This window comes from Glycine max, chromosome 6 (genome assembly GCF_000004515.6).
Source record: "Glycine max cultivar Williams 82 chromosome 6, Glycine_max_v4.0, whole genome shotgun sequence".
NCBI lineage: Eukaryota > Viridiplantae > Streptophyta > Magnoliopsida > Fabales > Fabaceae > Glycine > Glycine max.
Genome location: NC_038242.2, coordinates 11,766,402 through 11,838,490, shown reverse-complemented (window position 1 = coordinate 11,838,490; position 72,089 = coordinate 11,766,402). Strand labels below are relative to the sequence as shown.

At 31.2% G+C, this 72,089-nt stretch overlaps 6 protein-coding genes and 1 long non-coding RNA gene across 12 annotated transcripts in view; 4 read left to right on the top strand and 3 right to left on the bottom strand.

Annotated features, from left to right (window-relative positions):
• The window catches only part of LOC100791330 (protein ACTIVITY OF BC1 COMPLEX KINASE 8, chloroplastic), a 13,956-nt gene extending 12,658 nt beyond the window's left edge, over nt 1-1,298 (top strand). Inside the window, exon 21 of the mRNA XM_003526775.5 lies at nt 806-1,298. The gene's annotated coding sequence lies outside the window, so the exon portion shown is untranslated. The remainder of the gene's footprint in view (nt 1-805) is intronic.
• Nucleotides 1,299-4,942: 3,644 nt separating this feature from the next.
• Nucleotides 4,943-10,076, top strand: LOC100791498 (probable inactive receptor kinase At5g10020). Its single transcript, XM_003527975.5, has 3 exons — nt 4,943-6,163; nt 7,151-8,755; nt 9,257-10,076. Exons 1-3 carry the CDS (start codon nt 5,227-5,229, stop codon nt 9,832-9,834), a joined length of 3,120 nt encoding a protein of 1,039 aa, XP_003528023.1. The 5' UTR covers nt 4,943-5,226; the 3' UTR covers nt 9,835-10,076.
• A 7,415-nt stretch (nt 10,077-17,491) lies between these two features.
• LBD26 (LBD domain-containing transcription factor) lies at nt 17,492-19,660 on the top strand. The gene is made up of 3 exons (XM_003526774.5): nt 17,492-17,765; nt 18,086-18,335; nt 18,471-19,660. Exons 1-3 carry the CDS (start codon nt 17,752-17,754, stop codon nt 18,873-18,875), a joined length of 669 nt encoding a protein of 222 aa, XP_003526822.1. The 5' UTR covers nt 17,492-17,751; the 3' UTR covers nt 18,876-19,660.
• A 6,715-nt stretch (nt 19,661-26,375) lies between these two features.
• On the bottom strand, nt 26,376-28,489 carry LOC100790968 (uncharacterized). Its single transcript, XR_003267364.2, has 3 exons — nt 28,169-28,489; nt 28,004-28,068; nt 26,376-27,906 (listed from the first exon to the last, which is right to left on the bottom strand). It is a non-coding gene; the product is annotated as an uncharacterized lncRNA (long non-coding RNA).
• Nucleotides 28,490-31,946: 3,457 nt separating this feature from the next.
• LOC100790279 (peroxidase 52-like) lies at nt 31,947-33,988 on the bottom strand. Its single transcript, NM_001254985.2, is given in 4 exon segments — nt 31,947-32,511; nt 32,778-32,943; nt 33,066-33,257; nt 33,717-33,988. Coding segments are annotated over 4 exon segments (963 nt in total). The 5' UTR covers nt 33,930-33,988; the 3' UTR covers nt 31,947-32,119.
• Nucleotides 33,989-46,866: 12,878 nt separating this feature from the next.
• Nucleotides 46,867-56,969, bottom strand: LOC100789214 (protein NRT1/ PTR FAMILY 5.1). 6 transcript variants are annotated; one of them, XM_041016494.1, is made up of 6 exons: nt 56,405-56,541; nt 53,182-53,359; nt 52,683-52,743; nt 51,839-52,220; nt 49,063-49,619; nt 46,867-48,076 (listed from the first exon to the last, which is right to left on the bottom strand). In XM_041016494.1, exons 5-6 carry the CDS (start codon nt 49,614-49,616, stop codon nt 47,203-47,205), a joined length of 1,428 nt encoding a protein of 475 aa, XP_040872428.1. In that variant the 5' UTR covers nt 49,617-49,619; nt 51,839-52,220; nt 52,683-52,743; nt 53,182-53,359; nt 56,405-56,541; the 3' UTR covers nt 46,867-47,202. The 6 variants fall into 6 exon arrangements, with proteins under 6 accessions (XP_040872428.1, XP_014631925.1, XP_003526819.1 ...); XM_014776439.2 differs by lacking the exon at nt 52,683-52,743; XM_003526771.4 differs by lacking the exons at nt 51,839-52,220; nt 52,683-52,743; nt 53,182-53,359 and adding an exon at nt 56,809-56,969 and having other exon boundaries at nt 56,405-56,622.
• A 12,119-nt stretch (nt 56,970-69,088) lies between these two features.
• Nucleotides 69,089-71,584, top strand: LOC100788148 (adenine/guanine permease AZG1). Its single transcript, XM_026128891.2, has 2 exons — nt 69,089-70,661; nt 70,835-71,584. The coding sequence occupies exons 1-2, from the start codon at nt 69,384-69,386 to the stop codon at nt 71,366-71,368; spliced, it is 1,812 nt and encodes a 603-aa protein (XP_025984676.1). The 5' UTR covers nt 69,089-69,383; the 3' UTR covers nt 71,369-71,584.
• Nucleotides 71,585-72,089: the final 505 nt, after the last annotated feature.

Below are 72,089 nucleotides of genomic sequence, written 5' to 3'. Positions count from 1 at the left end.
GGTGAAAAAGATCGTTTAGCAATTTTAATGCATGAAGGTCAATTTTCCCCCATAAATTGTTGTACAGTTTGTGACACTAAGCATGCATGTTGTGAACCTTTTAGAGCTGAGAAAATGTCACATGATGTCATCACCCAAGTACTATTGTATTAAGTCCATCTTCCAACAGGGCCTAGTCTCTTGCTAATGTGATATTTTCTTGTGTGTTGTACTCTTCTGGTATTTTTCAAAATAGAACAAAGAAAGAGAAGTAACTAGTATTAAATAACACTTGTTACCTGTTCCTCTATATTTTTTCTTTTTTGAAAAAAATAGTGCCATGAGAGCCTTTGACATAATTATTATCATGGAATACAGGTTAATGATAATTATTTAAGTGAATGTTGGATATAATTAATGAATCCGACAAATGCAAATTCTAATGTATATCCTTGTAAATTTTTTTGTCAAGGTTTATAAATGGTGTTCCATCCATTCCAGTGTCTATAATCTGTATCATAGTACACTAGGACGCTTTGGTATGTTGGTGTGTTTTTTCCTTGGTACGTAATATACTTTTCATTTCAAACATGGCTAACTTCAGAAACCTTGTGTTCAGTATGATAATTTACTTGGGCACCCAGGTATCATATATTTGGTATGCAAGCATCCTAGCTAGGGGCAAATCTTACTTGCTAGCATGAAAGTACTGATATGTAGAGTTAATTATATATAACAGATGCAAGTATAGGGTGTTAACAATACTTAAGCTGTAGGTTTTTTGACATTTTCTTTATTTATTGCTTTTTGCTTGGGCTTATTGCAGATTTAGGATTAGGACCGAAAAATAGCTCATGTTAAGGTCATGGTTACAAGTCAACCTTCAGAGCATGAAAAGGATTAAATGACCTGGGGAGCTGAAAGAAAGCATTACCCAACATTTCGGAAGACTTCAGCAAGTATAAAAATTTCAATTAGCAAATGATGGGGGCTTTCTCCATTCACCTGTTTCAGTTAATAAAAAAATTGTGCTCTACAATAGCCAATTGGCTTTAGAGCCACATTTTTGTCATTACACCCCACCTCCCTCCCAAAAAAATTATATGTTATTGCCCCATAGTAACATGTATAGGTATGATGTAGAGTTTGGATATATTCACAATTCACTACTACATTCCACGCCCGAACTTAACCGAAATCTGTCAAAATTCAGCTACTATTTTTCTATGTAGCATGACTCTTATTGTAATTACTATTACAGTATTATACAGTATGATGCAGCTTCCAACAAAAAATTGGAGAGGAAGCTTTGCCCGAAATTGACTTCCATAGATTTGTTCAATGAAAAAAAAATGGTTGTATGTGTCATCGATGTGCGTGTTGGATTTACATTGCAGAAGTTTTTCTAGATGGAATTGCAAATAATTTACGAGTTTCATATCCTGAACACCTTACTGCATTGTCATCATTGTGCGCAGGGTCTATTGAATTCACGTTGTCTGTTTCACCGCCTCTATTGTCTTTTATTTTGTGCTGTTTCCTATTTTGGCACTCTGGTTCTGGTCCTTGGGAAGAAATTAATTATTTTCTTTTGTCTAGACTCGTGCTTTTCATCTACGCGTTTCTCCAAAATATCAATTATCTTAATGTGTACATTAACGTTGCATAAATGTGAGCTCCTAATACGCCAAGAAAATATAGCAATAAAAGTGACAAGGATGGAGCAGAATATGTAGAGGGAATCCCATATGCTAGATGGCTTGCAATCTTCAATTTATTATTATGGCATCCCACATGGGCATGTTCTGTTATCTCCATGTGTCTCTCTAAACGAGGGTTTTCGATGTCTTAATAAACTCATTTGGCTCTGGTCTGTGGAACTTGGGTAATTGGGTTGTACTAAGGTTGGTCTATTCTTCTCCTTAAATACCAATTTTCAAATTAAGAATCTCAAATGACAGTGGTTTCTTAGCTTCTTTAAACAGAACCCAAGTGAGAAGGCGCATGTCGCATTAATAAAATAAATCTCGACTTCAACGAGTATGTCGGTAACTGATTAAGATAAATTCTTTTTCCTGTCCCATTTCTCTGAAAATGTGAAGTACCTAGCTTCTATGGATCTAGAAGACAAGCAATAAGCTGTCAAAGGAACAAATTCATTCCTTTCAAGATTATCAAAACGCATGTATGAAGAAGAGGGGGAGAAATGGAAACAACCGGGAAGATACGAGATTCCAATCTTCTTAGATGTTTTTATAATAATATTTTAAAAGATATTAAAATGATTTTTGTAAAAAAAAAGTTAAGAAAAAAAAAAGGACAATTATAATAATTATTTTGCTTGAGATGACATGGTTTTGACCTAGGATAAATGATGGTGGAGGGATGATCGTTGTGACTTTATCCAGTCGGTGTGTGGAGGAGGTGATCAGGAGTAGAGGGAAGGGTGATTAATATAATGTATGATTTATTTTATTTTATTTTTATGTATTATCAATGTAAGAATTATTTGTAAATTGATTAGAAATTATCAAAAATATAATTTTTAAAGTAATTAATATAAAATTCAACAATTTTATTATACATGACAATCTATCTCTTAATAATAATAGTGTAAAATTTATTTACATTATTAATGTTTTTTCCACTTTGGTTATGTAACTTAATATAGAAATTAGATGTTTTAGTCTCTAGATGTGCACTTTAAATTCCATTTTGTTCTCTACTATCAAGTGTGTCATACCACGTTAAGAAAAACTTACACAATTTTTTTGGTGGTTGTTAAACCGCAACAAATTGTAACTTTAAAAATTGCTTGAAAATTAACAGAATTAAGAAACACTTAATGACAGAAACTAAAACCATCTAGTTTTAAGCTATAGAGAGTAAATGCGTAACTCAAGCTAAAACTAAAAGAAATATTCATATGGAGTGAAAAATAGTGCATGTGAGAAGGAGCAGCTCAGCATTTATCTGCTAATGCCATTACATTGCTTTTGCAAGCTTCATGATCATAGATGTCTTTTTAGCGAAACTTAAATCATGAGGTGAAATCAGAAACGCATAAATATCTTTTACAGTCTCACACTCCCGTGAGTGACAACTGATTGCCCAATAAAAAAACCAAAATATAGATTAATTTCAGTTTTTTCCACTGGCGACAATTTACATGTTACATAAAAAAACAGAACGTTGAGTATCGGTTACTCAAAATTGTCCTTTGCCATTCTTGATCGCATGTTTTTGCATAGAGTCAACGAGGTACCATAATTTTGAGGAAGTTTTGGACAAACAAAAACGTTCGTACGCTGCACTGTGCACAAACTTTATATAGAAATTATGATAAGTAAGTAATCTGAAAATGACATTTTTTTTCTTTGCTTAGTTTTTGCAATTGATGGATACTGGATAACATAATTTAACCGAACATTTTGCAATAAACAGTAGTGAACTAAGCTAATAGATTTATCCATTGTGATTACGAACATTGCTAGTTTAGACAAAGCATGAATGATTACTAGTTACAACTACTATACACTATCCTGGAAAGAAATTAATGAGGAATGAGTTCATATATAATACAAACAATATATGAAGCAAAGTGTATGATATCTAAGGCAAGAAGTTGGTGTAGATGTAGTCTTCATTCTCCAAAACTGTGTCTTCCAACCCACCATTTCCTTCCTTGTATTCAAAGCCTTGTTTTTCACAGCCACCTGATCTTCTCTGCATAACACAATAACCCCAGTTATTAATTAAGCCATAAACGTACCATTGAAATATATATATTCCAACTCGCTTCTTTTGTTTTTTTTAATCTGTAGGAGTTCAACACGATATTAGTGAGTTATAATGCTCACAAACCATATTCAACCAACCCTTTAGTGTTTGATTTCTTATTTTGAGAACGAATGCACAAGCTTAAACACATTCATAAATTAAAAACACCCGAATAGAAATATCAATTCAAAACACTCACGACAGTGGTAGAACTCTTAGAACACACAACTCGTTCGTTGGTAACTGCTTGCCCTTGAACAACAGTGAAGATGAAAACCAGGAAGAGAAGCAATGCTGGCTTGGAGAGTCTCATTTTATTGTACCTGGCCTGCCTGGAAACTTTGGAACCTTTGGGGTTATTAAAAGTAATAGTATGATTATGAATGTGAATGAACGATGTTCAATTCATCTAACAAACTAAAAAATATTAGCTAGCTCTTATAACAATGCACATTGAGTAGAACTAATTTTGTTATAAGAAATGGGAACTACAATTATAATATTAAATCATGTTTCAACGGTGATAATTAAATGATAAATCTCTTAAAAATTAAATGATAAATCATGATTTTTTAAGTAGTCACATATACAAACCTTTTTAAACCTATTTTTTTCTTATTAATAAAAATTCAATAGTGATTTATAAATATTCTATTGTATTTAATATTCATTGTTTAAATTTAAATACTAATTAATCTAATTATGGAATGTATTTTTTCTTTCTAAATAACAAATTAAGAAATGAAATAATTAATTTTGATTTGATATAATATGGATGTTTATTACTCATGAATGCATGATATAAAAAGTCAAACGATTAGTAAAGAAAAAAGTCAAACGATTTTATTAGGAAATAAAATATGATTTAGTTTCATTAAAAAAAATGTAATTATGGAGGAAAAATTCTTTTATTCATAAAACTTGAATAAATAATGGACCTAAAATTATCTCAATATTTGTGTTATTTATCTTGAATTTAAACCTGTTTAATTCCTTATTATTTAGAACCACAAATGTTGATAGCTAATTATTGTTTAATAAACGATTGTAGCCAAAGATATATCAGTGTCATTTTGTTTATTAAGTAAGTGGTAGCAATGCCGTTGAGGGAGAATGAGATGATTGATGATTGAAATCAATGGTAGAAGATAGAAACCCCATCCCATGTGGGTGCATCATTCTATTTGCACCCTCCCACTCCTTTCCCTCTTATTTTCTTACTCCTTGTCATACCCAAACGGAGAGGACGAAGGGCTTGTCCTTTACAGACTGTACTTACTCCCTCGCCCCCACCAACCAACACTCTCCATTCTCATTTCTCTATATAAATAACCAAACCCTACTATACTATACTCTCCATTCTCTATACCTCTTCCTCCCTCCAATGCTAGGTTTCCTCTTTTCTCTCTCTCTAGATGATTAATAATTAAGGTGTCTCTGTCTCTGTTTCCGACCACATTGACTCCGATGAATTCCCCACCCAACTTCTTGTCCCTGTTGCTGTCTCTTCTCTTGCTCACTATCTCTACTCCTTCCTCCTCCCTCCCGGAGCTCAGATCTCTCCTCGAATTCAAGAAAGGCATAACCCGAGATCCGGAGAAGCTTCTAGACTCATGGGCCCCCACCACCGTCGCCGACTCCACCTCCACGTGTCCTTCCTCCTGGCAGGGCGTCTTCTGCGACGAGGAGTCCGGCAACGTCACCGGAATCGTCCTCGATCGCCTCAACCTCGGCGGCGAGCTCAAGTTCCACACTCTTCTCGACCTCAAGATGCTCAAGAACCTCTCGCTCTCCGGCAACGCCTTCAGCGGCCGCCTACCCCCCTCGCTAGGGTCACTTTCGTCACTCCAGCATTTGGATCTTTCTCAGAACAAGTTCTACGGCCCCATCCCGGCTCGGATCAACGACCTGTGGGGCCTCAATTACCTCAATTTGTCCAACAACAACTTCAAGGGCGGTTTCCCAAGCGGCCTCAACAACCTTCAGCAGCTTCGCGTTCTCGATTTGCATGCAAACCAACTCTGGGCCGAAATTGGGGACGTGCTCTCCACGCTCCGGAATGTGGAGCGCGTGGATTTGAGCCTCAACCAGTTCTTCGGTGGACTCTCCCTAACGGTTGAGAATGTTTCCGGCTTGGCCAACACCGTGCATTTTCTTAACCTGAGTCACAACAACTTGAACGGTCGTTTCTTTACAAACTCCACCATTACCCTGTTTCGTAATTTGCAGGTTTTGGACTTGAGTGGTAACTCCATCACTGGGGAGCTTCCTTCTTTTGGTTCCTTGCTGGCGCTTCGCGTTCTCAGGCTTCCTCGGAATCAGTTGTTTGGTTCTTTGCCGGAGGAGCTCTTGCAGACTTCAATGCCGTTGGAAGAATTGGATCTTAGCTTCAATGGGTTTACTGGTAATTATTGCAGAATTGATCCCTATTTATGTCTTTTAAGTTTTCTTGGGAATGAGATTGTTGAAATTTTATTGATTTGATATTAAATTTAGTTGCATTGTGTTCTGTTACTGCCTGAACCTAAATGGAAAGCAGGGAAGGTAAAAATTGCGTGCGTGCGTGTGTGCGCATTTGGTTGTGTATTTTGTGCATGCACATGCAGTTTTGTAATGTTAGATATAGGGAAAGGCACAAATGTGTGTGTGTGTGTGTGCATTTGATTGTGTTTCTGTGCATGCACATGCAGTGTTGTATTGTTAGAGATGGGAAAAGTTCATGCCAGAAAACCCGGGACTGCTTTGATCTTAGAATAGTGTTCTACTGCCGAAAAGGTCTTGGCTGTGAGTCGAGGGGGGAAGTTCTTTTAATGAAAGTTCATGAATTCGGTTTTGCGTGTGCTCGAATGGAAACCATGATGTATGCAAAAACTAAAATCAACACGTGTTTGTGAATAGGGAGAGAAAAGAATAAGAGGGGGAATGAATGATGTTTAACTCTGTAATGCATTTCTTCTTATGAAACGTTCTTTATGGATGATCTTCCTTACCTCCCAGTCAGGCAGTATTAGTTTGGCTTTTCTCTGCATCTTATGATGCCTGGTATTTGACTCATTTGTTTATCATATCTTCTAATGCAGTGATGACCTATGGCTGTAGAATTGTCGTGTTATAACTTTACCAATTTATAATGTTTACTCTTGGCTTTTAGTGGCTGTATTCTAAGCACATTATATCATTTAAAGCTTTTGTTTTGCATTTTACAATTGAATTTACTTGTTTCAAGTGAATATACCAATTTGGTTTCACAGTTGTCATGCAATTTTTCTTGAGTCTCTTTTAATTAAGTTAATAAACGATCTTTCATCATGGTTTATGAAGAATTTGAGAAAAATTAGACAGTAAACTCAGTACTTTGTTAATTAATTTACATTTCTTTGCTTATGTACAGGCTCAATCGGTGTAATCAACTCTACAACTTTAAATATTTTGAATCTTTCATCCAATAGTTTATCAGGCTCCTTGCCAACTTCTTTGAGAAGATGTACAGTCATTGACTTGAGCAGGAATATGTTATCTGGTGACATTTCTGTTATACAGAACTGGGAAGCCCCATTGGAGGTCATTGTTCTGAGTTCAAACAAGCTGTCAGGATCCTTGCCTTCTATTTTAGAAACCTATTCAAAATTGTCTACTGTTGACTTAAGTTTGAATGAACTTAAGGGATCCATTCCACGAGGTTTAGTTGCTTCATCGTCAGTGACAAGACTAAATCTTTCTGGAAATCAATTTACAGGACCACTTCTGCTTCAAAGTTCAGGAGCAAGTGAATTACTACTTATGCCTCCTTATCAACCAATGGAATATCTTGATGCATCTAATAACTCCTTAGAAGGTGTCTTACCTTCTGAAATAGGTAGGATGGGTGCGCTTAGACTGCTGAATCTGGCAAGGAATGGGTTTTCTGGACAGCTGCCAAATGAATTGAATAAACTTTTTTATTTGGAGTACCTCGATTTGTCTAACAACAATTTTACTGGGAATATTCCTGATAAGCTTTCATCCAGCTTAACTGCATTTAACATGTCCAATAACGATCTATCTGGTCATGTTCCTGAAAATTTGCGGCATTTCTCTCCTTCATCCTTTCGCCCTGGAAATGGAAAGCTAATGTTACCAAATGATTCTCCCGAGACTTCTTTGGTGCCTGATAACATTCCAGATAAGGGTAGACATCATAGTTCAAAGGGTAATATAAGGATAGCTATTATTCTTGCCTCTGTGGGTGCTGCTATTATGATTGCTTTTGTTTTATTGGCTTATCATCGAACACAATTAAAAGAATTTCATGGAAGAAGTGAGTTCACTGGTCAAAATACTAGAAGAGATGTTAAGTTAGGAGGACTTTCGAGGTCTTCCCTCTTCAAGTTCAATACAAACGTTCAACCCCCAACATCTTCATTGAGCTTTTCAAATGACCACCTGTTGACTTCCAATTCAAGGTCACTCTCTGCTGGACAGTCAGAGTTTATAACTGAAATTTCTGAGCATGGCTTAACTCAGGGAATGGTGGCTACTAGTTCAGCATCTTTAAATCCTAATTTGATGGATAACCCTCCCACTTCATCTGGAAGGAAGTCTTCTCCCGGTTCTCCATTGTCATCTTCACCCCGTTTTATAGAGGCTTGTGAAAAGCCAGTAATGTTGGATGTTTACTCACCAGATCGGTTGGCTGGGGAACTGTTTTTCCTGGATTCTTCCCTAGCATTCACTGCAGAGGAATTATCTCGAGCTCCAGCTGAAGTTCTTGGCAGAAGTAGCCATGGCACTTTATACAAAGCAACTCTGGACAGTGGTCATATGTTGACTGTAAAATGGTTACGGGTGGGATTGGTCAAACATAAAAAGGAATTTGCTAGAGAAGTTAAAAGGATCGGTTCTATGAGGCATCCAAACATTGTCCCATTACTAGCATACTATTGGGGGCCTAGGGAACAAGAGAGGCTTCTTTTAGCTGACCATATACATGGGGACAACTTGGCTCTTCATCTCTATGGTAATATAGTTTAACATATCTGTCAACATATCTCACTTCCATCCCCTACATTTTCAACAATGTGCCTTTATATATATATATATTCATTTCCTGCATTTATTTTGTCCTATGGTCAGAATTTTGTATACAAACCATTGCATGGATTTTGGGTTTTTTTGTTTGAGATAAAAGTTAAATAGCTGGATGATGTCATCTATCCCATCTGCCACTCAATTTTTATTGGCTGGCAGACAATGGCTCATCTTGGATAGTGTGTTTGAAACTTTCTCTGTTGTATAAGTTGCATGCCTATTTTGAGGTGTATTGCCTTCAGGGGCTGTGTCTGTCTAAATGTTGGGGGTACTTTTTTTTTTTCTGCCACAGTATCCTCAAGGTACACCTTGTCAACAGTTCACATAAAACATGTTTAAAGCTCTTGATTTCTCTAGGCAAGAGTGTTTTGATATGATAATATGAGCTTTTTGTTAGTTTTGTGTAATATCAATGTATCTGTTTGCACAGAGAGCACACCCCGGAGGTACTCCCCATTATCATTCAGCCAGAGAATAAGAGTTGCTGATGATGTTGCTCGATGTCTTCTATACCTTCATGATCGAGGACTTCCCCATGGAAATCTAAAGCCAACAAATATAGTGTTAGCAGGCCCTGATTTCAATGCTCGTCTTACTGACTATGGTCTGCACCGGCTGATGACGCCAGCTGGAATTGCAGAGCAGATACTAAATCTCGGGGCACTTGGATACCGTGCTCCAGAACTCGCTACTGCATCCAAACCAGTTCCATCCTTTAAGGCTGATGTGTATGCACTTGGTGTGGTCCTAATGGAATTGTTAACAAGAAAAAGTGCAGGTGACATAATATCGGGGCAATCGGGTGCTGTTGATCTTACAGATTGGGTTAGGCTGTGCGAGCGAGAAGGAAGGGTAAGGGACTGTATTGACAGAGACATTGCAGGTGGGGAAGAATCCAACAAAGAGATGGATGAACTGCTTGCAATATCTCTCAGGTGTATTCTCCCTGTAAATGAGAGGCCTAACATCAGACAAGTTTTTGACGATCTGTGTTCAATATCGGTTTGAAATTTTTGTACATGCGTCTGGGAATTAGTTTTTTTATTTTTGGTTCCTCGACCCATTGTTATTTTCTCATTCTTTGTACCCCTCTTGTCTCTCCTCCTTAATTGTTTTCTGGCCTTATTTTGGGCTAATCATCCTATTCTTTTCTTCTATTTTTCTCTTTTATTAGAAAAAGAAAAACAGTATTTCTTGTAAAGTGACCATCATTGATTAATCGACGGCAGTGTTTGTGTTTTGATTTGAAACGGAGATGTCTCAGTTCTTTTCTCTTAAACTCCAGTGAACTGTACTTTTTTTTTTTTTTGTCTCTTTTATGTTTTCTCGTTGAAGTCTTCGAAAAGTAAATAGTCGTTATTAAATTAAGATTCCCTTAGTCGGATTGGATGATAGGTGAATCAGCCATTTCTTGACCAATCCGGTTTAAGAACAAGTTATTTGGTTTTGCCAGAAAATTGTCTTATTTATTTAATCAGGAATCATCACATGTGGAGTTATGGATTTAACCCTTAAGTTGGAGTTAGGTAAAGTCTTAGGTGACATTTCAGGTATTGAAAATTTAACATTCCGTAAAAGTTTTCTTAGGATCGTAATTTACTTTTACTGTAATTAACCCGCGTAATTCAGGGGCGGATGAGTAAATATATATTCAATTTTCTTACAATCATTGATTAAAACTGGTAGTCGAATTCAGATATTTTAATTGACTATATATTTTATATATTGTATTGTGTACAAAATATATAGTTGGGTTAAATCGTAAGAGTCTAGAAACTAAATTTATATCTAGAAATGAACTTTATGATATTTTGAATAAAATTCAAATTCAGAGTAGAATTTCTCCATCTAATGGCTTGATAATGCTGGGCTCAAGTTTGGCTCCACCAAGAATAATCACATCCCTAGAATTGGGCTTCAACCTCAACTGATTAGTTTTAGGAGACAAATCTGCAAGTCCTTGGCATCATTGTCGAGTCCCTTCAGATTTCCCTCGCTACCTTGCTGGATCAATGATGCCTAGTACACTGCTGGTGCGACTCACATGTGGTGAAACGATCACACTCTGATGCAATTTCTAATAAAGAAAGTGGTCCAAATAGTCAAAGACAATTCACAGAATAAGTCCAATAGCTTTAGCTAAACTAGCCATCAAAAATTGTCTTGTAGTAAGCTATTTGGTCCATGTATACTGTATTATTCTAGTATTCTGTCTATTTCGGGGACTTACATTCAGGTCAGGGAGAGAGGCATAAGAGCATAAGTCCGTTTTTTGGGGGGACTTTAATAAAGCATAGGTCATGAAGAGGGTAAATTATACAAGAGGAGCCGTGTTTATTCTATCTTCTATGTTGTATACTTCTAATTCAAGAAATCAGGCTCCTAAACTTACAAACTATGCAAGTCACACATGAGTGATAATATATATTTTTTTTTATATATTTCATCTACATATATATATATATATATATATATATATATATATATATATATATATATATATATATATATATATATATATATATATATATATATATATATTAAAATTTAAGTTTCTCTCTTTACATTATTGACCACAAATGATTAAAAGACAATGAAATAAAAAAAAATATGGAATCAAATAATATTATATTGGCTATCTTCATTTCCATTTCATCGAAGACGTTTTGTTTGGACCAAAAGTGGTAAGGTCCTTTCGTTTGGGCCAAAAAATAGAACAGCCCATTTGTTGTATGGTATATTTTTTTTTCTTTACTGGGGACCAAAAGGCCAGTCGTGAGGTATAGTAGGCATTTGTTTCCTGCTTCCCATTATTGAATCTTGCATATTTCAGAAAGTTTATTCTAGAATGCAAATTTATGTTTTGGAATGAATATTCCGGAAACGGGAGATGCAAGATTCAAATAAGGAAGTGCATTATTCAAATGTTTGTATAATATTATAGTCTTACCAAAATTAAACATGCTTTAAGTAACCAATCCGCTATTCATCTAGCTTGATTCAAGTTGTACAATAGTAACTAATATGAAACTCACGTGATGCATGGCACACATTCCACTGGATGAGATATGTTTTTGGTCTCCCATAATTTTTTTTTAACCCTGATAATTTTTAAATTTTTTTACTTCCCCCCCCCCCCCCCCCTAAATTTGTATAAATAATATTTTAAAAGTAAAATAAAGTGATTTTGATATGGCTTTAGGGACAAACAAAACCTCTTTAGGCTTACAAACATGTATCCTTTGGTCATGTGATATAATGTTGGTTGAGTGGTTAAGAAAAAAAGGAAAAAAAGATCGCGGGTTCAAATCACTAATAAATATTTATAAGAAAAATCACAAGACTATTATCCTAGGTATTAAAAATCATATAGAGGAGCACACTTAAAAATCCACAAGGAAACGTATTTTAATAAAAAAAAAAATCTCTTTTTACTTCCTTAACCAATGCATTTAGAGTTAGTATTTGGCTATTTTAAATACCCATATTACTGACTCACTACAAGGGAAAACAGGAATTAGCGACCAAACAATATTGGTCATAATTGGCGACCGATTTCACGACTGATAACATCATGTGTGATGATCACATATCAACGACCAATTACGAGACTGAATTGTTCGGATGCAAACGTTTTGGTCGCTAATTCGGTGGCAATATGGCTTAAAATTTTAGAAGTTATTAAAAAATAATAGCGACTGATACCTCAGCAACTGAATAAATTTTGGTCGCTAAAAAATAATTGACTGATTTTATTCACTCAACCACCAATTATGTTTAGTCGCTAAATCTTAGGAATGCCTAGTGAATTTATTTTGGTAACCTGGGAAGAAAACATTTTTGTGTCTTAATAATTGGTGATTGACCAAGTTTAATTAGAGTCTAAGAGTAGTATTGATCAAGACCCAAGTTTAACACTGATAATTGATCATGACTCATTAAAGCCTTAGTGTATCACTAATGATTGATCAATATCCAATAAAGTTCAAGAGTAGTATTGACCAAGATCCAATAAGTTCCAAGTTTGACATTGATAATTAATTATGACTCTAATGTAGTACTAATGATTGACCAAGGTCGATCATTCGATCATTTTTTTCTTCTACAACTTTCAAGTTGATGATAGAAATTTAAATTTAACTTATGGCATTTTTAATAGCTATGAAAAAGAGAAATTAATCCTAAAAGTTCATATTCACATTAAAATAAGAATTATGATAATGGTACACCCCAAAATGGGGTGGGTTGAATTGAAGATAAGAGAGATAAGAAGAAAGAAGAAAATAGAGATAGACAATAATAGATATACAAATAATGTGATTAAAAAGGTCGAAAGAGATAGAAAAAATGCAATGTGGTTGAAAATGAGATTTAAAAGATAAAAAATGATGATTATAACTTGAGAAATGCTAGCAACATACTTTCTAACTTATTCTTTTGAGTACACTCTATATATTATAGGTTGAAATTATTGAAAATTACAAATTTTGGTATATCTTACCTTTGATATGACGGATTTCTCATAATTTTATAATTTTCAATGAATTTTAATTAATAATAAAATGTATTTAATAGGAGTGGCCAAAGATCTAGATCAATCCCACAACCCAAAGAATTCAAACTAGAATTAGTTAGGATTAGATTTAAAATTTGCAAATATGATGAGATCTGATTGAATCTCAAATTTTTCTTTTAAAAATCCGATTTGATCTATCTGGTTACCTTGTATGTTATATATATATATATATATATATATATATATATATATATATATATATATATATATATATATATATATATATATATATATATTACTTGTAGAGTTTGGAATTTTTGGCCCAAAACAATATTATAGTATTTTTTCTTTATTTTAAGGCTACTAATTAATTATTAATATAATTATAATATATAAGATATACTTTAATTTTTAACTTGAGACATGTTTCATATTAGACTAGTAGTTAAAAATAATTTTTTAGTTAAATGTATTACATTGTATACTATTAGAACCATTTTTCTATTTTTTTAAAATAATATTTTTCATTATTATCTAAATAATAAATCCGATGATCTGATCTGATCCATAATCGGATTGTTTACTTGAATTAGGCAAAATCCAATCTAAATTGAATTGATTGAAATTGATCGGAGCAGATAAAAAAATATTACGAATTTGATCCAATCTGAAAAGTGCCGATCCAATTTAATTATAATTGATTGGTTCATATTGGATTGTTGATTTAAATTAGACAAAATTTGACCCGAAAGCATTTCAAATTGATTGGATCGAATAAAAAATGACACAAATCCAATTAAATCTGACTCATGTTCACTCCTAGTATTTTAAAAAGAATGTGATAAAAAAATATATTATTAATACTTCTCTTGTAACTTTTATTAAAACAAACTAATTATATTATACCTTTATCTTTCAAATTATAAGAAAAATATAATTTTAAAATATGAGCAAATAATAATATAATTGAAGTATTTTTTTGAAGAAAGGAGAATATAATTTACTCGATATTGTATTGTGTTCTAAGTCATTACATCCTTTAGATGTGAAATCAATTTCTAAGTGTTGGTTTTACTTTGACGAAAAAAAATTCTTAGGGAGTCTCATATTCATGCGACAGAACGCGTAATTTTTATATTTCTCTTAAAATTCATGACTCAAGGAAAATTCTGCTCATTATGAAATATGATTCAAGCTTTAAGCATTTGGTAATTGTGATGACATACATTATACATAGATATTCTATCCTTAACTGCATGTATTCAAGTTACACGTGATTTTCTTCAAACATAGGGTACGTAAAAAAAACCCAAGAAATATATATAAAAAAACCAAGAAACATAGTTTGTGGTCCTTGGTGCAGTCGGATGCAGGTAGCTGATGGTGTGAATTTGTGATGGTTTGCGGATGAATGAATTCAAATGCGGAAGGTCATTTTATGAGTGGAGGAGATATATAAATTAAGCAGGTTATTTAATATTTGCAAGCCTTTGTTCAAATATGGTGTAACCGTTGTTTATCTCTTTAAACTCTGTGTTTTATTCTTTTAGTAGGTATTTCTTGTACCCACCGTGATATATATTAATCCTTTGTTTGCCGATAAAAAAAAATAGGAAAAAAAACCCCAAGAAAACTTGAGGCATGCAGAAATTCACATACCAACCCTGAACTCAGGCAAATAGAGAGAGGGAGAGAAAGAAGGCAATATTATAATGTCCTCAGACTCAAGGTCTTGATAGTGACACTAGAAATAACATGTTCAGGGTCATGGCCAGTATTCCTTTGACAAGACTTTCATATATGTACTACTATTTTTGACCCCTTTTAAGTTTTGAATTTTAAAACGAATGTTCTATGTTGGATAGATTGGTGCTTATTAAAATATTAGAGAAAGAAAGTGATCCATTTTTTAATTTTAAGTAGCATTAAGTGTAGAGAATCTGTGTGAGTACCCGAACCAATGCACGAGTTGGCCAACCTGAATGGTGTATAGAAATAGTGGGTTCTGGGTTTTGGTGCAGTCATATATACAGAATGAGGATTGAGTTGTTTAGTATTGTGAAGTTAGGTTGACGGTGAGAGAAGACAGACAAGGGGGCGAATTGTAAGCCTCAAAATACGGGTCAAACAAGAATGGATGGTGCCACTCCCTTAGACTCTAAGCATTCCCTTTAATTTACGTAATTTAATATATACCACCCCCCCCCCCCCCCTTCCAAATACACTCCTCTATATTTTCTCTCCTTCCCCCTCTCTTTCACCACCCACTTTGATAGAACACTTCTCAAAATCCTAGCTAGCGCCCCCTAAAAAAAGAAGAAGAAAAAAAGAATAGTAGTCTCATTTGCCTTATTGGTAATCCTAATAATATGGTCTCATTCAAAACAAAGGAATATATATATATATATATATATATATATATATATATATGACAGTCATTGATCAGTGCCAACTTGATTTGTACTAATTCATCTCTGCGTAATCTAACTTAGGCTCCTTTCTATCATAAAGTACAATATTAATTAATTACAGCTAGGTGGACTAAGTTGCTCTTCTATCTCACATGATTATCTCAAGTTAAGTGATTCTAGACTTTACATCATATGTATGTTATTGAAAGGTGAGTTTTTGGTTTCTTTGTATTAAGTTAAGGTGTGGTTCACGGGAAAATGCATATATGTCATCTGGGTGAAGGACAAATATAGTTAAGCAGTTAACTGTCTTAGTCATCCACAAGCAATTAATAAAATGCGAAAATGATTTTCCCCATATGAAAGCTTGGGTGAAATGTCCCATATCATCATAACCTCTATCCATCAAATTATCCATCACACAATTGACAAAAGTCATTTTCTTCTGAAGATTATCAACTTATCTTGAAAGGTGTCCAATCTTTTTCCTTATTTCAGTGACATTGTATTAATTAAGGAGGAATCATTTTCAGCTGGCTTAAAAGTTTGGAAGCAATTTCATGATCATGAAATTAAAGAATGAATAAGTGTGTGTATATAATGAATCTGATGACGGTTACTCTATATATGTTTCCTTCAAAGTTTGCCCTTAATTTCTTCATGCTGAATTAATGTGGTGTGAGTGAGGGTTATATTAATCAAAGAAGGAATTTTTTGTCAAACATTTTCCCAACTAAATAAACACACGTACAGCAAATTAAAGAATGAACTTTAAAAATTTTCGACTTACAAATAACTTAAAAAATAAACAAAAGATCACTTGAAAATTATAGGAGTAATAATATTTTAAACATCTTATCAATAAATCTTATTTTTTTCTTTTTTTTATCACATCATACATCTTATTAAATTAATATATATTTCTCTCTCTTTAGATATTCAATGGGTGTTAGGAGTGTTCATGTAATATTTTTAAAATTATATATGTTTATATAGTTTAAATCCGCATTAACAAGATATATATCAAGAGGTGTAGTTGTTGAGGACTACTATAATGGGGTGAGTGATAGAGTCTGCACTGTCATGTTTAAGGGTCAGCTTGCGGTTTCCACACGGTGATTGGATGTACTGTATAATAATAATACAGATTTTTCTTCAAAAGAAGACCAACTATATAGCATATTCCGATCTGAATATGACCTATTTTAAATTTGACAAAAGATACGAACATTTTAAATTGTGGTAACTGCAACTGGTTTAATGTTTGTTTAATGGCTAATCACTTGAATAAACAATCTACGAATGAAGTTATTTATGCCCCAGTCAATAAGATGATATTAACACAAACATACTCAAATTATTGATAATATTATATATATGTGAGCATAAAAAGACTGCCACTTCGATAGACCTGCCCTCAATAAGAAGCAAGAACCACATGCATGGCGGCAATTGAATCAGAAAGTTGATTAAGAAAGTCAAACACATTTAAGAACTCACACGTGAGTAAGCAGTCATTGAGCTGGCATTTGTAAAACATAAACGATATATTCTTCTAAAAAAAAATATTTTTCTCAATCTTTTCCTCTCCATGAACTATTCTTGATTTTTTTTTCCTGAGAAGAATTAATAACCTATTCAGCTTAATTTCATAATAATAGTATTCCATAATTCCTGAAATCCTCGTACATAAATCAGAGAGGTTTAAAGTTTAAACATTAGCAACAAACCAAAACAACAAGCTTCTTCTCCCATATATATATCACTCTTTCTCTCGACTTGCTTTCTATTTCTCTCTCCATATAAAATAACCCTTTTTTTTCTTCTAAAAAATTAAATATAGCTGGACTATTTGTCCTTGTGTATACCTTGCCTTTTAAGCACACTCATTTTCTACCCCTATTTTCCTTTCTTCTTCACTTCTGGACTCTCTAGCTAGCACCTCTCTCTATTCTCTCCCAAGGTGACTCCTACTTCATAATCAGAGGGCATGCTTGAATGTCCAGAGAAAGGTAATAGCACACAAAAATCTCTTTTCCATCTCTTAAACTTCTTATACAGTGCTCTATATGTTTTATATATATTCCTTCCCAGCCAGCTAGCTTGAAACTTCTTCAATTATGACAAATATTATTTTTTTCAAACAACATAGAGGATGCCATACGACAATGTTTTGAGTCCTCAATTTTCTAAATTCATATGTTGATAAAAGTACAAATTAAGCGTGTCATATCATATCCCTTGATAGAAAAAAAAAAAAGGATATTTGATAATTAATTTGTTTTTTGTGAATGAGGCCTGCTAAGTTTCTTCATGCTTACTACTACTGTAGGGAGAGATTTGATGAGATAGGGAAGAAGATCAAGAGGGAAAGAGATGTTTCATCTCAAATGGGAAGAAGACACATGTTAGGCCCTCCAGGAACCCTAAATACTATCACCCCTTGTGCAGCATGTAAGTTGTTGAGAAGAAGATGTGCCCAAGAATGTCCCTTTTCTCCATATTTCTCTCCCCATGAGCCTCAAAAGTTTGCTTCTGTCCACAAAGTCTTTGGTGCCAGCAACGTCTCAAAGATGCTCATGGTAAATATACACACACACGGTACACATAAATAACACTAGCTAGCTAGTTATTTAATTAACCATATCATATAACATGTATTCCACTTATTATAGATTTTAATCATATCATATAATTTCTTCGACAATGTGTTGTAGGAAGTACCAGAGTGTCAAAGAGCTGATGCTGCAAATAGTCTAGTTTATGAGGCTAATGTGAGGCTAAGAGATCCTGTGTATGGATGCATGGGTGCAATTTCTGCTTTGCAACAGCAAGTACAATCTTTACAAGCTGAACTTAATGCAGTGAGAGGTGAAATACTTAAATACAAACTCAGGGAAGCTAACATGATACCCTCCTCTCATCATGTTGGAATGCTCCCTTCATCTGGGGCTGTTTCAATTGCTGCTCCACCGCCGCCACCTCCTCCACCACCACCTCCTCCTCCTCCTCCTTCTCTTCCTCTTCCTCTAACTTCCCCCTCCTCTTCCATATACATCCAACATAGGGATCCCACCACTTATACCACAATTTCAAGTGATAATATCTCCTATTTTGGTTGATAAAATTTGCAGCCTAAAAATAATTATTCCATTTATTTCTCTCTTAAGATGCATCAAGGTGGAATAAAGTAAGTAAAGAAAAGGAGAGTATTGATACTGAATGTTGTCATGCCCCGGCTGTATGCTTTTTTTCTTTCTTTTTATTATCTTAATCCATATGATTAATATGCCCAAAACTTCCCCTTGATATATGGTTGGTTAAACTTTTATTTTCTTCCACACCTTTTTTAAGCTAATTAAAGCTACTATCATATTGGAAATTAATTGCTCCTTGATCCTGTAATGATTAACTACTGTATTTCTTCCCCAGCCTCAAGTACAACCGATTTAGACACAATGCCAACTTGATATATACTTATGCCAATTTTCCCTTCATTATTTTAAGAAGCAAAGGACAATAAAGGGGGAAAAGAGAAACTTGGTTTTATATTCCATTGATGATATTTGATCAACTTGGTATGGGAAACATAGCAAATTAAGGGTGGGAGGAGGGAATCACTGGTATTGTTGGTAGAATTAATTTTGCACGTGACGACTGTGGTTCGTGACCATAACATTTCTTAGGCATGTTAATCTGTGCCACTGAAGTATCTGAGTTTGCTGTCTGAAGTTGCGGGAGACAAAAGGTATGCTTGTGTGATCTTCACCATGTTGAGTCAGACTTAACTATTCTGAGAAATTTCGTTTATATATATGGAAATTGGGTAGCATAATTTTACGTCAAGTTGTATCATTTGTATTATACAGTCATAACTATATTATATTAATTACTGTCCTTTGTAGTAGTCGCTGATATATTGCTAACTAGCTTGAGAATTGAGTAATGAGTATTACTGTAGATATTTTTCCCCTTAATTTTCATTTTCGTTTTACCTTGGATATGCATGGTTTGATGGAGAAAATTCTTAAGATTTTAACCTATATCAAAGTAGCACAGAACTCATATCAAGATACACGCATACACCTAAGAGAAGAAAAAAGATGGATGAGGAATTTAATGTTAGATTCTTACATTCACCTCCGCATAAATTTTTTGATTAGCTGAGGGAGCCACCAATGTTAAGACATTCTCATTTTATGTTTTATTGCTTTGGAATATATGATGTGACTCATCATCGATCGGTAATGGATCTCTCATCTTCAGTTTCTTTAAATGTTAGTTGAACTTCATAGTTCAAATTAATAGCTTACATGGTTTACTATCAAAAAATATGTTAATTGAATTGCACACGCCGACGCATTCGTGATTTAATTTCTTTAATTTCCCTCATTATGACGGAATTGATTTATTTTATAATTAGCACTGAAATATAAGGGACCGAATATTGACCCCAAAGAACATAACATATTAAATACTAGTATATCACATTTAGTTTTAGAAAAAATTGTTATTTTTTTATTTCATAGTATTTTGTATTAAAAAATGGTTAAAAAACAAATGTTGTTATATATATATATATATATATATATATATATATATATATATATATATAAAGAGAGAGAGAGAGAGAGAGAGAGAAATAAAATAAAAATAAAATGATAATTTTTTTGTACATAAATGACAGGAAAATACCATATATTTTCGATACATTTTCTTAACTTAAAATCCTTAATTAAAAGACCTTTTCTTTTTCATGCTTTGTAGTGAACGGCATCGTTTGATCGAGAAATAAACGATCGAATATTGACACATCGGTTTATTTTTGTCCTATATATATGCTGCATGTTTCATTAATTCTATAGAAATTGCAGATGGTATCTTTTTGTGCTTATTTTATGAGTGCAATTTGAGAGCATATAAACAAAGGCAGAGAGTATGAAGCAATGCAATTTAAGTTGAAAACATATGTATAAAAATAATAATTAGAAAAAGCAAAAGGGTTTAATAGGTGAAATTAAAGTAGAAATTTGATTACGTATTTGTTGGATGGTCATACTCCATTGCCAGCTATTTAATTTCTAAAGAGTGAGTTTCCTTGGCGTGAGGATTTCAGTTAGTCGAGCGCGAAGAGGAAGTCTTAGTCGTATAAGCAAGAAATATAAAGAAAAAGACTTGCACTTATTTTAGACCTTTCTTTTTCTGCATGATGCGCAAAACCACTCATGTACATATTATTGCTATTGAATCTAATTTAATTTAAAACTTAGAACCCGTATAATATATATAGAGATGTGACATGTATTGGTCCCATGTCATGATTGCTTCAACTCGCGGCATCTTCCTTGTGTTGGCATAGCCCAATCATCACTACTTATATTAATTTGAACAAATTTGTGATCCTTCTTTTTACCATTTCAAAACTTAACTAAGGTATTTTTTGGCCTCATTGAAATTCATGATTGATGTCGTTGAGTATACTATGGTTAATTTAATGAAATGTATTATTAGCTGGGGTTGATCCTGGATTGAGAAAGGTTTCGCTGCATCATTTATTTCTGTGTTCTCGAATTCATAATCGATGCATGTGTGAGAGAGGGGATTCCAAGATTAAGCTATATTCAGTGAGCATGCATACTTGGATCTCACTCAACTCTTGCTATTGCCAACATTATATGTTGACAAACAATATTATTTTTATTTTATCAATGCTGATTGGGCGACCAGATTTTTCAGTCCACTGTATAAAAGCTTGATTTGGATCTTAACTTTTCTTTTTTAAATTAAAGTAACTATAGGGGAAGTAGTACATTGTTTTTTTTTTTAGTTTGATCCATCATATGAGAAATTAGGTAATATCACTAAAAGTAATAAACTTCTCCTTATTAAATTTTAATGCAATTTTTTAATTCGAATTTAAGATTATTAATTAAGACAATCATTATGTTGATTTAAACGTTATAGAATGCATATTATTTTAGTACAATAGTAATAAGTAGTTAGAGCTCTGCTTTACTTGTGTTGCTGGAAAATTATATATGGTCTAGAGATGGATTAGATAATGAGCTTGGATAATCAATTCTAATTTAGTATTGATCGAGTTATCAAATTATGCATACATATATTTATATATTTTTAAAATCATTTATAAAAAAAATAGAAAAGATCGATAAAAGCATTATTAAAAAAAAAGTTATGGTGAGTTTAACTTAAACATGTTTTATATAAGAGTAAATTACACTTGTGTTTCTTGTGTTTTTCTCAAATTACACTCGATACTGTTTCCTTTTTTTTTAAAATTACTTTTCTTTTTCTTCTGTTAACATTGTTAAGTAACGTCAATTGAAATATGTGAACAGACGAAATTGTCTTAACATCTTTGTTATACTTGCATTCCATGTATTGTTCTCAAATTACACTTGATACCCCTCCCTTTTTTTACATTACTTTTACCCCTTCTGTTAACGTTGTTAACTAACGTTAATTGAAATATATGAGCAGACGAAATTGTTCTAACATCTTTGTTAAATACTCAATAATAAATTAACAATTGATCTATGAATGGACCTTTCTTAAGGCAATAACAATTTTTCCTTTAATATTTGACTCTTACTTTATTATTACCAACAGAAGATACAACTCTTGATTAAGACATTATATCAATCACCTAGCCATCGAAAATAAATATTTCAAAGAAATGAATAAAAAAACACAAATGGAATAGCAAAACACTAAAATTTGAAACAAATGATCATATTCAATCAAGACATTGCTGAAAACATGTCCAACAAAAATGCAGCAACCAAACGACCCAACACATACCAAAAAAAATTGAACTAAAAGGAAGAAGAAGAAGGAAGGGTGTTAACACATGTGTACCAACAAGGCGAGTTCACGTCCAACAAAAAGTTAGGTTCACGTCCAATTAGAGAAAAAAGAAAAAGAAGGAAGAGTGTTAAAATATTTTGAGGTTGAAAATGGTGTCAAGTCTTTTATGGAGTTAAGAGGAAGAAGATGAATATATTTTAGACATAAATTTTCATTAAAAGTCATATGACCAGCATTTGCCACTTTCTATTAAATTATTAAACAGTGTTTAAGAGGGAGGGTCTTAGTGTAATGTGAGCTAAACAATTAAGAGACTTTTTGTAGGGTGCAAAAAAGAAGGAGCGTCGGGTGTAATTTGAAAAAAAAAACATAGGAAATACAAGTATAATGTACTGTATTTTTATTATTAAGAAACAATTTCTTACAGAAAATACATATTTTAGTTTTAAAAAACTCTCTTTGCCACATAAATTTACTTCATTGGAAAAGAAATTATATACTTAAGAAACCCTTCAAGAAACTCTCTTAACACATATTCTAACTTGAATATAACTTATGTGTTTATTTGACAAATAAAAACAATGAATGCTATTATAAATCTAATATTAAATGATGAAAAACTACTAATATTTAATGGAAAACTAATAGATAAAGCATTGATTAAAAGCATAAATTTATTGAAACAATAAAACTCAATGTCACGTGCGCTAACTTAATTATAAAATATTATAAAGAATTAATTCATTTAATTAAAAAGTATTCGAGTTTTTTAAATTTTAATTAATTATAAAATGTAATAAGTATATTATGTAGGTATGTTAATCAGTTAATGTCTGAGTATATATTATAATATCTATAGCCACAAAATTTCATGTGGCATGTGGGCAATCACCTAATAGGGAATTGATCAAAATAAATTCTTGTGCAACATAAAGTCAAAGAAAATGATTGTTAATTTGTTTTATATTAGGACGTAAAGGATGCAATATGGTCTGAATCGTGAAAGAGTGATATCCTTTTCCGTATAATATTTGTTTTGGATGAAGATTGAGATGGCTTAGAAGATCAAATGAAGACAGAAAAAAAAAAAAAAGTACATAGGCTTGTGCATGCATATATTTGAAACTAGGTCATATAGTCTATACGCTCTACAGATATATTAAACTTATTCTTAATGTTTAAAGGGTAATTTGTGGAGAGATATGTATATAGGATAAGTACTCAATATAATAAAACATTTCTAATTAACTACGTCGACTTAATTATTAATTAAATTACTAAAGTGAGTTGTGTCCAGTCTATCCTAAATGTGTATTTTTAAATCCGAAGACTTGGTATGTACGGGGATCAGCACCATCCTTTGGATGGTTTTGCAACGCTCCAAAGTCAAAGGAAATCAACAAAATACAGGTACACTTAAAATATAAAATAATTTTAAAAAAATCTTAAGTAGAAAGGCAGGATGCACTAGGAAGCCCGTCCTGGCTCTAGTAAAAAAGAACTGAAGAAATAAGTGAACGCCCTTACTTTGACAACAAATCTTTTGCCATATTTTGTAGGACTTTACCTAGAACGTGCATGCATAGGATAGGAGTATAGACAAGGAATAAGTTGGCTTGGTCCAAGAGTTTTCCAACTTCAGTATCACACTAATTCTTAAAGACATATAAATCAGTGTAAATTAAGGTACAATTTTGTTTTACAAAGTTAAGCTATAAGTTGAATGTTTGTGTAATATAAATTTACAAGTTATTGTTTGACTCAACAAAAAAGTATATATCTTTCTTCACTTCTGTACAAATTATGGTTTGAGACTTAAAGCTATATATGTCTGAACGTAAATTAATTAAAATTTCGTTAAATATATTATTTATGAATAAAACTTAACTTTGCATGCATGTTGTCATTTTTTGGGTGTGAGAGCGGAGGACGTAAAAGAAAGAACTAGGCATCACTAGCCAAGAGTGGTAGGATAGACAAAAAAAAAAGTTTCTAAAAAACAAAAAAAAAGTACAAAGAAATTTTAAGTAAAAAATAAAAATTAATACTATCTTTCTCCTTAAATATAAGATTCTTTTTCTAAAAAAATTTTATAAAATTCTTTTGAAGTTACCTCTTGTATTAATTATTTTATCTAAATATCTTTAATTACTTTATAATAAATGTTATACGTTAAGATAAATTTATTCTCTCTTATGAGAATTTGAGAAGATGACTAACTTTAAAAGATCTATATCTATGATACCATAGTTGAGAATTTGAGGTCCCTCACCCTAGAATCCATCCTAACAACAATGCAAACATACAGAATTTTTTTAGAGAGCATACAGAAAGTAAAGTCTTGTTAATTACACTTTCCTTTCATTTTCTCTTAATTTTTTTCACTTTCTTGTTGCCCGCTTTGTACTAGGCTACAACTACTAGCCTTCTCCTTCTTGTCCAGAAAGTCTACAAGTTAATATCAAAGCCCGAGTTTTTTGGGCTAAAGTGACCCAATTCTAACTATGACTAGTCTTATAGACTATCGAATCCACACAAGCTGACGCAGAATCATTTACTCAGTCAACCACAAGAAAAATTATTATTAATTAACTCAGGATTCCTCTGTTTCAAATTTTAAAACCTGATTATGACCACGTAGCTCAAAAGTAAACAGAATGGAATGGGTTTATTCTATTTCACTAATTTTAATTTTTTATATAATTAAAATGTATTACTGTTTGTATGAGGTGCTTAAGGCTGCCTCTTACCAAGCTTTGATTTGACTTTGACCGAAAGTATGTTTTTAGTAGGGACAATTTTTTTAAGTTTTGGGTCAGAGATTAGAGATCGCTTCTAATTTATTGGATTAGAGACTACTCTAGCTTATCCTTCCCTCCATCCCGAGATACGGTGACATCTTAATTTACTTGACAAAATCGGAAGGATGGATTGTTTGGTAAGAAAATGATATGCAAGGAAACAAAAATCAATTCTTACTTTTTCTCACAAGACATATTATCACTTTTACATAATTACCATTAGTCCAAGGCCATGAGCTTGAATAAAACTTCTTTTGTTATAGTTAGGTACACCTGTGATCGATGGATATCCGAGACATGTTTTTATTTTGTATATTGTATATGCTTTTATAGCTCATATAGTAATATGTAATTATATTGAATTTTCGTCACTATTTTTTTCTTTCTATTATTATGTTTTCATCACTATTTTTAAAGGCTTGATACTTCACCGGCACATGTTGGACATACTGATGAAGTATCATGGATATCAAATACGTATTTGATACATAAAACAAATTTAAGTATCGGTGCTTCAGATGCTACACCTTTCTCTCTGCTTCCGCTGCATGTTCAGACTTCTCTGACAGAAGCGGTTCTTCCAAATCTATTCTACTCCTTGTGTCTTCATCTTGCGAGTTTGATTGCGGTGCCTATTGTTTAATCTCTGCACACTCTTTGGTTTTACCCCAAAGCACAATATATAAACCAACAATAACTCCAACAGCGCCTATCAAACTAAAAATGAGTTGTGCATGTGATTAGGCCAAACATATATATAATATTGTTTGAGTTTATTCATATGAACAAAGTATAATATAAATGGGATAAAAATAATAGTGTATTACCTTATATAATAGGCCGCGAAAATAAATTTTCTAAATTTACAAGAACTTATGAGAAGCACCAATAAAATATAGAGAACAAAATAGAAATCAAAAACACACAAGAGACATAATTTGTTTAACATGCAAAATCTCTCAATGCAAAGGTAAAAATCACGGGTCGTCTAGATCAAAGAAATAACTTCACTATAATCAATAAAGATACAAGAAATTCTCCAACAAGTGTACTCAAATGGACTACAAACAGCCAAATCAAAACATACCCACAATTGGTTCAATAAATACAAGAAGATAAAACCCTAAAATATATAGCAGAAAATGTGAAATACTTATATCTCTCCAGATATTTTTTTGACTATCTAACCGAACAATTTAAAACATCATGTATGTAGAACCTGCTGTCCAAAAATGAGCTCAATCCAATGGTGAACAAATCCATAATTGAAATCTTAAAAACACTCTTCGGTGGGTGTGCGAAGATCACAATGATTTTTTCTCTCATTTCTCTCTCAATGTTTTGTAACTATTTTTTGCTGTCAAATGAGTCTCTCTCTCCTTAATATGACCCTTCTCTGGTGTATAGGAAACCTCTTTTTGAGATGCACCATGATTGAGCAAAGAAGCTAACCGCTGTTCGAGTTCCTTATTTCATAAAATAATAAAGATTAATTAAACTTAAATTCTTTATCTCTCTAAATTAACTCATTAACACATTATTTTTCTATATATCTTTATCCTATTACATTTTCACGTGATATTATCCATCACATCTATAATATTAACACTTATTATTTCTCTCTCTTTTAATCTTTTTGGATGTCAACTAGAATAGAGATGATCACCCATCTTTATTCAAATAATTATTTTGAGAAAAAAACTAAAGATTTTGAAACATTTATTTTTTAAATCAATAGTTAAAGTTTAGAAACACACAAAGAAAGATGAAGAAAGAAGAGACACATCCCGAAGGTTGATAATAAATGGTCTGGACAGCATGAAGCAATTGGTACCTGTTCAGTTGAAGTTTAGTCAGATCCCCACTGATGGAGAAAAGAATCATCCAAAATTATTCTGGTTTTTATGAAAAATGGTACGTAAATGATGTGATGAAAAATAAAGATAGAAATAACAATAATGGGATGGAAATGTAATAAAAGAGAAAGTAGATATATGGTAATTTACCTGCAGGATCATCCAACATGCCCAAAAAAAACTACTTGCTAAGAGCAATAGACAACCCAGCAGTCAATAATCCTCACCTCCATTGCTAGTGAGATGCATAGAAGCTGGAAGGAGCTCAATGTGTAACATCTTCTGTCCTTTGATCAATGTCATGGTCAAGGCTCCACTCCCACAACAAACTGTCCCTAGTATTTTGGCCAGGCTTCTTAAGCCTCGTAGATCAATTTTTCAAATCTAACTCATTCAATTCCATGCTAAGAAAACAAATGTTAGCAAAAATTATGATTTACTGCGGCACTGTTAATTATATTCTATTTTAGCTTAAGTAATTCGTGATTTAATTAATTTTTTTTGTCATATTTGAAGACTGCATGTATGTGCTCACGAGTCAGAGCCATTACCCTACAATTGTTGCAATTACAAACGTTAATGCAGGTGTCAGATTACTCATTGCGGTAGCTGCACTAGAAGATGCATAATATAAACCTCTAAATTATGCATTCTGATTTACTGTGATTCTGCAAGGAAAAAAAAATTAGGGTAAGTTTTTAATTTTTTTGGTCACAAAAGCAACAGCATGTTAATTATGTTACAAATGATTTTGGCAAACTGTACCCAACAAGAGCAGTCACAAACATCAAAGAGAAGCTTCTGAATCCCAATAAACTCTTTATTGTCTCCTGTCATCAAAAGCAAGCATGTATGTGACTATGTGAATGATTAAATAAGGATGAGAGTGTGCTAATGAGAGGAAGAATTGAAAAGTGGTCTAATTATTACCTCTTAGGAGAGAGTAACATAGGCGCCAAAGACAGTGGCTATGCCGTGCCCGTACACTACAAAGACTACTGTACTCAACCCGTCTAACAGAACTGCTCTTGTGAAGATGTTAAGTGCTGCATAGTGAATTTGCAAACCTATCATAACTATTAGAGGAAGATGGCCAGCTATAATACCACCCATTTTTTGAGATGGAGAGTATCTATAGTTGAAGTGAAGTTATATGCTTTGACCCCTTTTATTGCTTATAAGGAGAGAAATGAAAAGAAACTAAACAACAGAAATGCATGTGAAAGACTCAAAGAAGAATAACTTAAGGGCATATTTTAGCTCTCACATGTGACCTCTTTTAAAGGTAATTAATTATATTCAAGGCACCATGTGAATAGGTATCAAAGATAAGTATCAGTGTTTACGGGTACAGATCATCCGTGAATTCGAATTGACTCAAACCAATTCGAGCAGTTTGGGTTGGATCATTTATTTATTTGAGTCAAAACCGAACCGGCTAAAACCGTTCATATACAAGTTGAGTCACGGGTTTAGATTTATAGATACGATTAAAATCGAATCGAACCGAACCGATCAAAACCAATAAAAAAATTTAGAGTTGTTTGGTTTGACTTTAAATACTGTTAATATTGGAACTCCAAGTACTAGAACTGCAGTTGTTGGGGCTATTAGTGTTGAAACTCCTATTACTTTGATCCATTGTTATTTATTTCACCTTTTTACATATTTATTTTTTTATCATGTTTATAATATTAATGGATCACATTTTGTTCATTTGTTTCAACAAATCTAATTGCAACAAATTTGATTGTAGCAAATCTAGTCGCAGCAAATCTAATTTTAGCAAAGCTTAATGTAAGAATTTAATTTGTATGAAATAGTTGTGATTCAGACTATTATAATAAATTTCGTTGAAGAATATTTTGTTTTAATTTGTATTGGTCTATTTTAGAATATTATGTTGATGATATTAAATGAATCAATTTTACTACTTTCAAACATTTGATAATATTGTATTAATTGTATTGAATATTTAAATGAATCATGATATAAAATAGTAGTTCTAAGAAGAAAAAAATCAAATTTAAATGGTTAACTTGTTGGTTTGAATTAAATTAAATCGTTCATGAATGGGTTGAGTTGAGTTTTAAAAAAAATGTGAAAATCGAACTGAACCTTTGGATCAAATTTGATTGGATTGGGTCCTAAATTTGACTAAAACTAACCCGAATTGGCCCACGAACACCCCTAAAGATAAGCTTATATTTTGAAAGATACGTGTGGAGATTAGGGGTCATGGAAAGATGAAATGAGGAATATGTCAAAACACTCTCCAAACTCAAAGAGAGATATGTCATACACTGAGTTGGATGGTTAAGAAAAAACATGAGTTTGATCCTCTTTTAAAAAAAAATTAACATTCTTGTATAGTAACATTTGCTGATTAAAAAAAACAAAAAACAAACTATCCAAACTCAAAGACAGAGCTAGAATTAGATTAGGGGTGTTTCAATTTCATTCTTTCCACCTTTTTATCTGTCGTGATCTTGCTTGACATAACATTTTTGGAGCCAGGTAATTAATTATATTAGGAAGTTAGGTATATTTTTTTGAATAAATAATCATTTTCATTCTTGAAAATATGTGACATTGACAAATCTGTCTCAGAAAGATGAAAAGGAAAAATTTAATTTCCAAAAGTGTAAAACGTGAAACAAATATGTTTCACCGTTAACTTTAGTTCATTAATGTTTAGAAACTCAACTGCGTGACATGTAAGGGCAAAAATGCCACAAAATTGATGTTCACATGGACATAGGGACTAAAGTTACTAACAAATACATTCATAATTTAACAACATTGAGATTTTCATCCTTCAATTATAAAACTTACTAACAAATATATTCATGAAATATAAATCCAATTAGTTGATATCAGTAACAAAATGCATGCACCAACAACACATGCAATAACAAAATCATAAACTTCTAAATCTAATATGTTGTTGGTGCATGGATCTTGTTGTTGATGTCAAATAATTAGGTTTACATATTCTGTGGATATATTTTTAAGTAAGTTGTATAATTGACGGAAGAAAATACCAATAAGTTGTTAAATTTATAGAAGTATTTGTCAGCAATTTAGCTCATATGTCCATGTGAGTATCAATTTCATGACATTTTCGTCTCTATGTGTCACGTGATGAGCTCCTAAATGTTAATTGACGAAAGTTAATTGTGAAACAAATTTGTCTCATTTTTTCCACTTTCGAGAACTAAAGTTTATTTTTTCATTTTTCCAAGACAAACTTATCAGCGCTACATACTTTCCTTTCAAAGGACAAAAATAATTATTTTTTTTTTTAATAAAATTTAATATATTAATTGTATTTATTAATACATGTCTCCAAATATTAAAAATGATACGTAAGGGAGGGAGAAATTAGTTTAAATGCAAAAGGGATTGAAATATAAAAAGATGAAATTAATAAACTAAACAGACCTGACATATACATCACTAAATGAGGTGTTTTAATTTATTGGTCCAAGTAGATTAAAGGTTCCAATCTCCTAAAAAAAGATTAAAGGTTCCAAAACCATCTAAATTACAAAGTTTTCGGAGAGTTCCTCCTTTCTTTATGGCCCATTTGTGGAGGGGCTACTTCCTGAACCAACATAATATAAAAAAAAAAAAAGAGAACACTTGAATGATTTATAGCGTGTTTGGAAGAAGACCAGAGCCGTCATTTTTCACATCAAGTAGATGGTACTGGTTATAGCTTTTAGGATTTTCACATGCGTCTTGGATGTGAATCGTAGGTTATAAAACATATTTCCAAACACATTAATTGATAAAATTGAAAATTCATGTTTTACCAAATTGAAACAAATTACTAGCATTTTGTCAGAAAATAAACAGAAAAAACTGAAAAAGTTTCAAAAACATTTTTTTATAAGAAAATCGTAAGTTCAAAAAGTAACATACAGTAGGAATGATAATTCTACTCAAATTTGAATGAATACTCACAAAAAATATTCACAAATAGATAAAATAAATACTCCTCATTCAAAATGGAACTGAAACTAAATATTTTAATGAGATTGGATTTGAGTTTGAATATGAGTACTATAGTACTCAACTGTCCATACCCACACATATTATACATGAATGTTTTAATTAAAATATCTTATATATATAATTATATATTTTATTAATTATTAATTTAATTACTAAAACATAGTATTGCTTATTGAAGTTTAAGAATTAGTTCTTATAGTTTATTGTTAGATTTAATAAAGTTTAAGAAATAAAATATTGATGGTTAAGGATGATTATGTTTTTAATGTTTAGTTATTACTTATGGTTGGATGATTTAAAAATAAATATTTAATTTATTTGTAACAATTTTTAAGTAATATTTTTTATTGATTTATGAGAAGAGAAGAGAATGATAATTAAAATTGTTACTTATATAGCAAATATGGGATAGATATGAGTATTTTTTTTCAAACAAGAAGATTATGAGATGTCAACTAAGTATGAATAATTTTTTCAAACGTGACTATGCAAGGGGTACTGTATATAATACCTTACCCATGATCCTTGACATAAACGTAATTTAGAAGCAAAAGCAAAACTGAATTCTGATGAAATGTTATGAAGGGGAGATTAAAAAAGCAAACTCTGTTCTTGATAAATTCTTGATAAAGGATTTTTTTTCCTACAATATAGTCAAGGAAAAGTAAAAAAGAGACAAAAATAAAGGGAAGTAGAACACACACTAACGTATACGGCATTGATAACAGCAACTACACTAGGAAATTAACCCACCACGGAATCCAAAACACAACCAAAACATGTTTTAACAACTTATTAAACACAATTAAATTGCTTGCGTATGTGTAGTAGGACCCTTAATATTGGAGACTCAATTAGTAATTAGTTAATCCTTCTACAATTCTTCCTGATTTCTCCGTTGGAGCCAGTGAGAGGACTAATGTCTCCCATCTTGATCATGGCGGCGGCGAAGTCAGAGGAGAAGGAGCTCGGGTTGGTGCTGTAGCCACGCACAATGGAGTCGGTGGACCCACCATTGAACAGTTGCTGATCAGAGTGGAGGAGACCCTTCTTCTGAACAAGATTCTTGAAGTAGTAGTTGTCGAATTCGGTTGGAGTTTGAAGATCAAGCGTTGCAAGATTATTGTCCCCTGACCCTGATGTTCTTGGGCAGCTTTGTTGCCTTGTCCTTGCAAATGCGGTGTCTATGTTGCTCTCGTTGTAGATGCGGGCTCTGAAGTTTGTGCACCTTGCTTGTCCAATTGTGTGACCACCTAACGAAAGAAAAATTATATAACATGCAATGTTAGCAGTGCTACAAATACATTTTCTGTAATTGATTAAAGTTTATTGAAAAATACAAAATTAGAATAGAGAATCATTAAATATTTGATGTGAAATCCACAAAAGTTGTCATCTCCAATAAATTTCAACTGAGTGTGTGACTAACATTTCTCATATCCCTGATTAATTAAGAAATTTTACTATATGATTGAAATGTTATTATCAATTGGAAAAATATGTGATATATGTTTTGTACCGGACAAGGCGACCAAGTCCTTGGTGGAAAGTCCAAGAGCGCTGAATCTTGAGATGAGTTGGTTAAGGTTTGAAGTGGGTGGAGGGATGCCATTGTTAGCAGCAGATTGGCTAGCAGTTCTAGCGTCTCTTCTTCCAACTTTAACATTCCAACTAGGGCCTCCAAGCTAATATGATGATCAAAATCAACAAAACATTTAAATTCACATTCTTGCATGTGTTGTACTAAATTAGTAATTAATTTAATGATTTAGTTTAATGTGTTTTTGTTGGTTTTTTGGCCACTTACGATCTGAACAGAGTCTCTGGCAGCTATGGCAAGGATATCTGCGCAGGAGACAACTCCTGGACATGCTTTCTCCACGGCTGATTTAATGTTGTCAATGACCTCGTATCCACGAGCAGAGTTCCTGTTGGGGTTTGCGTTCTTCTCTCCGGTGAAGCTTGATGTGTCATCCAATAGAATTGAACCATCACATCCCTGCATTTGTTAAGGTTTTATTCATAAATATTCCAGCCCTCCCTTTCTTTTGGTAAACCAAAAATTTGAATCAAGCAGTAAAAACTTAAAAGTTGCAGGCTACAAGTAAATAAGATGAAAAATATTAATCCTCACCAAGGTTCTTAATAACTTTTTTTAAAAAAAAATTATCATTTTTAACTTGTTAGCTAGCTAAGAAGTAAGAAGGTTCTAAACAGTAAAGGATTTAATTTTTTAAATGAGTTAGCAGTTCACATGGCATGATTATGTATGACGAGATTTTCTCAGATGATATCTAAAATAAAAGTAACTTGTGTTGTTCAAAAAAATTAGTTGATGAATCACAAAAAAAAAAAAAACATAGTTGCTGCATGCATGGGGTAGAAGCAAAAGCCTGAAGCTATAGGTATGCTGATTAGCATATTTATATGTATGTTTGAGAAGGTGCATATAAATTACATTGACAAAGCAATCGTGGAAGAACAGGCGGAGGAGAGAAGCACCCATGCGGGTCTCCTTTGATATGGCAGATTGCACTGTGGATTTCACAGTGGAGAAGAGGTTTGGACACGAATGGTAGTAGAAGTTTGTAGAAAGTTGGGCATTGGCACTCCCCAATATGAGGACAAACAGAGCCAAACAAATGGTCAATCTAGAACAAAACGAAGCCATAGTTTGCTCAAAAACACTAACTTAGTACTTCAAGTGTTTGTGTTTGCTTGAGAGGGTGTGGTTTATCGGTTAATGGAAGTTCTCTATTTATAATGGTCCCTAGGAAGGGTTCTCAATTGCATTTGTCTCAAGGTAATTTGTCTCAAAGGTAGCCTAACCTACCACGTAGAATATGGACAAGTTGTTAGTTCGATGGGAAATTTAATTGGCTATTATAAGAATTTTCAAAAAGGTATTATGATTTTGAAAGTTTAAGTGGGATAGATTCTAAAATTTATCAAGTTAAGTCTCAAGTTTGAAAGAGTATTTGTAAAAATATTTATATATTACTTATTAATAAAATTTCACATGTGAAAATTAAATTCATGTGGGTATGAGATATAAGATTATTTCTTATCAACTTAAACAATTTTTATTAATTAAAAAAGTATTATGGTAACCGTAACTAATTCATTTATGAATTTTGAATATGATGGAATAGAAAAACGGGGTGGTATAGGTGAGAGATTCGATTTTAATGAATTCAAAGATAACGAAGTGAAAACCCGCGTCATTGTTCTGTGAATCCAACGACTAGCTGCCTCCTTTGCCTTGATTTGTCAAATGTCTACAATTGTTTGGTAAACTATTTTCCTCTGGAGGGCCCCATCATATAACGCTTTGATGTAAGACATTTTCTATTATATACTATATCCAAATTATGCGACAGAACAAAGCCAAAGGCAAATTTGACTGCTTCGTTAAATTAAATATTCCAAAAACCAAAACATGCATATACTACTATAATCTTATTTTAGTCATGCGTAATTGACTATAGTTGAGAGAATCTTTGTTTGGTAAGGTTACTTTTGCAAGTTTACTCAACCAAAATATTAATAATAGTAACACCTTTTGCAATTTCATTATCTTATCTCTCTGCTGGCCATGCTTGTACTACATCTCAACGCGGGTTTTACCTAGTCGTGTGAATGCCACAAGACAAAGCCTCTCATGTTTTCATGGCCCATTCAGCCTATCATATAATTACGTTTAAGCTAAGTAAGATAGTAAGAAACTTCTTCGCCTGTCTGATTTTGGTAAGATTTAGGTCAGAAGCTTTACTTAACTATAGCCTCACAAATATATGATCGAGTACTATAATAATAGTATAATGCCCACATGATTATTAATCACACCTTAATATATCTTTGACAAATCTAGCGTTGTACCAATCACAATATCACCATAAAAAAATGTTATACTAATAAAAAAAACATTAGTTCTTAAGTTTCTTTATGTTAATATAGCTTTATATAACAAAAATTAAATATTATTATGAATAATATGACAGTCTAATTTCAATACATTGTGATGACAATAATTTATATATCTTAACTAAGTGAAAATCACCTTGGGACAGTGGCTCAGTCCTTCATTCAATTCTTACACTGCTAGATTGAGACATTTATTTTCTCTTAACTAGGGTCTGGGGCAGTCATAATTCTTAAGACTTTCATAATTACACTGCTAGATTGAGACAATTATTAATTGTTGCGTATATGTGTTTCATATTTCATTATATTTAATTTTGCTCTAAAAACAACACTTTGAAAGTTGAGAATATTTGGTCAAATATTTTTGGGTACACACATGAAATTAAAATGATAAACACGAAGAGAACAAATGAAGAAAAAAACTGAGAATTTTTAGAAGGGATATCAGATCAAAAGGTTTGGAATAATAGTGTTAATTTCCTATTTCTTTTCAACTTTAAGAAACTCATCTGTCAACTTATTAGGAAGTCAGTTGCCTTCCTTCAAAAAAATAATAATAAAAGGAAGTCAGTTGCCTCAGTCTAATAAAACAATGAAAAAGATATATATTAGGCACATCTTAAATAATTAAGGGTTTTAAAATAATTTTTACAAAAATTAACAATCTTAATTATCATACATAATAAATTATTATTATTATTATTATTATTAGATGAAATTGTATAAAAATATTTATAATATCATTACATTTAAATTAAATTAATATATATTTATAATATTTATTATAATATTTTATTTTTTTGTTAGCCCAAAATTATAGCAAGTAACAAGCCTAACTATTGATATGTTTTTTAAACATATTTTTTAATTATTCCATAATATATTAAAGCCTAAAACAAAAATTTACATGTCAAATGTTTGATTTCAAAACTTACACTATTACATATATGACCTTTAGAAACATCTTTTTCTTAATATTAATAAAAAAAATTTAAAATTTTTTGACAACACTTAAAATACATCATTAAATATGAATAAATATTACTAATATGTTCTTGTGATATTTTATCAAATGTTGTGTAAAATTAATGTCAAAATCTTTAACGATATGAATTATATACAACATTCAATAAAAATATCATGAAAATATATTAATAACATTTATTTATATTTGATAATATTTTTAAATATTATCAAAAGTTTTTAATAACATTTTTATTAAGTAAAAAGATCACATGCGTAATAGTCTAGTGGTAAAAATATAAATGAACTTGATGATTTTTTTTCTTAAATATTTTGTTAATGACTAAGGGTCATGTTTTTTTTTTCTGATTAACGATTAAGGGCCATTATTCTGTACTAGTTGAATATATGGATGAACTAGTTTGAGTTATTCTAATTTAATTAGTAATTTTGAGTTTTATTGTGAAGTGTAACTATTTTAATGCTTTAGAAAATATCTTTTGCCAAAAAGTTGGTAGACATTATTAATTCAATTCCGTTGACTGATCATAAATTTACACCTCTTTGCTTTTGCTTGATATTTAAGGTTCATCTTTCATTCTCCGTCGTGTACTTCTTCCTTTCAAAATATATATTCAACAACGATTGGAACAAGGCTTGCTTATTCTTTTTAAATATTTATCAAACGTAGAAGCTAGTTGAGTTAGCTTAACTAGTATTTTAGTTTATGTTGTAATATACAATATAAATATTTATTTTATATAATTAAAATTTATAACATACAAACATTTTTATTATATAAATTATATTATAATTAAAATTCATAATAAATAAGTATTTGTGAATATATAAATGAAAAAATATGTTTTAGTCCTTAAAATATTTTCATTCTTAGTATTTAAATTTTTATTTGACCAGTCTTACTTTTCTATATTTTTATATGAATATACGGAGTAATACTTATAGTAAATGGTTTATGAATAAATTTTTCTGATAATCTATTGATTTATTGATTTATTGTAAAAAACTTATAAATGAAAAATATTTATTTAAACAATATTTTTTCCCTTTTACTTTGAAACACTACTCCGATACTTTGAGTGGTTTGGTTGTATGGAATGAAAAAAATTAAAGAGAAATATTTAAATTATTGAGTGAAAGTTTGGAACCCATGCAAATTTTTGAAATATTTCCTTTAAATTTTCTTTTATTTCTCTTCATCTAAATCAGGATTTAGCTATGATTTGCTTCTGTTCAAATAGAGAAAAATTAAGGGGGAATTTTTAAAATTTTGTGTGAATCTCATATTTTTACTACAATGAAAAATGTTTAAAACATATTTTTTAACATACTATTTTTACACATATTTTTTTATTAGTTGAATTTTTTTTACAATAATAAAATTTCACGGATCTCATATGATATATAATAACAATTTTTTATTTTATAATTTTTAATAAATTTTAGCCCATTAAAATAACGTGCTTAAAAGAATGTGTTAAAAAATATATGTATAACATTTATTTTTAGTACAATTTTATTCAGATACTTTTTTAAAAAATTATATTTCATTTCACACCACCAAGCCATAGTTTAACGAAGATGAGTAGACAAATTTTAATGTAAAGATTGGGCTTTCCAGTTTCCACATGCCGTTGACTCCGTTTGCTTTTTGTCCCGTCCTTTATTTTGTCGGTTCGCAATAGTGGACTTTAATATGAGAGAATAGTGTCTTTTGGAAAACCACTAGAAGTCTAGAAGCCTTTAGTCCTCTCTTTTTTTCTTTTTTTTTACCGTCAGAAAGTGAAGGCCACGCGATGCTAGATTGCTAGTTGATAGAAATTTTTCTCATTTTCATTGTGTGTAACGAATCCCCTGCCACAGCACACTACTGTTCTTTCACTTAAGAAAATAATCATTTTTTCTTACATAAAAAATATAATCAACATAACTTTTTTTCAAAACATTAAAATAAATTATACTTTTATCAATCTAGGTTTTTATTTCGATTTAACATCCATTAATGTTTAAAAAAAATCAATTATTCATCAATTGAGTAGAATTTGTAACTAAGAATTGTCGTTTTTTTTTTATGTGTAGTTAAGTGGAAGTGGATGTTTGTATAGTTAACTTAAGTATAGTAAACAATCAAGTTATTGACCCGCTTAGTACTCCCGCTAACTATTCTGCTATATTTGTAGTTTTCCTGCCGTTGAACTTTTTTGTTTCCTCTTCCCACTAGTGAATTTAGAAAAAATAATTAAATAAATGTTTGGTACCTAAATATATAACCAATAATAATTTAATTCTAAAAAATAATAATTCTAATTTAATTCCTAAATATATAAAAAAATGTTACAATTACATGCATGCGATTAAGTTTTATGTAACCATTTTCATTATGATAAGTAGTTGTTGGATATCACTGCAGTTGCATCTTTCACGGGCAACATGTGGTCCTACACGGCCACATGACCATTGGTTCGCTGAATCGGTAAATTACAAAAAGTTTGATAGAATTCTATGGTAATTTATTAAGAGTTAAATAATATGTTTTTTTAGAAGAGTTAAATAATACGTTGTTTACTTGTTCCGCAAAATTTTTTTATTGAAATGTTAACATGATATAAGTTATACTCAATTGAAATTTTTGTACAAACTTTTAATTATTTAAATTTTAATAATATTTTTAACTCATTTTAATAAAAATTATGACAAAAAATTGTCTTTTTTTCACAAATTAAATTCTTGAGTTGTAAGCTGCAGTAGTCACTAGACTAAATTTCAAAGTAATATTATCCATATATCATCTTTCAGGGACCTTTGGGCAGGTAAGCAACCGGCCTTTTATTTGAAAGATTCGGCTTTGATCAAACTTCTATTTGATAAAGACTCGATCTAGAATACTGTACAGAAGACATTTTTAATTACGTGCGAATATATACTTGGTCATGCTTTTATCCGTAATTTTTCTATATATGTAAAAAAAAAGTTTTAAAAAATAGTAATACACTGAAATTGTATATTACTATTTCATTCGATCACAGACATATCACATACATTATAATCAATTTATTAACTTTTATAATAATTATCTTAAAAATTATATTAACATATATATATAATTTATAATAAATAATAGTTTAAAATTATTTTATACTAGGACCATTAAAAAAAATACTCTTTATTTGAATGTGTTTTTGAAATTGGACATTACTTTTAGTTTTAGGGAAGAATAAATATATAGTTTATAAAAAATTGTACTCACATAAAAACTCATCAAATTAAATGAGAGCCAGAATATTTTACGGTTGGTGAGAAATGACGGACGAATAATTTTCATATGTTTAATTATAGTGTGATTATTCTTTGCCAAAAGAAATTACCATCAGTAGTATGCTCATGTTTGGTTTAATTATTTTCATTTTTTTAAAATAAAAGTATCATATATTAAGCTAAATTAATTACATATTAATTTTCAAAAAGGCACAAACTAAATATAACATTTTGGTATATATTTATGCTTATAGAAATCCAGATTATCTTTTTTAATACCTTTTTAGTATATATTTATGCTTATTGAAATGCATGGCTAGAAACCAAGTTAGTCCAACGTCTAGGCATGAAAAAAAATGCATCTTGACGTTGATAATACCAAATAATAATTAAGTTAATGTCGCATTTAATATTACAAAACATATTTTCACTCTAAATCTTTATCTCGATCTTCACCATGTATCGTACTGACTTGAATTTAAGTATCTTTAATTAGAAACATTCCCTCTATGATATTGATGCAAGGAACTTCTTTCTCTCTTCACCATATGTTAATTAATTTGGTTTCTTTAATTATTTTTTCTCAACTTCCATTTGTTTTATATGCTTCAAGTATTTTTTTTTTCTTTATGCATCAAGATTTGGTGTATCTAGTCTTCCGATCCAAACTTGGTTGCTGCTCATAATTCAACTGTTTTAAAATAAGTTATATAACATCTCTCGACTCTCTCTGTCTTATATTTCAAAATTTAAAAGTACTATTAAATATACAAATTATTTTGTAATTTTATCTAAATTTAAGTACTCAAGTACTTTGTAGTTTATAAATACTTATCAATATTTACCCAATTAAGGGCTTGGAGTTCAAAGTAGCATCTCACCGAATTGATTGGGTTCACATTGCCATCGTTAAAACTTAGAAACCGTCAAAAGTATACTTTGTTGCTTTAGCAAGTCTTCTTTTTTTGAGCTGAAGAGGGATTATGTTATTATATCATTGACTCAAGCATTACATAGTTTCCCAACTATAAACTATGATTATGATCTAACTAAAACATTATTATATTATTATCTAATCCAAACAATGCAATTGACCAGGAACGGCTTGCTATATAATATGAAAGACTAGAGAGTGCAATCTATATGACTATAAAAAGAAAAGAATAAAATAAATTGTGAGTTTTTATATTTGTGTTGAATCTAATTTTTAGTTCAAAAATTTAGTCTCTAAGCCTAATCTCTTCCCTTTTCTGCACATTTTATTAACCTCAAGTTGTGATGAGAAACTAAAATATAATTTTTATAAAGTTTAGGAACTAAATTGCATGATATGAAAGAAAGTTTGGGGATTGAGAATAAGATTTAACAAAAGTAAAAGAACTAAAAACTTATTTTACCCAAAATAATTATAATTAGAAATATAAAAATATATCAGCTGAAAACTATGAGCGATGACAGTAACAAAAAAAAGTATAAAAAAAAAAGAAGAAGACTTGAAGTAAATTACAATCTGAAATTAAAAAAATATATATCAGTAGAAATGATGACCATTTGATGATTTTGCTTAATCCTCTCCAAGTATGGCAATCTAGAAAAAAGGATAAAAAAAAGACTCTTTAAGTAAATTAGTGAGGATAAAAGTTGAAGGAATTTATGAAAATAAACTAAAAATTAATGAGCTCAAATATCAAACAATTATTTTTTCCAAAGCAACTTATGAACCGGTCATATTAACTTATAAGCTCCTAAAGTGGCTTGTCAAACACCTCTTAAAGTAAGAAGCTAAAAAGTTATTTGAAATAATATCTCTGAAAATACTATAACCTAATAAAATAAATTTATTTATCAAACATTACTAATAAGGTCAAACAAAAAAAAATCCAGGAAAAAAAAGGCTTGAAACTAAAACTGCTTGCTAAACACACTATAATCAGTAAGAAACGATAATGTAAAAAATATATAAAAGTATAAAAAGACCTAATTATAATAGTAAAAAAATAAGGTTTAAATAAAAACATAAAAAATTAAGATATGCATCAACCATGCATAAAAGGGATAAAAAAAAGTACAAACAAATATTTTCTTGAACAGCAATACTTTCATAGTCCCATCTCCAGATTTGATGAATATGGTGATGGTTGGAAATCGGAATGTTTATTTATCTCTTTGTGCGAGAATGGAATGATAGAAAAATAATTATTAATCTTTCTCAATCAATTCTGATCTTAACTTTTCCAGGCTTTATCTATAATTAGAGGTTACTTTTAAAAGTTCTTCACTAGAAATTATTTTACTTACCTACCCTGACTTCAAGGTTAGTCTCAAAGCTACACTTGTGAGGATAATCAAAGACAAAAAAAAAAAAAAAAGACGTTGACATGGGAGAGAAAAAAATTTAGGCATTTACAAAACTAACTTGATAAATGGAGAGGAGAATTGTAGGAAATTAAGGTATTTAATTCGAGCAATTCTTTAGATATAGGACACTTCAAGACAATGTATTCTCCTCATGTACATACCAAAAGTATTTTGGAGCAAAGTGCTCCTCCAACTAAAATTTCATATACTCTCTAAACAAAAGAAAAAAAAACATCGATTATGAAAAAAGTCTCCATTACATAAGATAATTACAAAGTATTTACAACCTAAAGAAAATAAAAATCTAAGATAAATCCTAATTAAACACAAATTTCTAATAAAATATAACGTCTTGGTTAAATATGAAATCCTACATAAATCAATAGTGGACTTTAATATGAGAGAATAGTGTCTTTTGGAAAACCACTAGAAGTCTAGAAGCCTTTAGTCCTCTCTTTTTTTCTTTTTTTTTACCGTCAGAAAGTGAAGGCCACGCGATGCTAGATTGCTAGTTGATAGAAATTTTTCTCATTTTCATGTGTGTAACGATCCCCTGCCACAGCACACTACTGTTCTTTCACTTAAGAAAATAATCATTTTTCTTAATAAAAAATATAATCAACATAACTTTTTTCAAACATTAAATAAATTATACTTTTATCAATCTAGGTTTTTATTTCGATTTAACATCCATTAATGTTTAAAAAAATCAATTATTCATCAATTGAGTAGAATTTGTAACTAAGAATTGTCGTTTTTTTTTTATGTGTAGTTAAGTGGAAGTGGATGTTTGTATAGTTAACTTAAGTATAGTAAACAATCAAGTTATTGACCCGCTTAGTACTCCCGCTAACTATTCTGCTATATTTGTAGTTTTCCTGCCGTTGAACTTTTTTGTTTCCTCTTCCACTAGTGAATTTAGAAAAAATAATTAAATAAATGTTTGGTACCTAAATATATAACCAATAATAATTTAATTCTAAAAAATAATAATTCTAATTTAATTCCTAAATATATAAAAAAATGTTACAATTACATGCATGCGATTAAGTTTTATGTAACCATTTTCATTATGATAAGTAGTTGTTGGATATCACTGCAGTTGCATCTTTCACGGGCAACATGTGGTCCTACACGGCCACATGACCATTGGTTCGCTAATCGGTAAATTACAAAAAAGTTTGATAGAATTCTATGGTAATTTATTAAGAGTTAAATAATATGTTTTTTTAGAAGAGTTAAATAATACGTGTTTACTTGTTCCGCAAAATTTTTTTATTGAAATGTTAACATGATATAAGTTATACTCAATTGAAATTTTTGTACAAACTTTTAATTATTTAAATTTTAATAATATTTTTAACTCATTTTAATAAAAATTATGACAAAAAATTGTCTTTTTTTCACAAATTAAATTCTTGAGTTGTAAGCTGCAGTAGTCACTAGACTAAATTTCAAAGTAATATTATCCATATATCATCTTTCAGGGACCTTTGGGCAGGTAAGCAACCGGCCTTTTATTTGAAAGATTCGGCTTTGATCAAACTTCTATTGATAAAGACTCGATCTAGAATACTGTACAGAAGACATTTTTAATTACGTGCGAATATATACTTGGTCATGCTTTTATCCGTAATTTTTCTATATATGTAAAAAAAAAGTTTTAAAAAATAGTAATACACTGAAATTGTATATTACTATTTCATTCGATCACAGACATATCACATACATTATAATCAATTTATTAACTTTTATAATAATTATCTTAAAAATTATATTAACATATATATATAATTTATAATAAATAATAGTTTAAAATTATTTATACTAGGACCATTAAAAAAAATACTCTTTATTTGAATGTGTTTTTGAAATTGGACATTACTTTTAGTTTTAGGGAAGAATAAATATATAGTTTATAAAAAATTGTACTCACATAAAAACTCATCAAATTAAATGAGAGCCAGAATATTTTACGGTTGGTGAGAAATGACGGACGAATAATTTCATATGTTTAATTATAGTGTGATTATTCTTTGCCAAAAGAAATTACCATCAGTAGTATGCTCATGTTTGGTTTAATTATTTTCATTTTTTTAAAATAAAAGTATCATATATTAAGCTAAATTAATTACATATTAATTTTCAAAAGGCACAAACTAAATATAACATTTTGGTATATATTTATGCTTATAGAAATCCAGATTATCTTTTTTAATACCTTTTTAGTATATATTTATGCTTATTGAAATGCATGGCTAGAAACCAAGTTAGTCCAACGTCTAGGCATGAAAAAAAATGCATCTTGACGTTGATAATACCAAATAATAATTAAGTTAATGTCGCATTTAATATTACAAAACATATTTTCACTCTAAATCTTTATCTCGATCTTCACCATGTATCGTACTGACTTGAATTTAAGTATCTTTAATTAGAAACATTCCCTCTATGATATTGATGCAAGGAACTTCTTTCTCTCTTCACCATATGTTAATTAATTTGGTTTCTTTAATTATTTTTCTCAACTTCCATTTGTTTTATATGCTTCAAGTATTTTTTTTTTCTTTATGCATCAAGATTTGGTGTATCTAGTCTTCCGATCCAAACTTGGTTGCTGCTCATAATTCAACTGTTTTAAAATAAGTTATATAACATCTCTCGACTCTCTCTGTCTTATATTTCAAAATTTAAAAGTACTATTAAATATACAAATTATTTTGTAATTTTATCTAAATTTAAGTACTCAAGTACTTTGTAGTTTATAAATACTTATCAATATTTACCCAATTAAGGGCTTGGAGTTCAAAGTAGCATCTCACCGAATTGATTGGGTTCACATTGCCATCGTTAAAACTTAGAAACCGTCAAAAGTATACTTTGTTGCTTTAGCAAGTCTTCTTTTTTGAGCTGAAGAGGGATTATGTTATTATATCATTGACTCAAGCATTACATAGTTTCCCAACTATAAACTATGATTATGATCTAACTAAAACATTATTATATTATTATCTAATCCAAACAATGCAATTGACCAGGAACGGCTTGCTATATAATATGAAAGACTAGAGAGTGCAATCTATATGACTATAAAAAGAAAAGAATAAAATAAATTGTGAGTTTTTATATTTGTGTTGAATCTAATTTTTAGTTCAAAAATTTAGTCTCTAAGCCTAATCTCTTCCCTTTTCTGCACATTTTATTAACCTCAAGTTGTGATGAGAAACTAAAATATAATTTTTATAAAGTTTAGGAACTAAATTGCATGATATGAAAGAAAGTTTGGGGATTGAGAATAAGATTTAACAAAAGTAAAAGAACTAAAAACTTATTTTACCCAAAATAATTATAATTAGAAATATAAAAATATATCAGCTGAAAACTATGAGCGATGACAGTAACAAAAAAAAGTATAAAAAAAAAAGAAGAAGACTTGAAGTAAATTACAATCTGAAATTAAAAAAATATATATCAGTAGAAATGATGACCATTTGATGATTTTGCTTAATCCTCTCCAAGTATGGCAATCTAGAAAAAAGGATAAAAAAAAAGACTCTTTAAGTAAATTAGTGAGGATAAAAGTTGAAGGAATTTATGAAAATAAACTAAAAATTAATGAGCTCAAATATCAAACAATTATTTTTTCCAAAGCAACTTATGAACCGGTCATATTAACTTATAAGCTCCTAAAGTGGCTTGTCAAACACCTCTTAAAGTAAGAAGCTAAAAAGTTATTTGAAATAATATCTCTGAAAATACTATAACCTAATAAAATAAATTTATTTATCAAACATTACTAATAAGGTCAAACAAAAAAAATCCAGGAAAAAAAAGGCTTGAAACTAAAACTGCTTGCTAAACACACTATAATCAGTAAGAAACGATAATGTAAAAAATATATAAAAGTATAAAAAGACCTAATTATAATAGTAAAAAAATAAGGTTTAAATAAAAACATAAAAAATTAAGATATGCATCAACCATGCATAAAAGGGATAAAAAAAAGTACAAACAAATATTTTCTTGAACAGCAATACTTTCATAGTCCCATCTCCAGATTTGATGAATATGGTGATGGTTGGAAATCGGAATGTTTATTTATCTCTTTGTGCGAGAATGGAATGATAGAAAAATAATTATTAATCTTTCTCAATCAATTCTGATCTTAACTTTTCCAGGCTTTATCTATAATTAGAGGTTACTTTTAAAAGTTCTTCACTAGAAATTATTTTACTTACCTACCCTGACTTCAAGGTTAGTCTCAAAGCTACACTTGTGAGGATAATCAAAGACAAAAAAAAAAAAAAAGACGTTGACATGGGAGAGAAAAAAATTTAGGCATTTACAAAACTAACTTGATAAATGGAGAGGAGAATTGTAGGAAATTAAGGTATTTAATTCGAGCAATTCTTTAGATATAGGACACTTCAAGACAATGTATTCTCCTCATGTACATACCAAAAGTATTTTGGAGCAAAGTGCTCCTCCAACTAAAATTTCATATACTCTCTAAACAAAAGAAAAAAAAACATCGATTATGAAAAAAGTCTCCATTACATAAGATAATTACAAAGTATTTACAACCTAAAGAAAATAAAAATCTAAGATAAATCCTAATTAAACACAAATTTCTAATAAAATATAACGTCTTGGTTAAATATGAAATCCTACATAAATCCTAATTAAATACATAATCTTATTAAAACATAACTTTTAAACTAAACATCTGATTCCAGATAAAGTCCCTAAAAGTAAGAAATATATCAATATCCTAAATAACATAATTATCATCAAATTCATATATTAAAAATAATATAAATAATTTTTATTTATTCTGCATCATTATGCTAATCTACTACTGTTGAGCTTCTTAATGGTAAAGAAGGTGAAATACAACAAAGATAATATGTATAATGATTTTAGACGCCTCGATGCTTTATGATAAGATATACAGCATGTTGGGAATAACTTCTGTAAACCACATCCACCACAAAACCACATTCAATAGCTGAAAAGACAAGAAATTATTAAATGATTTTAGATCACTACTTGTTTATAGTCTTAACCAATGTATATATAATACATAATTACAATACTTAATTTCATGTTATATAAAAATTAATTAGTACCATGACGCTGACACTTTGCGAATTGGGACGTCACACGTGTGCAAACACGCACACACATAGCCGGAGATGCTGGTTACCCTATTTTAAATTTGCTGATAGGCAGGTACTAGTTACACTTAATGTTGATCAATTTCAGCATACTAATACTAATTGCAGTAACAGTTTCAGCCTTTGAGGCATTATTACTAAATAACAGCAAATGAATTATAGTAACACAATAACATCTAGGCATCTAGCATTTCCATTTTTGCCATGTCTGCTATGATACTTACATGTATCAAATGCTAATAAAGGTCAAGCTTTTCCTACCTGTGATTCTGTCTTTTCTGCTCTCACAATCTCAAACTCATTCACCTCTGTTGTATTTTCCTTCTTGTAAATGTATCCCCTTTGTACCCACAGAAAGACCGCAAAATTAAACGCAGATATCACAAAAAGAAGAGCATAATAGTAATCAAGGTGACAATCATTAAGATTGTTACCAATCCAGCTCTTACCACTCATCTTCCTTGAAAATTTATCTATCATAAACACTAGTAAACTGTTGGAGTATTTCCCAACAGCTATGGTGCTTGTGTAAAAGGCTGTGCCAAGTACTTTCATTTCTTCTGGTGATTGATCATAGAAGAATTCTAGCAATCCAGCCATAAGGAATGTGTTTGCAAGACCAAGTAGAACATGTTGAGGCAACAACCAGAATATGCTCATTGGAACTACTTCTTTTGCACCAGTTATGTGTTTCTCCCTTATGACTTTCATTCTTCGAATTTCCACAGCAAACATGACTGCAGCTGCCATGATTTGGATGGCAACTCCTATGGCAATCCTGTGAAGCATTTTGATTCCTCTGTGAAGGCCGGTTCTTCGACGCATGAACGGTACGAAGTAACATTCGTAAATGGGGACACAAATGAGAATGGTGACCACCACAAAACTCCACAGGGAGGCTGCTGGTATTTGGAAGTTGGGGCCCAGGTTCCTTTCCATTGTTGTGCCTTGCTTGACAAACGCGGTTACTTCCACTGCCCAGAAGTTGCTTGGGATTATAATTAGTAGCCATATTCCAAGCATCCCTAGAACAAGCTTGTTTCTCTCTACTTGAGTCACTGTGCATGGGGGATTTGAGGCATCTGTTTTCTCTTGTTTTATAGCAGCCTTGTCTAAGAACCTTAAAGACACAGATTTGGCTGTTTAAATTTCATATTTAATTCAAGGAGTTAAATATTGAAGAAAGAGGAGTGCTAGAAATTATTATTATTACTATATGGCTCAGGATTATGTCGCTCTTACCAATCTCCATATGACATGTTATAGACTCTTTTTCATAAATTAAAAAATGTATGTGTCATGTGAAGATTTGTAATCACATAATCTCCGACCATGTAATAAATTCATGTTAATAACACATTTTAAATACGCTTTTTTTAACATATTCTATTTATTACTACATCAATGAGTGGAACTCATAAATAGGAAGTGAAATTCACCAAATTTTGTAATTTTTTATAAATTTCAATCAATAGAAAGTGTTAACAACATTTGCTAATGGAGAAATGTATCATTTTTTGTATGTTCATGTCTGCACACAAACATTTCATACAAACATGCATTTTGTAAAATCCCAAACAAAAATTCAATTTATCAAGTTGTATCAACCAAGGATTACTTCGACAAAGTAACTATTTTAGTGAGTATTCTAGGCCCAACCATTATATATTTATATTATCCTTCCATCAAACTCATCTTGTATGCTTTTAATGAGATTTTAAAATGAAATGATATATATCCCAACAGATACTCTAGGCTCAACCACTAGTCCACTATAATATATATCCTCTCCGATTCTTTTTCATGAAAGTAAATTTTTAAGTAGTGTACGCCACTCCCAAATGTTATGTGGGGGAAATTTGAGTATCCAAAATCCTGTCATCTTAGTGATAGTTCCTACCATGAATAATAACTCATAGGGTAGTTATGATGGTCATGTGCAATTCTAGTGTAAAATACAAAACCACATACTGCTAATTAGACAATATCAATCAATTTTCTGAAGGCATTATTTGAGAGAAGAAACCAAAACATCTCCTGAGTCCTGACATGGATTTTGCAAACTAGAACAGGTAAAAGCAAGAATTGAGTAGTTTAATAGCGAACCTGAAACGAGGAGTGTGATAAATTTGTCGTCTTCCCCTATCAATGTAATGTTGCATCTCACACTCATGCAGTTCAGAAGGGCTACTAGGAAGTTGAAGCTTCCTATTTCTGAAAGCAACAACAGGGACACTGAAAAACTCCTTTGCATGGCTCTTCCCCTTTCTGGATTTATGCCTATATATTGGAACACCCATAAAGAAGGTAACAGAGGCAACTAGAAAACCAATCGCTGATATTCCATACCCCAATCCCCACCCAAACCTCTCTTGAATGTACACAACAAACAGTGTAGCGGCTAAAGTGCCAAATGCAGTGTTAAACGACCACCAGTTGAAGTATGAAACTTTTAGCACTTTTTCTTTGGGTCTGAAGTCATCGAATTGGTCAGCACCAAAAGTTGACATGTTGGGCTTCAGCACGCCACTGCCAATGGCTATGGTGTATATTGATAAATAGTATAATGTTAATCGTACGGTTGATGCTTCTTTACAAATTCCATCTGTACACGTTGGTCTGAAGCACTTCAGTGATGTAGTAAGAACCAGGAGCCCCATTCCCTGTGTAAATCAATGTCAGTATTCAGATTTATAATGCGTTCACGTTAAAGGTTTTATTTCAAGAAATGAAAGTTTTTTTTTTTTTTGCTTCTGAGAGAAAAACAAAGTTTAAGGTTGATACTGTCAATTAAAAATCATTCTAGATATAATTTTAAAAGAAAAATGTGCTTTTAAATTTTATACTTTCGATTAAACGTGATCCTTCATGTTAATAAATTTGGTTGTCAAATATTAAAAAAATATGTAATTAGTTTCTAACTAATTATTTATGAAAATAAAAAATATCCAAAATAAAGAATAAATCTACATATTTTTAAAAATTTGACTAAATTCATCTATACGAAGGTATAATGACCTTGACTGTGTTTGGCCAAAACTATAATAACTAAAAACATATCTTCCTTATATTTCTAGTCTCAGTACAAAGTTATCTTTTATCTCTTTTTTTCCTTGTAAAATGAGTTAATTTTTATCTTAGTCTTGTAGATTTCATTTTATTTTCATCCATCCAAAATTTGAAATCACCATTTTTAATCCCTAATGTTAATTTTAAGGTAGATAAATAAAATTTGTTTTAGAGATTTAAAAAATTTCAGAGGCTTCCTAAGTTTAAAGTTGTCAAAATGAATCCAACTTAACGGGCCGACCCATTAGGCCATCAGGTTGAACCAAAAATAAATGACGCCTAAATAGAAATGGGTCAATCTTAGGCATCCCAATCGGACTAAAAAATTAGATGTTTGAAACTATTCTAGTCTAATATTATTTTAGTTTTTCTTCCTTTAAATGTTTTAGAAAAAATGACAAAAAAAAATGAAACAAACAAATTTGGGCCGACTTGATGGACTAACGGAAAAGATCAAAACACAAAATATACAATTCATAGAATACGGGTTGGGTCTGACTACCCGTTTCCACAGCTCTACTCTACATGCATTAACATGGTATGGCAAATATAGTAAATACCACTTAGAATAACCAATTGACCTTCTGTTAAACACAAACATAAACCGTCAAGAGTTAAGACAAGAGACAGTGACTTCAGAATTTTCAAGACAAGAAAACACAAAAAAAAAAAACCTTACAAAAACTAAAATCAAAACTGATTTATTTCATAAAAACACATTTATATAATAATTTATTTTGCACGTTTTGGAAAATGAAATGTTTCATTTGTAATATGTGCAAGCCACTAAATCATTGAACGTTTTTTTATATATATTTATTTTTCATATCTTATATCCTTATTTTGTTTATCTTTATAATTTATGAAGTTTTGATTTATTTTATGCATGATATTCTGAAGAAAAAAAAAGTATTCTATGCATATATATATATATATATATATATATATATATATGAAATAAAATGCATAATATTATATTTCAATTATGAAATTTTATATAAAAAATTTATTTATTATTGTATTATATCTTGATCTTGAAATGCATAATATGATTTATTCTCATATGATTAAGTTTTATGTCTAAGTGATCTTTATAATTTTGATTAATTATGGATTAGTCACAACATCTATAATTTGATTAAAATTATATATTAAATTTTATGTCTAAGTGATCTTTATAATTTTGATTAATTATGGATTAGCCACAACATCTATAATTTGATTAAAATTATATATTAAGTTTTTTAAAGATCATATAACGAATTAGACATAATATTGTGATTAAGTGTACTTTATATAATAAATTTTATCCCACGGAAATTTTTATTATATTTGTATAATTAATCGGGATAAAATGACATATTATTTTTCATGGTTTACTCACAAGGATCATGAGGTATGTATAATTTGTCAATTTTATCACAAAGTAAATATTTGCGATAGAAACTTAAATTATTTTCATGTTATACCCGTAAAGCATGAATTTGAGTATGGAATTCGATTATTTTATCACAAAGTTTAATTGTTCCTTATTGAATTAAAAATTTAGCCCACAAATAATTTTTATGTCACAAGATTCAATTTTCTGGTATGTTTACATTAGTACATTAGTAAAACACACAATTAAGATTAATATGCCTCAAATTTTGACATAAGCCTTTAGATTTTGCAACTTCTCATACTCTTAGTTTTTCTGATATTCAATGTGATGTTCCCGAACTCAAAGGAGATAATTATAAGATATGGAAGTAGAGAATTCTTCTACAATTGGGGTGGATGGACATAGACTATGCTATAAGGAAAGACGAACCACCTGCAATCACTGATGAAAGTAGCCCAACTGATGTTGCGCTATATGAGTAGTAGGAGCGATCCAACCGGCTCTGCGTGATGTTCATTAAGACCAAAATCTTGGCTGGGATATGTGGTTCTGTCGACCAGCATGAAAAGGTCTGAGATTTGCTTAAGGTCATTGATGATCAATTCATTACTTCAAATAAGGCTTTAGCAAGCACTTTGATCATGAAGTTCTCCTCTCTTCGACTTACCAGTGTGAAAGGTGTGCGTGAGTACATAATGCAAATGCGAGATATTTGAGCTCAACTTAAGAAACCGGAGGTTGATATGTTTGAGTCCTTCCTGGTGCACTTCATTTTGAACAGCCTCCCGTAGGAATATGGGTCGTTTAAGATTTCCTACAACACACATAAGGACAAATGGTCTATCAATGAATTAATGACCATGAGTGTTTAGGAAGAAGAAAGGCTGGTAATCGAAATGAGTGAGAGTACATTGCTAACAACTACTTGGGGAAGAACAAAGCAGCTAACTCTCAAGCTAATGACAAATGGTTTATCAATGAATTAATAATCATGTGTGTTCAAGAAGAAGAAAGGCTTGTAATGGAAATGAGGAGAGTACATTGCTGACAACTACTTGGGGAAGAACAAAGCAGCTAAGTCTCAAGCTAATGAGAATGAGAATGGTAAAATACTACATCAAGCTAATATTAAGAAGGTGACAAAGTATTTCTTTTGTAAGAAGAAGAGACACATGAAGAAGAATTGTCCCAGATTCCAAAAATGGTTTGAGAAGAAAGGTAAATCAATCTCATTAGTATGTTATAAATCTAATATGTTTAGTGTTAATATTAATACCTGGTGGATTGATTCTGAATCTACTATCAATACTGCAAATTCCTTACAAGGTATGCAAAACCTAAGGAAACCAGTGGGAAGTAAGCAAATCATTTTATCAGGCAATACGCTAGGCTCACCTATGGAGGCTATTGGAACTTGCATTTTAACTTTAAATAGTGGTTTTATTTTGAAATTAGAAATGACCTTTTATGTACCAAGTTTTTCTCGAAACTTGATTCTGTTTCTAGACTCGTACCTTTTGGATATTCCTTTAATTTTAAAGACACATCATTTGAGTTATTTTATAATTCTGAATGTGTTGGAAATGGTATCTTGTCTGATGGTCTTTATCTTCTTGGTTTACAAAATTATGCCACTTATAGTTCAATGCATGTTCAAACACTAAAAGGTGTAATACTAATGAGAACTCCTCTATGTTATGACAAGCAAATAAAAATAGTGAGATAAGATAGAGGTGAAGAATATTATGGCAAATATATTGAGAATGGACAAGCACCTGATCCTTTTGTAAAGTTTCTTCAAGAACATGGGATTGTTGCCCATTACACTATGCATGGTTCTCCAAATCATAATGGTGTGGCAGAAAGAAGGAATAGGCTAGGCATATTAACACCTGGTGGATTGATTCTGGATCTGCTATCCATATTGTAAATTCCTTACAGGGTATGCAAAACCTAAGGAAACCAATGGGAAGTAAGCAAAGCATTTTATAAGGCAATATGCTAGGCTCACCTGTGGAGACTATTGGAACTTGCATTTTAACTTTAAGTAGTGACTTTATTTTGAAATTAGAAATGACCTTTTATGTACCAAGTTTTTCTCGAAACTGGATTTCTATTTCTAGACTCGTACCTTTTGGATATTCCTTTAATTTTAAAGACACATCATTTGAGTTATTTTATAATTTTAAATGTGTTGTAAATGGTATCTTGTCTGATGGTCTTTATCTTCTTGGTTTACAAAATTATGTCACTTATAGTTTAATGCATGTTCAAACACTAAAAGGTGTAATATTAATGAGAATTTCTTTATGTTATGGCACCGGAGATTAGGACACATCTAAATTGAGAGAATTAAAAGGTTAGTGAAAGATGGGGTACTCAATACTCTATATTTTGCTGACTTTAAGACTTGTGTGGACTACATTAAGGATAAGCAGATCAATATGTCTAAGAAAGGTGTTAACAGGAGATCAAGCATATTAGAAATAATTCATACTAATATTTGTTGTTCAGATATGGATGCACGTGGTCAGAAATATTTTATCACGTTTATAGATAATTATTCACAATATATGAATGTTCATTTGCTTCATAACAAAAATGAAGCATTGGATGCCTTCAAAGTCTTTAAGGCTAAAGTTGAGAACCAATGTGCCAAGCAAATAAAAATTGTGAGAACAGATAGAAGTGGAGAATATTATGGCAGATATACTGAGAATGGACAAGCACCTAGTCCTTTTGCAAAGTTTCTTCAAGAACATGGGATTGTTGCCTATTACACTATGCATGATTCTCCAAATCAGAATAGTGTGACAGAAAGAAGGAATAAAAAATTATTGGACATGATACGGAATATACTTAGCAACATCAATCTTCCTAAATCCTTGTGGGCTAAAGCACTAAAGACGACAATGTATATATTAAATTGTGTACCAACTCATTTTGACCTTGAATTGCAAAAAATGGATGTGAAAACGGCCTTTCTTAATGGTGATTTAGAGGAAGAGGTTTATATGAAACAACTTGAAGGCTTCTCCTCTAGTAGTGGTAAGCATTTAGTTTGCAAGCTTAATAAATCTATATATAGTTTAAAACAAGCCTCCCGTCAGTGGTACCTTAAGTTTCATGAGATAATTTCCTTATTTGGTTTTGATGAAAATCCCATGGATCAATGCATATACCACAAGGTCAGTGGGAGTAAAATATGTTTTCTTGTTTTATATGTAGATGATATTTTACTTGCAGCCAATGATCGGGGTTTGCTACATGAGATGAAACCATTTCTCTCTAAGAATTTTGACATAAAGGATATGGGTGATGCATCTTATGTCATCAGCATTAAGATTCATAGAGACAAACCTCGAGGTATTTTAGGTTTATCACAAGAAACCTATATTAAAAAAAATTTAGAGAGATTTCAGATGAAGGATTGTTTACCAAGTGTTGCTCTCATTGTGAAGGGTGATAGGTTTAATTTGAATCAATGCCCAAAGAAAGACTTTGAGAGGGAACATATGAAAAACATTCCTTATGCTTCAGTTGTTGAAAGCCTCATGTATGCTCAAATGTGCACAAGGCCTGGCATTGCTTTTGCAGTTGGAATGTTAGGAAGATATCAATGTAATCCAGGTATTGACCACAAGAGAGTTGCTAAGAAAGTGATGAGGTACCTTCAGGGGACCAAAGATTACATGCTTATGTATAGACAAACAGACAATCTAGATGTGATTGGTTATTCAGACTCAGACTTTGCTGGCTACGTTGACTCTCACAAATCAACACTAGATACATTTTCATGATGGCTGGTGGAGCTATTTCGTGGAAGAGTGTTAAGCAGACTTTGACTGTTACTCCTACCATGGAAGCTAAATTTGTCTCTTGTTTTGAGGCTACATCACATGGTGTATGACTTAAAAGTTTCATTTATGGGTTGAAGATAGTTGATACTATTTCAAGGCCTTTAAGAATTTTCTGAGATAACTCAGTTGCTGTCTTTATGGCTAAGAATAACAAAAGTGGAAGTCGAAGTAAGCACATCAACATTAAGTACTTAGCCATCAGAGAAAGAGTAAAAGACAAGAAAGTGGTCATTGAGCATATAAGCATTGAGTTGATGATCGTTGATCCTTTAACTAAGGGCATGCCATCGTTTAAATTCAAAGATCATGTAGAAAAAATGAGACTTGGTTCCACTTTATGATTGTATACATACATATTAGAGTTGAAACTTTTATATTGTGATATTTTCTCATGTTCAAGTGCACATTGATTTATTTGAGAAAAATTATGTTTGTACCAAGAATAAAATTAGGTTTATTCATTAAGTTTCACTTTGAGTATACTGCTTGGGAAATTAAGCATATTGTAATACATGCATGATATTACTTGTTATAAGAGGAACTATCACTATGATTCGTATATTCATTTCTTAAGAAGATTGAGCATTGACATATTTTAATCATTGAGTCAAAACGTTTGGATCAAGTGGAAGAATGTAATAATTTGATCAGTACGTTTTGGGAAAATGAAATGCTCCATCAGTTTTTGAATTGAGAAGTCAAATATTAAATGACTACTAATAGCTGATAATGATCACTAATGAGTGATAATGACTACTAAATACATTTTTTATGATAGAATGTCTATATATATCATATGTATTTGATCTATGAGTTCACCTCTTCTAATTTCATTTGATATACCATCTACATCTACAGAGAGAGTGAGAGCTTGAAAGAACTAAAACAATGCAACATTTTCATGGCAATGGTTGGAGGTACATTTTAATTTATTTTTTTTCGTATATTGTTAATGACATATATTTTGTTTTTTAATTTGTAACATGATAAAAATTTTAATCTAACAATTTAAGCCTTAAAATAAATATTACAAAAGATAATCATTTTCAATTACATGACATATAAAAGTTCAGTTCATGATTGGACAATTCAATTACATAACAATACATTCTAATAAAAGAAAAAACCTGCAACTCACCATGGCATATATGAGCAACGCAAAAGTGATTGTCCAAAAGCGGCCCAAGTGAGAATCTGCTATATAAGCACCAACTATTGGAGTTATCCATGCTGTGCCTGACCAGTTATTCACACTGGTTACTGCTGATACCAAGTCTTTGTGGAGCTCCGATGTCATATAAATCACCAAATTCGCACTTACCCCAAAGTAGGCAAATCTTTCAAATGCTTGATAAGCTGTCATTAATATTTAATACACACACATACACGTGAGTCATAATAGAGTAGTTATCATAATACTTGTTTGTTAGAAGCATATACTATAATGCATCAACAAAGTAATTTATAGAGTATGTTTGTTTATGTTGTGTGATAACATTCCAATATTCCGTTACACCAATGCAAAGCTCACAAGTAATTTACCAAGAATGAAAATGCAAGCTTTCCGTTTCCCAGTTGTAGAAGAAAGCACAGGCCGTCCACTAAGATCCACTGTGTCATCTAAAGTGTAACCTTTGTGTTCCATCTCACCCAAATTATATTCGGAACATTAAAGGGAAGATGGAATACAAAGTGTTTCTCGTTGAGCAAATACTATATATAGAAATAACAATACTCCCCCGTACGCACAAATAAAGAATAATATTGCAAAGTAATTCTATGGAGTCAGCGATAGGCACATTAAAATCGTTTTTTATTTATCTATTTTTAAATTCGACGTGAAACATTTACGAATTGCACAAGTGACTAATGCAAGTTGCGCCAGCTAGAAGCCCAAACACAGAAATGCGTAGCTTATGTGGCTTTTCAGGTGCATTATAGACACTTTCGAGCGCTCTTTTGAATTTATGAAAAGATTCATAAATTTGTGTAAAAGATTAATTTATATGTATTGTTAGGGTAAATTTTTATATAAACATTTAAAAAAATTGACCATTTTATCAAATCATCTTATTTAGTAACATGATATAATTATAATGTAGTTTTTTTTTTCATAAAATTCCTATGTAAAATTATTATAAGTTGTATATGATAAGAACTCTTAATCTAATGATGGAATTCGAGATAAACACCCTCCCACCCGATTTATTATCACCATTATATCACATTTTGTTAATTGAACAATTATAAGTATATAATTACATTATACTTGTTTTTATGTATTTTAAAAATATCTTATGTCAATTTTTATGTTATCGATAAAGTATTTAATAATTTTGTATGTATAGACAAAAAAAAATTTTATGCAATGATATTATTTTGAGATAATATTATGTGATAAAAAATTATTGGATAGTATAAGAGTTGGAGCAACTTATAGTGATATAAGTTTATTATTTCGGTCTCTCTTTCATTTTCTTTCCTCCTCTTTCTCTATTTGTATATTGTGAACATTTCTAACTTCAAAAAAATATAACTATAAATTTGGGTTATATATCATTGATTGATGGTTACTATTAAAATTTAGTTAAAGATAATATAATCATTTAAAAAATCATATCTATTTTATGTAACTAAAATTTATAATAAATAAATATTTATAAATATATGAATTATATTATATTTAAACTTCATAATAAAAAAATATTTTATATTAATGATATAAATTTTATATTAAGATATAAGCTTAATTTTTAACTATTCATAAATTTTTAAAAATTAAAATTTAATTTAAAAATAAAGATAAAAATGATAGATTGAAAGAGATATGAGTTTAAGGAAAATATTAGAAAAATTCTTTCGTTGAAGAAAATCTCCTACATATGCTCTCATATTTTATATAATTATTTTGATTTATTTATAAATAGAGAATTTTAACTATTTAAATATGATTTAATAATTTATAAAAATAATTTAATATTTATATTTATTTATCTTATTTATCGTAATAATAAATTATTCTCACCTTGATTTACTCCCTGTCTATATACATGATCATGTAATATATCACATGCCAATTCCATTCCATCCTGTCAAAAACTAGAATGTAAAACTCATTTTTGATTACTCATGTAATGTTAGAATTTCATTGCACACTTTAGCATTAGTTTAATGTCATTATAATATGCATACTCAAATAATAGGAACGAAAATATAATATTAATTTCTAATAGGGACCAAAAATTAGGATTCTTTCCGTACAGCAACTACTTTGCAAATTAAAACTAAATATAAGGATCAAATAATTAGTTTAATAAACAAACATTAGCGCACACTCATATTTGTGTTTTTTTTTTTTTCAAGTATATATTGTATTGTAGTTTAGTCCATAGGCATTCATAATGTTAAAGGTCACAAACAAATTGTGGAAAAAATATTAGCAAAATGTCCAAACAATATTTAAGAGTCGAGTTCTAAACCATGGAAGCTAGAAAGGTTTACAACCAGGCTTCGTCCAATCTATGTTTTGCTTTTATCTGGCAAGAGTATAACATGAATCATCTACACGGATCAAGCATTCGTTTTTATCGTTCGAAATATTAATAAAATGTTTAATTGATGAAATGATTCGTCATTGATGCAAGATGATATTTAAAAACAGAAATATGACTACTATGGGGGCATTTTGCATTTTAGAACTTTCAAGTTAGACTGATGCAGCTTTATCCTCAACATTTGTTCGTGTTAGTTCGGCCATCAAAATTCTTGTTAGAACACTTGGCCAAATGGATTTATATTTGTCCTTTTTTGTGTGTTTTTAAATCTCTTAAAATAATCTTCGTAGTCAAAAGATGTTGTATAAGACTATTCATATATCTATGTTAAATAATTTAAGTTTTTTTTCTTTAAAAGAAATACATAATATAAAAAGTTGTAATAATAATTCGATACTTTTTCATTCCTATTCTTATAGAAGGTTAAATCCTAGGTGGTTGATGTCATTTATTTGAACCAAAGATATCATAAACAGGGAGCTATTTTCCTCAAACAAAAATGTATGATTTGTTTTCGTATATCGGGGGCTAATAATAATGTAGCATATTAGGTTAGGAAGCACTCACAGGTGGAGCTCTCTAACGTGTAGTAGGAAAAGACCCAAAACCAAAAAAGTGATCGAACTTCACGTGATGCGTGTCAAGTGTTGAAGAGGAAACAATGAAAGTGCTCGATTTATGTACATCCACAAGGAAAGGAAGTTAGGATTTTTTTGATGCCTTGAACCAACACAATATATGATAGAGATGGATATATAAGGCTAATTGAAGCGACTTGAAACCAACATGTACTTTGACGCCAGCATCACCTTTCACTAGCAACAAAGCCAGAAAAATTAGTTTAGCCAAAATATCAAAAATAAAGAAAAGGAAGAAGTAGCCTTTTTTCCGCTTCCAATCCATTATAAGTGAAGGGCCGCAAAAAGGACCTCCCCATTTGCTTCAGGACCATTCAAATACTCACAGCATGGGGACAGTGGGACCCAACAATTAGAATAAATTAACTATTTTGCTTCTAATTGGATTCTGATTTGAAGTGCCTACCTTTCTGCTTTGTCTAAAGTTGGTAGGGATTCAGTGAAACCCTTATGATTAAGGAATAAGAAATGTCTCGAGATATTAAAGATCCTACTTAATCATACCCTAAAGCAGTCAATTAAAGTGTGACAAGTTAATCATTAAGTTCATAGAAACTTATGAAAAACATTTATTCGTTCATACTAGCATGATTACTAACATTTACTAGCATGACTATTAACAAGTTGGCAGGGGAACTAATCACATCTCGCATTTGTTGCCTTGTAAAAAACCTTTCTTGATTCTAATACTATCAATCACTATCATAGAATTTTCAGAATGAAGATTTTTGTCTGGAGCACAGCCTATTCTGGAAATCATTTTTAAGTTCAACCTTTATTATGTTATTGGAGAACTTTAGAGGTCACATGTGGGTAAGCAAACTATTTTAATAGAAAAAAGGGAAAATAATAGTAAAATATTCAATTCCTGCTTTTTGCTCAAATTCCTTGAGATTTATTCGCTTGTGCTCGTCATAATCGTTCAAATTTAAAAAAAAAAAATCTTGCATTGGCCAGCAGTAATGTATATTTAGAGGCCAACCACGATGCTAACCCGAAGGAGAAATCATAATTGCTTGGATTAATACTCCCATTTTATTTTATTTCTGACTGCATGATATTGCTAATTGCAGTGATATACTATAATTAAATTTGCTGATACTTGATTTTTATCATGAGTCAAAGATTCCCCAACACATCGGATCTGATGTTAAAGGAATTTCACACATTAAGAAAGGTAAATTAATATTAACACCTAGTTAAGAGAATTTCACACATTAAAGGAATCAAACAGCACAAGTTTTTTTGTTTAATAAATCATTTTTTCACATATAAATTTAGTGGGATTTTAAATTACTTGATCAATATTATGGAAAATCATAATTACTTGGCTTAATACTCCCATTTTATTTTATTTTTCTGACTGATATTTGTTGCTGTCATAATTGCAGTGTTATACTATAACTAAATCCACTGCTACTTGAAGACACCTATATACAAACAACAAAATATTTAGATATCTTAGAGTATTGTTATATTTCCATATAATCATTTCATAAAGATAAACATATTTTTTTATCAAATATAATTGGTGAACGTTTCAATTAATAATAGAAGATCCTCATCTAGACATGTAGTAAAAATTATATATATCATTTGCCTCTCAAGTGTGTTGTATGTTGTTATTCAGTAACAAAAAAGAAGTAATTATATATTCAAATTTTAATCTGTGAATAGCTATTTAAATTAATCTATTTAAAAAATGTTCACTTGAACTAGTTTTGATTAAATACTTGATTGAGTTCGTTGTTCTACAAATAAGTTCAAACTTAATTTTAGATTCGATTATAAAAAATGAATCTAGCTTTTTTATAGACTTAATTAATGACTATGGAATAGCTGGTGTATCAGTATAATGATAAAAAGATGTTATATATGTAAAGAAATTTACTTAATAAAATATATTTTTATATTCAAATATATTTTATTCTTTTTTTCATCTCACTTTTTTAAGATGAAGATATCTATTAAATATTAAATCGATCAACTTAAAAAATAATTAAGAATTATGTTTACAAATAAAAAAATATTTAACGAGTTAAACTCGAATACATGTTTCTCTAACAAATTAATCAAGCTCAAATTTTAAATAAAAATCCAACTTACTTAAACTCCTTATATTTTTTATACAAACCAAAAAAAAATATTGAGCTTTAAGTTCATTCATGACACCTCTACATCCTTGTACCACTTGACCACAATATCAACTGAACATACTAGTACATGAATAATTGATCGCACTATACAATGCTTCTATTGGTGTCAGATTATTTGGTTAAAAGTTTTTATTGCATTAGCTAGCAATTCTGCGATAGTTGTTCCGCTCAAGTTCAATCAAATATGAGTCATTTATTAGCCCGTTCCTGGCGCTGGTGTACATATCAATGATATCATTCAATAGACAGAACTAAGTACAGAGAGCAATGTTTTCCCCTTGTTGGCCACCCTTTGAACACAAGTAGATGAGGTATTCAATACAATGTCTGCCCAATAAGAGCATTTATGTCCTCTTGTTGCCACCCATGTTAAATAATTAGGTCACTTAAAAGTGGTATTTTAGATCCTCCTTAACCCTAAGCTATTGGTTGCCCATTTGCCCTACAGTACAAGGTTGAAAAAATCCAATAGTAATCGATCGCTCTTTTCACTTGATAAACAGATTTAAGAGGCTAAACGAAATAACCAATATATATTTAATACAGTTACATATACACTCATGATATATACATACTGGATGGAGGAGATACCTTTCCGGATGGACCAATATGATGTACTCGTAATAATATTATTCGTACTAATAAGTTGTTAGTCCAACTCATAATAATAAATTCGATCTTTTAAAATAAGATTTTGGATTTGAATTAAAAATATATTTTATCTTTTAAAAAATATGTTTTTTATTAGTTTATTTATGATTAGTAAATATATATCGATTGTTCTTTCTGATTTTATGTGTGGTTGCTTTGATTTGTAACTTAACAACATTCTCAGTCCGCAACTCATCTATTATTCGTGGAAACAAGAGAGTCTACAGTCAAGTGGTGATTTTCTCGACCATTGAAAAATTTTAACGGCTCGGATCTCATGGCATGGCTTTTTGTTTTGTTGTTGTTTTTTCTTTAAAAAAAATGACATGGCTTTTTAAAAAAAAATACTAATTTCATCTTCCAAGTAATAAAATTATTTAAATATACTCTAAAGTATTTAATAACTGTCACTTTAGTTTCTAAATTAAAATATGTCAGTAAAGTTAATGACGAATTTGAAAAGTTTTTTAACATTCGAAGAGTTACTAAGAATGAATTATAATATTTCTTTTAAAAAAATATGAATTATAATATTGAATTTAATGATTATATACTAATGATGTAAAATAGTTTTATATGATGCTCTAATTATAAATTATTATTGATATAATTTTTAATGTAATTATTATAAAAATTAATAATCTTATCATATATCATATATGCTATGATCGGAGAATAGTGTAAGAAAAAATTATATTGTGAGTGTATAATTTTTTTTGGAGATATTTTTAAGAGAATTTAAGTAGTTTGTTATTGTATTTTAGGGACCACCTATACTTTCTTTTACGCGGGCAAAGGTGATTGCAAGTTGCAACATTTTCGCGACTTGGTACGCGGGCAGAAGACTCATCAAGTCTTATTCAATAAAATAGAAAAATGATATAAACAGACCAATAATTCAGACAAATTGTATGCATCCACATCCATAATATATAGAGATAAGAATCTGTTAACACACACATATATATCTATATATCATGCATTTTCAAGTTATAAAGTCTATTTCTCGATCCCTGCAATGGAGAGAGATAGGAAACATATCTAATGTATTTTCAAATGTTATTCTGGGTTCCATCACAGTGTAAAAGAAGTATAAAAACAAAATTCTTAGAATGCGAAGAGGAAACAATATACAATCTGATAGCCAGAATAGGCTTTACTTGATAAATGTATACCACATATAGATCTATAGGTGGAAAAATGATTTTTTGTAGAATAAATTGTTGAGATTAGGAAGATTTATATATATTTAACTCCCATCTGTATATCAGTATCTTGACAGTGAAACTCTGCATACTTTTACTAATTTTCGGTCTTTAATATGCAAAACAATAAATTGTTGCTGAAAATCGTAAAAATGTTTTAACACGTACACATCAGTACACCTAGTGCATTTCTGTTGCTGATGATTTTTGCCTTGCATTTTGCTCAGCATACATTCTCATGCACTCAATGCATTTAACTACCAACAACTATAGCCTGATGTGTGCTTAACACATTTTATGACACAAGCCTGTTTGAATTGCGCTCCACGTTTAATTATGTGCGTTTGAAAAAGTGTTCTCACCAACATGACTTGAAATTCAAGTTTTGGGAATAAAATCTCTTGGAAATTTAATGCCCGTCTTATCATTCTCTCACTCCAGCCTCTTTGTTTTCTTGCTTATCAGCTTAAGTTTCTAAATCCCTCTGAGGTTTGGCTAGGATGAGATTTTTAACTTAACTTTAATATAATCAACTATATTTCATTAATTTCGTATTGTATTTATGTAATTCGAGTCTTTAAGTTTGTTCTAACTCCTTCCATAATTGATATCCATTAGAATGCTTATTTACTTGAGTTATCAATTGGAATTTTTTGGACTTGACCGTGTATTTCATACTCGTAAGAATAAGTTGCGATATACGTATCATTATGAATTCTCACAATAAGTTTATCTCGAATTAGAATTATCTAAGGAAGTAAGATTCATGATGTGTTAGAAATGTGTTTGCTAAGGACAAATCTATCATATACAATAATAATATTCTAAAAATTCTGATATCGAATCAAAAGGATGAGTTATAAATGTTCCTAAATAACCAATTTCAGAGGATAAACTAAATAATTAGATTTTAAAATCAAGTTGAGAGGAAGTTGTGCTCAATTGTTCCTTTAGGAATAATGAGAGTTACAGCAAAACGATTAATGTGAGAAAAAATGTTAAGAAACCAATCCGGATTGTGACTTCATATGTACCCCTTTTTCTCAATTTTAATCCCAATAAAATTCCTAATTAGTTCAATGGGCAATGACCTCTTAAAATTGTTAGTTAACAATTGACCATAGTTTAACAAGTGTGTTTCCCCTAAATTAATTCTCAATTGATCATAAACAAATTAATTTAGGAAAAACAATAAATCCCAAAGAGGTTGATTAAAATGATTTCATACACTAAAAATTCACACAATAAGTTTGATCATAAATTATATGAATTCAATTACTTCACAATTCAGTTAATCACAAACAATCAATTCAAGTTTAGAGTGACATCAATTTGAAAAGACAAAATAAAAAGCACAAAAGAAATTTAATTTACTAAATGACATCGAAGATTTCATTAAGATCAAAGTTAAGGTACAATGATACAATTACATGGCAATCGGGAGTAATCGGGGCTAAGAGGAATTGGTCATTTATGACCAAGGATAACTAAATAAGTAAAACAAGTCAATAAAGATCACAAAAAAAAAAAAAAAGAGTAAGAACTTTACCGTAACAACATGCAATGATGCTCTCTACACCCTTTATAGCTAAAGAACATACATAGTCTCTTTGCTCTCCAATTTGAAAATAGAACAAAAGATAACAAATGAAGAGTTTATTTTCCTATTTATAATAACCTAAAAATCTAATTGTCAATGAGTGAGGGGCACCACGGCCAAGAGTTGGCATGACCATGCCGTGGTCCTTGCATCACTCCAAATCTAGTCTACAAAATCCAATCTTGCACTATAATCATCATGATTGTTATCATGGTAATTACAACAATAATTACGAATAAAATATTTGAAGTGCCTCTAATTTGGGGAGATTTATACTTTTACATCTAATGATAAAAAAAATATTTTTTTTTAACTTTAATTATACTAAAAAAATTAATGTAATACTTTTATATAAAAAATTAAAATTTCATAATTATAATAAACGAAAACACGAATTTAAACACTTGTAATTATAAAAATTTATTTTATTTTAACTAATTATTCTAAAATTAAAAAAAATAAAAAAAAATATTTTTTACAAATAAATTCATAATAACTAATAAATGAAGGCATTAATTCAAATAATTAAAACTAAATATCCTTTCCCCAATTCATAATAATTTGAAATTTGAAAAATAAAATATTTTATAAAATATGCATTAAACACCCATTAGATGTTAAATATCCTAGTAATAATATAATTATTAAATAAGAAATAAAAATAATTATCTAAAATATCGCTTATTTAAACAAGAAAAATCACATCAATTTTTTTTGTTTGACCAAATTTTTTTATTTATCTATCATATATATATATATATATATATATATATATATATATATATATATATATATATATATATATATATATATATATTCGTAGAGCTGTCAAAATGGGTTCCGGTCCGTGGGTCAGCCCGGTCCACTACGGGCTAGAGGTGGACCGGGCTCAATTTTTTTTAAAAAATGATACCGACAACTTTTCAGTCCAACCCACTTAGCCCGTGGGTTAGGTGGGCTCAACCCGTGGGTTGGTGGGCCAGCCTGTCAACCCACCAAATTTAAATAATATATTATTTTATTTTATTATTATTATAAATTTACAATTGTTAAGAAATTAAATTTTTATTTTGTAATTATTCAGTAATAGAGCAAGCCCAAACAATAACAAAGTCTAATTGAATTAGCAATTGTTAATTTGTTAATGATCCATATAATGTTAGTATTTTCTTTTGTTTAATTATTTAATTGTTTTATGATTCAATTTATTTAATTTAATTTTTCTCTTATATTATAGGAATGTATCAATTATGTGAGCCAAAATGTTAATGTCAATGACAAGTCTGAATTAGATCTATATTTGGCTGAGACACCGCTTGAGCCAAAGTTTTTTCCTAAGTTGGATATTTTGAGTTATTGGAAGGACCGCCAAGAACGTTATCCAAATCTTTGTAGATTGGCATGTGAGGTGTTAAGCATTCCTATAACTGTTGCTAGTGAATCGGCATTTAGCATTGGCGCTTGTGTGCTAAACAAGTATCGCGCTAGTCTTCTTCGTTCCAATGTTCAAGCACTCATTTTAACTCAAAATTGGATAAATGGTTTTGAAGATATTGGTAATTTACATTTCTTTTTTCATAATTTTTAGTTTGTTATTGGTGTGTTGTTTCATTTATTTGACTTATTAATGATATTGTTTTTTTTTTTGTCTTTGTAGATGAAATTAATGGTGATGTTGAGAAAGAAGAGGGAGTTGTTCTGGATTTCACAGTCCATGACTCTAATGTTTAATTTCAATAGTTTAGAAGTTTATTTTTGATGACATTTAAATTTCAATTATCTTAATGTTGAATGTTTATTTTGAAGATTTCAATCACTTTAATATTGAATGTTTGGATTTGATTTAGTTTGATTTTTATATTGAATTTTATTTTAAGTTGTTTGGTATAATTTTATTTTTTTTACAAAAAAAAAAGGCAGAAAAGTGGGCCAGCCCGCATAACCCACCAACCCGTTGTGGCCCAGGCCGGGCTGACATTTTGTTAGCCCACACAAAAGTGGGCCGAGCTGAACTAACCCACTTTTAACTCAACCTGTTGCGGGCCAGCCCAGCCCACATGGGCTGACCCGTTTTGACAGCTCTAGACTGCGCTTTTGCATTTTTAAATATTTGAAAATCAAATCCAATTTTTGTTTTCAATTTTTAATTTTAATTTTGATTTTAAAAACTATTGCATAATAAAAAAGAAATGATCCCAACTCCTGACTAATGAACCAGCGATTGACCATCGACGATCGTGATCATTATCGATAAATGACGATCAAAGATCACAATTAAAGACATGACATACAAAGTGATGACATACAAAGTGAGAGAGAATAATGGAAAAAAGCACCATAGGATTAAAATAAACCAAAGGCAAAAATTCACAAACTTATTTTTATTATTTTTTAAATAAGATAAAAACTGTTTTGAAAAGAAAAGAAAAAAACCAATCTCATTTTTATCGAACACGTCCTCATTTTGAAATTACATTTTAAAATAAAACAACTGAAAATCATCACAAACAAATCCTAATTTATCTACATGTTCGGTTGAGTTGTGACGCATAATTACAAAGTAGAAAATCCGGGAAAGTATTTATTTAGCATCATATCATAGTAAAACCCGAATTTCAATATGCAATCATGAGTTACAGCCGGTTTAATTTAGTGACTAATGTTGGAAACTAAAAAGTTGAATAGAAAGGTCACCTATATGATTGGAAAGTAGGTAAATGTTTTTTTTTATATTATAAATTGACTAAAATTGGTAATGCTCAACGTCCATGCTTTAGTATTTCTTCTGTGATTATATTATCGTACACTACTTGTTATTTTACATAAAATAAAATTTCAACTTTGATTCAACACGACTTATTGAATTGGATTTTTTCCCCCCCTTCTATTTTAGGTATCAGAATGGTTGAATAAGAGAAACGAGGCTAACCTGAAAGCATGTGCAGCTGAATTTGACCTGCGAAAAATTTAAGCCTACAAATATACAAATTCAAGTGTGAAACCATGCGATATTCATTAAGCACATGGCGACAGAGTAGCATTGTTTTAATTTTTTTTATCACGTCATTGATCGTCACTTGCTGAAATGGAAGACTTCAATATCCAATACATGTCTTCCAATTTGTAACATCGCCCTAATTTGAAAAGAGACAAGGCACTCCCACGGTATACAAAATCCCAAAGTCGACAATATTATTAAAAACAATAAAAATTGAAAACAAAGGGAGGCAAACCTAAATATCCTTTATTCTTATGAATGAATTTTGGAGCAGCCAACTATGCAAGTTAGAACAGCCATGTTAGTCAATATTATTGCTAAAGCAATTCCACATATTCGCCTCCTTGGTGGGATTTATCAAGAAAGTAATGGTTTCGACAGGGAAATTTTATTTTTAATGATGTTCTCATTAATATATATTTTTTCAAAGTCAAATTCAGCCAACTTACCCCAACTGTTCCACACTATCCGTTCATATTTAATATTGAAATGAATCAGGAAAAAAATGTCTGCCCCGGCCCATGTGTGCCATAATAGGTGCGCGCATGCATACACACGATATAAGAATTTAATTTTTTTACTATATTAATTAATTAAAAATCATTTCAAATATAACTTTTTAAATAATTGTTTATGAAAACATAATTATACATCACAGAGATGACTACAATAAAATTTCATATTATCAATACATTGTAATCAAGTATATATTGATTGTATTCCAAGTACGTAGTTTTTTTATTAATTATTCCAATCATTACCAGTATACTGTACACAGTTAATAAAATATTGGCATGAATAATATGTTAGAATTATTCAAAAACTTAAATAAAATGACTATGATTACAAACAGAGCCCATGTTAATGATAAACAGAGTAACATACACTCTAAAAAGCTGGATCAAAGAATGATCTACAAATAAAGAAAAGAAGGACATCCAATCAAATACTAGTATATAATAAGAGAAGTAATGGCTAATGAGAAAACTGATTAAGATGGCGACGGTTCACACCATTATCACCCAAATCCTGGTGTAATGACTTTAATTTTCATTTATTAATTAACAATAGTAGCAGGAAAAAAACGAAACAATCTGAAAATATTTGATACCCTTTGCACTGTTGGCTATATTAAAGAGAGAGATCCCCAGAGCTTGGAATCTATCCTTTGCAAAAACAGATTGGAGAGCCACACAAATCAAAGCTTGCCACAAGCTCTGTCCCTCTCTCTCTTGTGCTCTGCTTCCCTCAAAATCAAACCTTGATAATATGCAAATATCCTAATCCAAAAATCAACAAGAGCAAGCATTACCCAATGGAGGCTGAAAGGCCCCCACTTCCACAACACAACTCTCACACTAAGCCCCTCTCTCGCCTCAACGAATACGTAGCCAAAACCAGAGTTGGCAAATGGTTCAAGCTCTCCCAACGCAACTCCACCTTCACCACCGAGCTCCGCGCCGGCACCGCCACCTTCCTCACCATGGCCTACATCCTCGCCGTCAACGCCTCCATCCTCTCCGACTCCGGCGGCACCTGCTCCGTCTCCGATTGCGTCCCTCTCTGCTCAGACCCATCCATCCCTCTCTCCGCCTGCTCGGGCCTATCCCTCCGCGTGATCCAGCCCGACGCCTCCTGCAAATTCAGCCCGGTTAACCCGGGCTACGCGGCCTGCCTCGAAAACACGCGCAAGGACTTAATCGTAGCCACTATAGCATCGTCTCTTATTGGTTGCTTCATCATGGGCACGTTCGCGAACCTCCCTTTGGGCCTCGCACCGGGCATGGGTTCAAACGCGTATTTTGCTTACACCGTCGTGGGCTTCCACGGCTCTGGCAACGTCTCCTACCAAAGCGCCCTCGCCGCAGTCTTCATCGAAGGAGCAATCTTCCTCCTCGTCTCCGCAATCGGGCTTCGCGCCAAGCTCGCCAAACTCGTCCCCAAGCCCGTCAGAATAAGCTCCTCGGCCGGAATCGGGCTTTTCTTAGCATTCATCGGGCTTCAAAGCAACCAAGGAATCGGGCTCATCGGGTACAGCGCATCCACCTTAGTCACCCTCGGCGCCTGTCCAACCTCCTCACGTGCCTCACTCGCACCCGTCTTAACGGCAGCTAACGGCACCGTTAGTTTACTACCCGGCGGAACCGTCTCGGGTGATATTCTCTGTCTGAAAGACAGAATGGAAAGCCCGACCCTCTGGCTGGGCCTCGTGGGCTTTATTATAATCGCGTACTGCCTCGCGAAGAATATTAAAGGCGCGATGATATACGGCATCGTTTTCGTCACCGTTGTGTCGTGGTTCCGTGGCACTAAAGTGACGGCGTTTCCGAACACGGACGCCGGTAACTCCGCGCACGAGTACTTCAAGAAGGTGGTGGATGTTCACACTATAAAAACCACCGCGGGAGCGTTGAGCTTCAAGAACATTGGAAAAGGGTATTTTTGGGAAGCCGTGGTTACGTTCTTGTACGTTGACATTCTCGACACGACAGGAACGTTGTACTCCATGGCGCGTTTCGCGGGCTTCACCGACGACAAGGGGGGCTTCGAGGGACAGTACTTCGCGTTCATGTCGGACGCCACGTCGATCGTGGTGGGGTCCTTGCTCGGCACCTCGCCGGTGACGGCGTTTATTGAATCCTCGACGGGGATCCGGGAAGGTGGGAGAACAGGAATCACGGCGTTGACGGCGCGGGCTTCACCGACGACAAGGGGGGCTTCGAGGGACAGTACTTCGCGTTCATGTCGGACGCCACGTCGATCGTGGTGGGGTCCTTGCTCGGCACCTCGCCGGTGACGGCGTTTATTGAATCCTCGACGGGGATCCGGGAAGGTGGGAGAACAGGAATCACGGCGTTGACGGTGGCGGCGTATTTCTTTTTAGCGTTTTTTTTCACGCCGTTGCTGGCTTCGATTCCGGCGTGGGCGGTGGGGCCGCCGTTGATTCTGGTGGGGGTTTTGATGATGAGATCGGTGGTGGAGATTGATTGGGAGGACATGAGGGAAGCGATACCGGCGTTCGTGACGCTCATTCTGATGCCGTTGACGTATTCGATTGCGTATGGGCTTATTGGTGGGATTGGGACATACATTGTGTTGAACCTTTGGGATTGGGGGTGGGAGGGTTTGGGGCACTTTGGGCTTGTGAAAAAAATGAAAAAAACAACGACCACGACAACAACAGCAATGGCTAATTCGGATGAGGATTCCCATCATCATCATAATGGGGTCAATGGTGTACTACAAAATCAACATTCTCCACAAAATCCAACTGCTAAAGCACTGCAACTAGAGCCTTAGTTTTTAGGGGTATGTGGTTCTGTTCTTTATGTAATAATGTGCCCCTTTTTTTTCTTCTTGATACATCAATTTCACAAGGTTGAAGAATTCTTTGTGTAGGGAATTTTATTATTATGATGATGCCACTGTGAATACATTCCAATTCCATGTCTTATTTTACCCATCTTTTTCTTCCCGCGATTTGAAAATAAAATAAATCGAAAACTTGGATGGATATATATGATGAAGTTGGTTTTTTCAAACATGTCTCAATCAATTTCATAGTTTGGCAGTGTTTGGACTTATTGTTTCGAAGTTTTGTGCCGAGGATTCTGCTAAAGTGCATCTTAGGTTTGGATCACATATTCCATGGCGATCTCCATATTAATTTATTTATTTATTCATAACAAGAAATTTATGGATTACTTATTTAAATATAGTACTGTTTTTTAAAACGTACACCACATTTTTGAGATAGAAAGAAGATACTTAGAGAGAAAAGAAAAATAATGAACATGACAAATGATATGATAGAAAAATGAAGAAAAAGGAAATTATGATTCCATGCATACTACTACCACTAAACTGATCTTAATGGGTTTTATAAAAGTGTGGTATAAATAATAAGAAAAAAAACAGGAATAAATACTTTCTCAGTTTTATTTGGGTGGCAATTTTGTAATTAAACATTAACTTGTTAAATATCTCCTTTCTTCTTGTGGGACAATTAAATATGTCTTCC

Excerpts from the sequence above, each read along its gene's own strand:
- LBD26 (XM_003526774.5), top strand. Across the intron at positions 18,336-18,470 it reads ACGTCTCAAAGATGCTCATG|GAAGTACCAGAGTGTCAAAG; the intron begins GTAAATATACAC and ends AATGTGTTGTAG.
- LOC100789214 (XM_003526771.4), bottom strand. The coding sequence starts at position 56,911 with ATGGAACACAAAGGTTACACTTTAGATGACACAGTGGATCTTAGTGGA. Across the intron at positions 56,623-56,808 it reads AGCTTGCATTTTCATTCTTG|CTTATCAAGCATTTGAAAGA; the intron begins GTAAATTACTTG and ends TATTAATGACAG. Across the intron at positions 48,077-49,062 it reads TATCACACTCCTCGTTTCAG|GTTCTTAGACAAGGCTGCTA; the intron begins GTTCGCTATTAA and ends TGTGTCTTTAAG.
- LOC100791498 (XM_003527975.5), top strand. The coding sequence starts at position 5,227 with ATGAATTCCCCACCCAACTTCTTGTCCCTGTTGCTGTCTCTTCTCTTG. Across the intron at positions 6,164-7,150 it reads TAGCTTCAATGGGTTTACTG|GCTCAATCGGTGTAATCAAC; the intron begins GTAATTATTGCA and ends GCTTATGTACAG. Across the intron at positions 8,756-9,256 it reads CTTGGCTCTTCATCTCTATG|AGAGCACACCCCGGAGGTAC; the intron begins GTAATATAGTTT and ends CTGTTTGCACAG.
- LOC100788148 (XM_026128891.2), top strand. The coding sequence starts at position 69,384 with ATGGAGGCTGAAAGGCCCCCACTTCCACAACACAACTCTCACACTAAG. Across the intron at positions 70,662-70,834 it reads CGGACGCCACGTCGATCGTG|GTGGGGTCCTTGCTCGGCAC; the intron begins GTGGGGTCCTTG and ends ACGTCGATCGTG.